Below are 66,308 nucleotides of genomic sequence, written 5' to 3' on the forward strand. Positions count from 1 at the left end.
CTGAATTTTCCAATGCGCAGCTCTTTGCAAAAGAGAGATATTGGCAAGGAAAAGCTGTCTTGTACCTTTGCATTTTTCTCCCAAACGAAGGACACTAGAAAGAAAATTTTAAAGCCTCCTGTTAGGCCATCATCTACAGGGCATAGCCCTGAATTTTCCAATGCGCAGCTCTTTGCAAAAGAGAGATATTGGCAAGGAAAAGCTGTCTTGTACCTTTACATTTTTCTCCCAAACGAAGGACACTAGAATGAAAATTTTAAAGCCTCCTGTTAGTGCTTCATCTACACGGTATAGCCCTGAATTTTCCAAAGCGCAGCTCTTTGCAAAAGAGAGATATTGGCAAGGAAAAGCTGTCTTGTACCTTTGCATTTTTCTCCCAAACGAAGGACACTAGAAAGAAAATTTTAAAGCCTCCTGTTAGGCCATCATCTACACGGCATAGCCCTGAATTTTCCAATGCGCAGCTCTTTGCAAAAGAGAGATATTGGCAAGGAAAAACTGTCTTGTACCTTTGCATTTTTCTCCCAAACGAAGGACACTAGAAAGAAAATTTTAAAGCCTCCTGTTAGGCCATCATCTACACGGCATAGCCCTGAATTTTCCAATGCACAGCTCTTTGCAAAAGAGAGATATTGGCAAGGAAAAGCTGTCTTGTACCTTTGCATTTTTCTCCCAAACGAAGGACACTAGAACATTTTTTTTAAAGCCTCCTGTTAGGCCATCATCTACACGGCATAGCCCTGAATTTTCCAATGCGCAGCTCTTTGCAAAAGAGAGATATTGGCAAGGAAAAGCTGTCTTGTACCTTTGCATTTTTCTCCCAAACGAAGGACACTAGAAAGAAAATTTTAAAGCCTCCTGTTAGGCCATCATCTACACGGCATAGCCCTGAATTTTCCAATGCGCAGCTCTTTGCAAAAGAGAGATATTGGCAAGGAAAAGCTGTCTTGTACCTTTGCATTTTTCTCCCAAACGAAGGACACTAGAAAGAAAATTTTAAAGCCTCCTGTTAGGCCATCATCTACACGGCATAGCCCTGAATTTTCCAATGCGCAGCTCTTTGCAAAAGAGAGATATTGGCAAGGAAAAGCTGTCTTGTACCTTTGCATTTTTCTCCCAAACGAAGGAAACTAGAAAGAAAATTTTAAAGCCTCCTGTTAGGCCATCATCTACACGGCATAGCCCTGAATTTTCCAATGCGCAGCTCTTTGTAAAAGAGAGATATTGGCAAGGAAAAACTGTCTTGTACCATTGGATTTTTCTCCCAAACGAAGGACACTAGAATGAAAATTTTAAAGCCTCCTGTTAGTGCTTCATCTACATGGTATAGCCCTGAATTTTCCAATGCGTAGCTCTTTGCAAAAGAGAGATATTGGCAATGAAAAGCTGTCTTGTACCTTTGCATTTTTCTCCCAAACGAAGGACACTAGAAAGAAAATTTTAAAGCCTCCTGTTAGGCCATCATCTACACGGCATAGCCCTGAATTTTCCAATGCGCAGCTCTTTGCAAAAGAGAGATATTGGCAAGGAAAAGCTGTCTTGTACCTTTGCATTTTTCTCCCAAACGAAGGATACTAGAAAGAAAATTTTAAAGCCTCCTGTTAGGCCATCATCTACACGGCATAGCCCTGAATTTTCCAATGCGCAGCTCTTTGCAAAAGAGAGATATTGGCAAGGAAAAGCTGTCTTGTACCTTTGCATTTTTCTCCCAAACGAAGGACACTAGAAAGAAAATTTTAAAGCCTCCTGTTAGGCCATCATCTACACGGCATAGCCCTGAATTTTCCAATGCGCAGCTCTTTGCAAAAGAGAGATATTGGCAAGGAAAAGCTGTCTTGTACCTTTGCATTTTTCTCCCAAACGAAGGAAACTAGAAAGAAAATTTTAAAGCCTCCTGTTAGGCCATCATCTACACGGCATAGCCCTGAATTTTCCAATGCGCAGCTCTTTGTAAAAGAGAGATATTGGCAAGGAAAAACTGTCTTGTACCATTGGATTTTTCTCCCAAACGAAGGACACTAGAATGAAAATTTTAAAGCCTCCTGTTAGTGCTTCATCTACATGGTATAGCCCTGAATTTTCCAATGCGTAGCTCTTTGCAAAAGAGAGATATTGGCAATGAAAAGCTGTCTTGTACCTTTGCATTTTTCTCCCAAACGAAGGACACTAGAAAGAAAATTTTAAAGCCTCCTGTTAGGCCATCATCTACACGGCATAGCCCTGAATTTTCCAATGCGCAGCTCTTTGCAAAAGAGAGATATTGGCAAGGAAAAGCTGTCTTGTACCTTTGCATTTTTCTCCCAAACGAAGGACACTAGAAAGAAAATTTTAAAGCCTCCTGTTAGGCCATCATCTACACGGCATAGCCCTGAATTTTCCAATGCGCAGCTCTTTGCAAAAGAGAGATATTGGCAAGGAAAAGCTGTCTTGTACCTTTGCATTTTTCTCCCAAACGAAGGACACTAGAAAGAAAATTTTAAAGCCTCCTGTTAGGCCATCATCTACACGGCATAGCCTTGAATTTTCCAATGCGCAGCTCTTTGCAAAAGAGAGATATTGGCAAGGAAAAGCTGTCTTGTACCTTTGCATTTTTCTCCCAAACGAAGGACACTAGAAAGAAAATTTTAAAGCCTCCTGTTAGGCCATCATCTACACGGCATAGCCCTGAATTTTCCAATGCGCAGCTCTTTGCAAAAGAGAGATATTGGCAAGGAAAAGCTGTCATGTACCTTTGCATTTTTCTCCCAAACGAAGGACACTAGAAAGAAAATTTTAAAGCCTCCTGTTAGGCCATCATCTACACGGCATAGCCCATAATTTTCCAATGCGCAGCTCTTTGCAAAAGAGAGATATTGGCAAGGAAAAGCTGTCTTGTACCTTTGCATTTTTCTCCCAAACGAAGGACACTAGAAAGAAAATTTTAAAGCCTCCTGTTAGGCCATCATCTACACGGCATAGCCCTGAATTTTCCAATGCGCAGCTCTTTGCAAAAGAGAGATATTGGCAAGGATAAGCTGTCTTGTACCTTTGCATTTTTCTCCCAAACGAAGGACACTAGAAAAAATTTTTTAAAGCCTCCTGTTAGGCCATCATCTACACGGCATAGCCCTGAATTTTCCAATGCGCAGCTCTTTGCAAAAGAGAGATATTGGCAAGGATAAGCTGTCTAGTACCTTTGCATTTTTCTCCCAAACGAAGGACACTAGAAATAAAATTGTAAAGCCTCCTGTTAGGCCATCATCTACACGGCATAGCCCTGAATTTTCCAATGCGCAGCTCTTTGCAAAAGAGAGATATTGGCAAGGAAAAGCTGTCTTGTACCTTTGCGTTTTTCTCCCAAACGAAGGACACTAGAAAGAAAATTTTAAAGCCTCCTGTTAGGCCATCATCTACACGGCATAGCCCTGAATTTTCCAATGCGCAGCTCTTTGCAAAAGAGAGATATTGGCAAGGAAAAGCTGTCTTGTACCTTTGCATTTTTCTCCCAAACGAAGGACACTAGAAAGAAAATTTTAAAGCCTCCTGTTAGGCCATCATCTACACGGCATAGCCCTGAATTTTCCAATGCGCAGCTCTTTGCAAAAGAGAGATATTGGCAAGGAAAAGCTGTCTTGTACCTTTGCATTTTTCTCCCAAACGAAGGACACTAGAATTTTTTTTTAAAGCCTCCTGTTAGGCCATCATCTACACGGCATAGCCCTGAATTTTCCAATGCGCAGCTCTTTGCAAAAGAGAGATATTGGCAAGGATAAGCTGTCTTGTACCTTTGCATTTTTCTCCCAAACGAAGGACACTAGAAAGAAAATTTTAAAGCCTCCTGTTAGGCCATCATCTACACGGCATAGCCCTGAATTTTCCAATGCGCAGCTCTTTGCAAAAGAGAGATATTGGCAAGGAAAAGCTGTCTTGTACCTTTGCATTTTTCTCCCAAACGAAGGACACTAGAAAGAAAATTTTAAAGCCTCCTGTTAGGCCATCATCTACACGGCATAGCCCTGAATTTTCCAATGCGCAGCTCTTTGCAAAAGAGAGATATTGGCAAGGAAAAACTGTCTTGTACCTTTGCATTTTTCTCCCAAACGAAGGACACTAGAAAGAAAAATTTAAAGCCTCCTGTTAGGCCATCATCTACACGGCATAGCCCTGAATTTTCCAATGCGCAGCTCTTTGCAAAAGAGAGATATTGGCAAGGAAAAGCTGTCTTGTACCTTTGCATTTTTCTCCCAAACGAAGGACACTAGAAAGAAAATTTTAAAGCCTCCTGTTAGGCCATCATCTACACGGCATAGCCCTGAATTTTCCAATGCGCAGCTCTTTGCAAAAGAGAGATATTGGCAAGGAAAAACTGTCTTGTACCTTTGCATTTTTCTCCCAAACGAAGGACACTAGAAAGAAAATTTTAAAGTCTCCTGTTAGGCCATCATCTACACGGCATAGCCCTGAATTTTCCAATGCACAGCTCTCTGCAAAAGAGAGATATTGGCAAGGAAAAGCTGTCTTGTACCTTTGCATTTTTCTCCCAAACGAAGGACACTAGAACATTTTTTTTTAAAGCCTCCTGTTAGGCCATCATCTACACGGCATAGCCCTGAATTTTCCAATGCGCAGCTCTTTGCAAAAGAGAGATATTGTCAAGGAAAAGCTGTCTTGTACCTTTGCATTTTTCTCCCAAACGAAGGACACTAGAAAGAAAATTTTAAAGCCTCCTGTTAGGCCATCATCTACACGGCATAGCCCTGAATTTTCCAATGCGCAGCTCTTTGCAAAAGAGAGATATTGGCAAGGAAAAGCTGTCTTGTACCTTTGCATTTTTCTCCCAAACGAAGGACACTAGAAAATTTTTTTTAAAGCCTCCTGTTAGGCCATCATCTACACGGCATAGCCCTGAATTTTCCAATGCGCAGCTCTTTGCAAAAGAGAGATATTGGCAAGGATAAGCTGTCTAGTACCTTTGCATTTTTCTCCCAAACGAAGGACACTAGAAATAAAATTGTAAAGCCTCCTGTTAGGCCATCATCTACACGGCATAGCCCTGAATTTTCCAATGCGCAGCTCTTTGCAAAAGAGAGATATTGGCAAGGAAAAGCTGTCTTGTACCTTTGCGTTTTTCTCCCAAACGAAGGACACTAGAAAGAAAATTTTAAAGCCTCCTGTTAGGCCATCATCTACACGGCATAGCCCTGAATTTTCCAATGCGCAGCTCTTTGCAAAAGAGAGATATTGGCAAGGAAAAGCTGTCTTGTACCTTTGCATTTTTCTCCCAAACGAAGGACACTAGAAAGAAAATTTTAAAGCCTCCTGTTAGGCCATCATCTACACGGCATAGCCCTGAATTTTCCAATGCGCAGCTCTTTGCAAAAGAGAGATATTGGCAAGGAAAAGCTGTCTTGTACCTTTGCATTTTTCTCCCAAACGAAGGACACTAGAATTTTTTTTTAAAGCCTCCTGTTAGGCCATCATCTACACGGCATAGCCCTGAATTTTCCAATGCGCAGCTCTTTGCAAAAGAGAGATATTGGCAAGGATAAGCTGTCTTGTACCTTTGCATTTTTCTCCCAAACGAAGGACACTAGAAAGAAAATTTTAAAGCCTCCTGTTAGGCCATCATCTACACGGCATAGCCCTGAATTTTCCAATGCGCAGCTCTTTGCAAAAGAGAGATATTGGCAAGGAAAAGCTGTCTTGTACCTTTGCATTTTTCTCCCAAACGAAGGACACTAGAAAGAAAATTTTAAAGCCTCCTGTTAGGCCATCATCTACACGGCATAGCCCTGAATTTTCCAATGCGCAGCTCTTTGCAAAAGAGAGATATTGGCAAGGAAAAACTGTCTTGTACCTTTGCATTTTTCTCCCAAACGAAGGACACTAGAAAGAAAAATTTAAAGCCTCCTGTTAGGCCATCATCTACACGGCATAGCCCTGAATTTTCCAATGCGCAGCTCTTTGCAAAAGAGAGATATTGGCAAGGAAAAGCTGTCTTGTACCTTTGCATTTTTCTCCCAAACGAAGGACACGAGAAAGAAAATTTTAAAGCCTCCTGTTAGGCCATCATCTACACGGCATAGCCCTGAATTTTCCAATGCGCAGCTCTTTGCAAAAGAGAGATATTGGCAAGGAAAAACTGTCTTGTACCTTTGCATTTTTCTCCCAAACGAAGGACACTAGAAAGAAAATTTTAAAGCCTCCTGTTAGGCCATCATCTACACGGCATAGCCCTGAATTTTCCAATGCACAGCTCTCTGCAAAAGAGAGATATTGGCAAGGAAAAGCTGTCTTGTACCTTTGCATTTTTCTCCCAAACGAAGGACACTAGAACATTTTTTTTTAAAGCCTCCTGTTAGGCCATCATCTACACGGCATAGCCCTGAATTTTCCAATGCGCAGCTCTTTGCAAAAGAGAGATATTGGCAAGGAAAAGCTGTCTTGTACCTTTGCATTTTTCTCCCAAACGAAGGACACTAGAAAGAAAATTTTAAAGCCTCCTGTTAGGCCATCATCTACACGGCATAGCCCTGAATTTTCCAATGCGCAGCTCTTTGCAAAAGAGAGATATTGGCAAGGAAAAGCTGTCTTGTACCTTTGCATTTTTCTCCCAAACGAAGGAAACTAGAAAGAAAATTTTAAAGCCTCCTGTTAGGCCATCATCTACACGGCATAGCCCTGAATTTTCCAATGCGCAGCTCTTTGTAAAAGAGAGATATTGGCAAGGAAAAACTGTCTTGTACCATTGGATTTTTCTCCCAAACGAAGGACACTAGAATGAAAATTTTAAAGCCTCCTGTTAGTGCTTCATCTACATGGTATAGCCCTGAATTTTCCAATGCGTAGCTCTTTGCAAAAGAGAGATATTGGCAATGAAAAGCTGTCTTGTACCTTTGCATTTTTCTCCCAAACGAAGGACACTAGAAAGAAAATTTTAAAGCCTCCTGTTAGGCCATCATCTACACGGCATAGCCCTGAATTTTCCAATGCGCAGCTCTTTGCAAAAGATAGATATTGGCAAGGAAAAGCTGTCTTGTACCTTTGCATTTTTCTCCCAAACGAAGGACACTAGAAAGAAAATTTTAAAGCCTCCTGTTAGGCCATCATCTACACGGCATAGCCCTGAATTTTCCAATGCGCAGCTCTTTGCAAAAGAGAGATATTGGCAAGGAAAAGCTGTCTTGTACCTTTGCATTTTTCTCCCAAACGAAGGACACTAGAAAGAAAATTTTAAAGCCTCCTGTTAGGCCATCATCTACACGGCATAGCCCTGAATTTTCCAATGCGCAGCTCTTTGCAAAAGAGAGATATTGGCAAGGAAAAGCTGTCTTGTACCTTTGCATTTTTCTCCCAAACGAAGGACACTAGAAAGAAAATTTTAAAGCCTCCTGTTAGGCCATCATCTACACGGCATAGCCCTGAATTTTCCAATGCTCAGCTCTTTGCAAAAGAGAGATATTGGCAAGGATAAGCTGTCTTGTACCTTTGCATTTTTCTCCCAAACGAAGGACACTAGAAAGAAAATTTTAAAGCCTCCTGTTAGGCCATCATCTACACGGCATAGCCCTGAATTTTCCAATGCACAGCTCTTTGCAAAAGAGAGATATTGGCAAGGAAAAGCTGTCTTGTACCTTTGCATTTTTCTCCCAAACGAAGGACACTAGAACATTTTTTTTAAAGCCTCCTGTTAGGCCATCATCTACACGGCATAGCCCTGAATTTTCCAATGCGCAGCTCTTTGCAAAAGAGAGATATTGGCAAGGAAAAGCTGTCTTGTACCTTTGCATTTTTCTCCCAAACGAAGGACACTAGAAAGAAAATTTTAAAGCCTCCTGTTAGGCCATCATCTACACGGCATAGCCCATAATTTTCCAATGCGCAGCTCTTTGCAAAAGAGAGATATTGGCAAGGAAAAGCTGTCTTGTACCTTTGCATTTTTCTCCCAAACGAAGGACACTAGAAAGAAAATTTTAAAGCCTCCTGTTAGGCCATCATCTACACGGCATAGCCCTGAATTTTCCAATGCGCAGCTCTTTGCAAAAGAGAGATATTGGCAAGGAAAAGCTGTCTTGTACCTTTGCATTTTTCTCCCAAACGAAGGACACTAGAAAAATTTTTTTAAAGCCTCCTGTTAGGCCATCATCTACACGGCATAGCCCTGAATTTTCCAATGCGCAGCTCTTTGCAAAAGAGAGATATTGGCAAGGATAAGCTGTCTAGTACCTTGGCATTTTTCTCCCAAACGAAGGACACTAGAAATAAAATTGTAAAGCCTCCTGTTAGGCCATCATCTACACGGCATAGCCCTGAATTTTCCAATGCGCAGCTCTTTGCAAAAGAGAGATATTGGCAAGGAAAAGCTGTCTTGTACCTTTGCGTTTTTCTCCCAAACGAAGGACACTAGAAAGAAAATTTTAAAGCCTCCTGTTAGGCCATCATCTACACGGCATAGCCCTGAATTTTCCAATGCGCAGCTCTTTGCAAAAGAGAGATATTGGCAAGGAAAAGCTGTCTTGTACCTTTGCATTTTTCTCCCAAACGAAGGACACTAGAAAGAAAATTTTAAAGCCTCCTGTTAGGCCATCATCTACACGGCATAGCCCTGAATTTTCCAATGCGCAGCTCTTTGCAAAAGAGAGATATTGGCAAGGAAAAGCTGTCTTGTACCTTTGCATTTTTCTCCCAAACGAAGGACACTAGAATTTTTTTTTAAAGCCTCCTGTTAGGCCATCATCTACACGGCATAGCCCTGAATTTTCCAATGCGCAGCTCTTTGCAAAAGAGAGATATTGGCAAGGAAAAGCTGTCTTGTACCTTTGCATTTTTCTCCCAAACGAAGGACACTAGAAAGAAAATTTTAAAGCCTCCTGTTAGGCCATCATCTACACGGCATAGCCCTGAATTTTCCAATGCGCAGCTCTTTGCAAAAGAGAGATATTGGCAAGGAAAAACTGTCTTGTACCTTTGCATTTTTCTCCCAAACGAAGGACACTAGAAAGAAAATTTTAAAGCCTCCTGTTAGGCCATCATCTACACGGCATAGCCCTGAATTTTCCAATGCACAGCTCTCTGCAAAAGAGAGATATTGGCAAGGAAAAGCTGTCTTGTACCTTTGCATTTTTCTCCCAAACGAAGGACACTAGAACATTTTTTTTTAAAGCCTCCTGTTAGGCCATCATCTACACGGCATAGCCCTGAATTTTCCAATGCGCAGCTCTTTGCAAAAGAGAGATATTGGCAAGGAAAAGCTGTCTTGTACCTTTGCATTTTTCTCCCAAACGAAGGACACTAGAAAGAAAATTTTAAAGCCTCCTGTTAGGCCATCATCTACACGGCATAGCCCTGAATTTTCCAATGCGCAGCTCTTTGCAAAAGAGAGATATTGGCAAGGAAAAGCTGTCTTGTACCTTTGCATTTTTCTCCCAAACGAAGGAAACTAGAAAGAAAATTTTAAAGCCTCCTGTTAGGCCATCATCTACACGGCATAGCCCTGAATTTTCCAATGCGCAGCTCTTTGTAAAAGAGAGATATTGGCAAGGAAAAACTGTCTTGTACCATTGGATTTTTCTCCCAAACGAAGGACACTAGAATGAAAATTTTAAAGCCTCCTGTTAGTGCTTCATCTACATGGTATAGCCCTGAATTTTCCAATGCGTAGCTCTTTGCAAAAGAGAGATATTGGCAATGAAAAGCTGTCTTGTACCTTTGCATTTTTCTCCCAAACGAAGGACACTAGAAAGAAAATTTTAAAGCCTCCTGTTAGGCCATCATCTACACGGCATAGCCCTGAATTTTCCAATGCGCAGCTCTTTGCAAAAGATAGATATTGGCAAGGAAAAGCTGTCTTGTACCTTTGCATTTTTCTCCCAAACGAAGGACACTAGAAAGAAAATTTTAAAGCCTCCTGTTAGGCCATCATCTACACGGCATAGCCCTGAATTTTCCAATGCGCAGCTCTTTGCAAAAGAGAGATATTGGCAAGGAAAAGCTGTCTTGTACCTTTGCATTTTTCTCCCAAACGAAGGACACTAGAAAGAAAATTTTAAAGCCTCCTGTTAGGCCATCATCTACACGGCATAGCCCTGAATTTTCCAATGCGCAGCTCTTTGCAAAAGAGAGATATTGGCAAGGAAAAGCTGTCTTGTACCTTTGCATTTTTCTCCCAAACGAAGGACACTAGAAAGAAAATTTTAAAGCCTCCTGTTAGGCCATCATCTACACGGCATAGCCCTGAATTTTCCAATGCGCAGCTCTTTGCAAAAGAGAGATATTAGCAAGGAAAAACTGTCTTGTACCTTTGCATTTTTCTCCCAAACGAAGGACACTAGAAAGAAAATTTTAAAGCCTCCTGTTAGGCCATCATCTACACGGCATAGCCCTGAATTTTCCAATGCTCAGCTCTTTGCAAAAGAGAGATATTGGCAAGGATAAGCTGTCTTGTACCTTTGCATTTTTCTCCCAAACGAAGGACACTAGAAAGAAAATTTTAAAGCCTCCTGTTAGGCCATCATCTACACGGCATAGCCCTGAATTTTCCAATGCACAGCTCTTTGCAAAAGAGAGATATTGGCAAGGAAAAGCTGTCTTGTACCTTTGCATTTTTCTCCCAAACGAAGGACACTAGAACATTTTTTTTAAAGCCTCCTGTTAGGCCATCATCTACACGGCATAGCCCTGAATTTTCCAATGCGCAGCTCTTTGCAAAAGAGAGATATTGGCAAGGAAAAGCTGTCTTGTACCTTTGCATTTTTCTCCCAAACGAAGGACACTAGAAAGAAAATTTTAAAGCCTCCTGTTAGGCCATCATCTACACGGCATAGCCCTGAATTTTCCAATGCGCAGCTCTTTGCAAAAGAGAGATATTGGCAAGGAAAAGCTGTCTTGTACCTTTGCATTTTTCTCCCAAACGAAGGACACTAGAAAGAAAATTTTAAAGCCTCCTGTTAGGCCATCATCTACACGGCATAGCCCTGAATTTTCCAATGCGCAGCTCTTTGCAAAAGAGAGATATTGGCAAGGAAAAGCTGTCATGTACCTTTGCATTTTTCTCCCAAACGAAGGACACTAGAAAGAAAATTTTAAAGCCTCCTGTTAGGCCATCATCTACACGGCATAGCCCATAATTTTCCAATGCGCAGCTCTTTGCAAAAGAGAGATATTGGCAAGGAAAAGCTGTCTTGTACCTTTGCATTTTTCTCCCAAACGAAGGACACTAGAAAGAAAATTTTAAAGCCTCCTGTTAGGCCATCATCTACACGGCATAGCCCTGAATTTTCCAATGCGCAGCTCTTTGCAAAAGAGAGATATTGGCAAGGAAAAGCTGTCTTGTACCTTTGCATTTTTCTCCCAAACGAAGGACACTAGAAATTTTTTTTTAAAGCCTCCTGTTAGGCCATCATCTACACGGCATAGCCCTGAATTTTCCAATGCGCAGCTCTTTGCAAAAGAGAGATATTGGCAAGGATAAGCTGTCTTGTACCTTTGCATTTTTCTCCCAAACGAAGGACACTAGAAAGAAAATTTTAAAGCCTCCTGTTAGGCCATCATCTACACGGCATAGCCCTGAATTTTCCAATGCGCAGCTCTTTGCAAAAGAGAGATATTGGCAAGGAAAAGCTGTCTTGTACCTTTGCATTTTTCTCCCAAACGCAGGACACTAGAAAGAAAATTTTAAAGCCTCCTGTTAGGCCATCATCTACACGGCATAGCCCTGAATTTTCCAATGCGCAGCTCTTTGCAAAAGAGAGATATTGGCAAGGATAAGCTGTCTTGTACCTTTGCATTTTTCTCCCAAACGAAGGACACTAGAAAGAAAATTTTAAAGCCTCCTGTTAGGCCATCATCTACACGGCATAGCCCTGAATTTTCCAATGCGCAGCTCTTTGCAAAAGAGAGATATTGGCAAGGATAAGCTGTCTTGTACCTTTGCATTTTTCTCCCAAACGAAGGACACTAGAAATAAAATTGTAAAGCCTCCTGTTAGGCCATCATCTACACGGCATAGCCCTGAATTTTCCAATGCGCAGCTCTTTGCAAAAGAGCGATATTGGCAAGGAAAAGCTGTCTTGTACCTTTGCGTTTTTCTCCCAAACGAAGGACACTAGAAAGAAAATTTTAAAGCCTCCTGTTAGGCCATCATCTACACGGCATAGCCCTGAATTTTCCAATGCGCAGCTCTTTGCAAAAGAGAGATATTGGCAAGGAAAAGCTGTCTTGTACCTTTGCATTTTTCTCCCAAACGAAGGACACTAGAAAGAAAATTTTAAAGCCTCCTGTTAGGCCATCATCTACACGGCATAGCCCTGAATTTTCCAATGCGCAGCTCTTTGCAAAAGAGAGATATTGGCAAGGAAAAGCTGTCTTGTACCTTTGCATTTTTCTCCCAAACGAAGGACACTAGAATTTTTTTTTTAAAGCCTCCTGTTAGGCCATCATCTACACGGCATAGCCCTGAATTTTCCAATGCGCAGCTCTTTGCAAAAGAGAGATATTGGCAAGGATAAGCTGTCTTGTACCTTTGCATTTTTCTCCCAAACGAAGGACACTAGAAAGAAAATTTTAAAGCCTCCTGTTAGGCCATCATCTACACGGCATAGCCCTGAATTTTCCAATGCGCAGCTCTTTGCAAAAGAGAGATATTGGCAAGGAAAAGCTGTCTTGTACCTTTGCATTTTTCTCCCAAACGAAGGACACTAGAAAGAAAATTTTAAAGCCTCCTGTTAGGCCATCATCTACACGGCATAGCCCTGAATTTTCCAATGCGCAGCTCTTTGCAAAAGAGAGATATTGGCAAGGAAAAACTGTCTTGTACCTTTGCATTTTTCTCCCAAACGAAGGACACTAGAAAGAAAATTTTAAAGCCTCCTGTTAGGCCATCATCTACACGGCATAGCCCTGAATTTTCCAATGCGCAGCTCTTTGCAAAAGAGAGATATTGGCAAGGAAAAGCTGTCATGTACCTTTGCATTTTTCTCCCAAACGAAGGACACTAGAAAGAAAATTTTAAAGCCTCCTGTTAGGCCATCATCTACACGGCATAGCCCATAATTTTCCAATGCGCAGCTCTTTGCAAAAGAGAGATATTGGCAAGGAAAAGCTGTCTTGTACCTTTGCATTTTTCTCCCAAACGAAGGACACTAGAAAGAAAATTTTAAAGCCTCCTGTTAGGCCATCATCTACACGGCATAGCCCTGAATTTTCCAATGCGCAGCTCTTTGCAAAAGAGAGATATTGGCAAGGAAAAGCTGTCTTGTACCTTTGCATTTTTCTCCCAAACGAAGGACACTAGAAAAAATTTTTTAAAGCCTCCTGTTAGGCCATCATCTACACGGCATAGCCCTGAATTTTCCAAAGCGCAGCTCTTTGCAAAAGAGAGATATTGGCAAGGATAAGCTGTCTTGTACCTTTGCATTTTTCTCCCAAACGAAGGACACTAGAAAGAAAATTTTAAAGCCTCCTGTTAGGCCATCATCTACACGGCATAGCCCTGAATTTTCCAATGCGCAGCTCTTTGCAAAAGAGAGATATTGGCAAGGAAAAGCTGTCTTGTACCTTTGCATTTTTCTCCCAAACGAAGGACACTAGAAAGAAAATTTTAAAGCCTCCTGTTAGGCCATCATCTACACGGCATAGCCCTGAATTTTCCAATGCGCAGCTCTTTGCAAAAGAGAGATATTGGCAAGGAAAAACTGTCTTGTACCTTTGCATTTTTCTCCCAAACGAAGGACACTAGAAAGAAAATTTTAAAGCCTCCTGTTAGGCCATCATCTACACGGCATAGCCCTGAATTTTCCAATGCACAGCTCTTTGCAAAAGAGAGATATTGGCAAGGAAAAGCTGTCTTGTACCTTTGCATTTTTCTCCCAAACGAAGGACACTAGAACATTTTTTTTAAAGCCTCCTGTTAGGCCATCATCTACACGGCATAGCCCTGAATTTTCCAATGCGCAGCTCTTTGCAAAAGAGAGATATTGGCAAGGAAAAGCTGTCTTGTACCTTTGCATTTTTCTCCCAAACGAAGGACACTAGAAAGAAAATTTTAAAGCCTCCTGTTAGGCCATCATCTACACGGCATAGCCCTGAATTTTCCAATGCGCAGCTCTTTGCAAAAGAGAGATATTGGCAAGGAAAAGCTGTCTTGTACCTTTGCATTTTTCTCCCAAACGAAGGACACTAGAAAGAAAATTTTAAAGCCTCCTGTTAGGCCATCATCTACACGGCATAGCCCTGAATTTTCCAATGCGCAGCTCTTTGCAAAAGAGAGATATTGGCAAGGAAAAGCTGTCTTGTACCTTTGCATTTTTCTCCCAAACGAAGGACACTAGAAAGAAAATTTTAAAGCCTCCTGTTAGGCCATCATCTACACGGCATAGCCCTGAATTTTCCAATGCGCAGCTCTTTGCAAAAGAGAGATATTGGCAAGGAAAAGCTGTCTTGTACCTTTGCATTTTTCTCCCAAACGAAGGACACTAGAAAGAAAATTTTAAAGCCTCCTGTTAGGCCATCATCTACACGGCATAGCCCTGAATTTTCCAATGCGCAGCTCTTTGCAAAAGAGAGATATTGGCAAGGAAAAGCTGTCTTGTACCTACATGTGCAGCAGAGTACAGCAATGGAAGCATGCTGAGCACATAACCCAGAGGTAGGCAGATTGAAACTATCCTCTGCTATATGCATTTGTTTTTGTTAATTAAAGTATTCCAAAACTGGGATTGATATGTTGGCTCTTTTATTTTTACTTACAGTACAATAACTTTTACCATTTTAATTTGTTTTAATAGTATATTGACAGTATTGTTTTCTTTCAAAAATCCACTTAATTTTCTTTACCCTATTATTAAAATGGTAATTGACAAAAACAAACTACATTGTCACCAGAAGAGCAATACAAAATGTACAAGTGATATATTAAAATCATATTTCCAGCTTGAATTTCAATGATGCATTGGGGCAACGATTTTGTGAGAAACATTTTCACCCTTAAATAAAGATTTTCTTAATTCCTTACCTGTGTGCTAATTAGATATCACCTTGTTTTCACATTAAACAGACTTCCACATGAGAAAGCAGCAAGGATGCAGTGGCGTTAATGTTTCCTGGTGTCAACCTGTATTATTTCAGTAGACATTGAAATGAGGATGCATCTTGCTGCCTTTCCAATGAAGCAAGTTTAATTTAGTAATAGGTTAAAAACCATCCTTACAAAGGGGTTAATCAGAGACTTAGCTTTGTGGACACTTTTCAGAGAACAAATTTGTTAGCATAAAAATAAAGCCAGAAAATTAAGAGCTGTTTAATCACTCAATTGGATTTTTTTTGCCAGCATATTTCTTTTTCTCTGCAACCCACTGCTAAATTGTGCTTCCTAGCTGTTTTTATAAAATCACTGAATCAAATCTAACTCTGATTACATCAGAGAAGGCCAGGTACCCTACACCAGTACAGGGGGATTTGAAATTTTGACTTGTCTACTTAAAGATCACCAAAATCTGATAACAAGGTCAATTACGTCCCTGGGTGGGATTGAACCACCAACCTTTTGGTTAATAGCCGTGCACACTAACTGATTGCGCCACAGAGACACTTTGCGAAAGTCCTTACTGACAAAGGCTAATAAGCATTCATCTAAAACGTTTCCTAGAAAAACTTTAAAAAGTCAATAATCTGGAGAGTTTTTGTAAGATGTTTCTTCCATCAACCAACGAAGAAACACATTGGTACTTTCCCATGATGAGTGAGTGCTTCAGGATCTCTTGCACTTACATGTGCAGCAGAGTACAGCAATGGAAGCATGCTGGGCCCATAACCCAGCGGTAGGCAGATTGAAACTATCCTCTGCTATATGCATTTTTTTTGTTAATTAAAGTAATCCAAAACTGGGATTGATATTTTGGCTCTTTTATTTTTACTTAAAGTACAATAACTTTTACCATTTTAATTTGTTTTAATAGTATATTGACAGTATTGTTTTCTTTTAAAAATCCACTTAATTTTCTTTACCCTATTATTAAAATGGTAATTGACAAAAACAAACTACATTGTCACCAGAAGAGCAATACAAAATGTACAAGTGATATATTAAAATCATCTTTCCAGCTTGAATTTCAATGATGCATTGGGGCAACGATTTTGTGAGAAACATCTTCACCCTTAAATAAAGATTTTCTTAATTCCTTACCTGTGTGCTAATTAGATATCACCTTGTTTTCACATTAAACAGACTTCCACATGAGAAAGCAGCAAGGATGCATTGGCGTTAATGTTTCCTGGTGTCAACCTGTATTATTTCAGTAGACATTGAAATGAGGATGCATCTTGCTGCCTTTCCAATGAAGCAAGTTTAATTTAGTAATAGGTGAAAAACCATCCTTACAAAGGTGTTCATCAGAGACTTGGCTTTGTGGACACTTTTCAGAGAACAAATTTGTTAGCATAAAAATAAAGCCAGAAAATTAAGAGCTGTTTAATCACTCAATTGGATTTTTTTGCCAGCATATTTCTTTTTCTCTGCAACCCACTGCTAAATTGTGCTTCCTAGCTGTTTTTATAAAATCACTGAATCAAATCTAACTCTGATTACATCAGAGAAGGCAAGGTACCCTACACCATAAGAGGGGATTTGAAATTTTGACTTGTCTACTTAAAGATCACCAAAATCTGATAACAAGGTCAATTACGTCCCTGGGTGGGATTGAACCACCAACCTTTTGGTTAGTAGCCGGACACACTAACCGATTGCGCCACAGAGACACTTTGCAAAAAGTACATACTGACAAAGACTAATAAGCATTCATCTAAAATGTTTCCTAGAAAAACTTTAAAAAGTCAATAATCTGGAGAGTTTTTGTAAGATGTTTCTTCCATCCACCAACGAAGAAACACATTGGTACTTTCCCATGATGAGTGAGTGCTTCAGGATCTCTTGCACTTACATGTGCAGCAGAGTACTGCAATGGAAGCATGCTGGGCCCATAACCCAGAGGTAGGCAGATTAAAACTATCCTCTGCTATATGCATTTTTTTTGTTAATTAAAGTAATCCAAAACTGGGATTGATATTTTTGCTCTTTTATTTTTCATTAAAGTACAATAACTTTTACCATTTTAATTTGTTTTAATAGTATATTGAAAGTATTGTTTTCTTTTAAAAATCCACTTAATTTTCTTTACCCTATTATTAAAATGGTAATTGACAAAAACAAACTACATTGTCAGCAGAAGAGCAATACAAAATGTACAAGTGATATATTAAAATCATCTTTCCAGCTTGAATTTCAATGATGCATTGGGGCAACGATTTTGTGAGAAACATTTTCACCCTTAAATAAAGATTTTCTTAATTCCTTACCTGTGTGCTAATTAGATATCACCTTGTTTTCACATTAAATAGACTTTTACATGAGAAAGCAGCAAGGATGCAGTGGCGTTAATGTTTCCTGGTGTCAACCTGTATTATTTCAGTAGACATTGAAATGAGGATGCATCTTGCTGCCTTTCCAATGAAGCAAGTTTAATTTAGTAATAGGTGAAAAACCATCCTTACAAAGGTGTTAATCAGAGACTTGGCTTTGTGGACACTTTTCAGAGAACAAATTTGTTAGCATAAAAATAAAGCCAGAAAATGAAGAGCTGTTTAATCACTCTATTGGATTTTTTTGCCAGCATATTTCTTTTTCTCTGCAACCCACTGCTAAATTGTGCTTCCTAGCTGTTTTTATAAAATCACTGAATCAAATCTAACTCTGATTACATCAGAGAAGGCCAGGTACCCTACACCATAAGAGGGGGTTTGAAATTTTGACTTGTCTACTTAAAGATCACCAAAATCTGATAACAAGGTCAATTACGTCCCTGGGTGGGATTGAACCACCAACCTTTTGGTTAATAGCCGTGCACACTAACTGATTGCGCCACAGAGACACTTTGCGAAAGTCCTTACTGACAAAGGCTAATAAGCATTCATCTAAAACGTTTCCTAGAAAAACTTTAAAAAGTCAATAATCTGGAGAGTTTTTGTAAGATGTTTCTTCCATCAACCAACGAAGAAACACATTGGTACTTTCCCATGATGAGTGAGTGCTTCAGGATCTCTTGCACTTACATGTGCAGCAGAGTACAGCAATGGAAGCATGCTGGGCCCATAACCCAGCGGTAGGCAGATTGAAACTATCCTCTGCTATATGCATTTTTTTTGTTAATTAAAGTAATCCAAAACTGGGATTGATATTTTGGCTCTTTTATTTTTACTTAAAGTACAATAACTTTTACCATTTTAATTTGTTTTAATAGTATATTGACAGTATTGTTTTCTTTTAAAAATCCACTTAATTTTCTTTACCCTATTATTAAAATGGTAATTGACAAAAACAAACTACATTGTCACCAGAAGAGCAATACAAAATGTACAAGTGATATATTAAAATCATCTTTCCAGCTTGAATTTCAATGATGCATTGGGGCAACGATTTTGTGAGAAACATCTTCACCCTTAAATAAAGATTTTCTTAATTCCTTACCTGTGTGCTAATTAGATATCACCTTGTTTTCACATTAAACAGACTTCCACATGAGAAAGCAGCAAGGATGCATTGGCGTTAATGTTTCCTGGTGTCAACCTGTATTATTTCAGTAGACATTGAAATGAGGATGCATCTTGCTGCCTTTCCAATGAAGCAAGTTTAATTTAGTAATAGGTGAAAAACCATCCTTACAAAGGTGTTCATCAGAGACTTGGCTTTGTGGACACTTTTCAGAGAACAAATTTGTTAGCATAAAAATAAAGCCAGAAAATTAAGAGCTGTTTAATCACTCAATTGGATTTTTTTGCCAGCATATTTCTTTTTCTCTGCAACCCACTGCTAAATTGTGCTTCCTAGCTGTTTTTATAAAATCACTGAATCAAATCTAACTCTGATTACATCAGAGAAGGCAAGGTACCCTACACCATAAGAGGGGATTTGAAATTTTGACTTGTCTACTTAAAGATCACCAAAATCTGATAACAAGGTCAATTACGTCCCTGGGTGGGATTGAACCACCAACCTTTTGGTTAGTAGCCGGACACACTAACCGATTGCGCCACAGAGACACTTTGCAAAAAGTACATACTGACAAAGACTAATAAGCATTCATCTAAAATGTTTCCTAGAAAAACCTTAAAAAGTCAATAATCTGGAGAGTTTTTGTAAGATGTTTCTTCCATCCACCAACGAAGAAACACATTGGTACTTTCCCATGATGAGTGAGTGCTTCAGGATCTCTTGCACTTACATGTGCAGCAGAGTACTGCAATGGAAGCATGCTGGGCCCATAACCCAGAGGTAGGCAGATTAAAACTATCCTCTGCTATATGCATTTTTTTTGTTAATTAAAGTAATCCAAAACTGGGATTGATATTTTTGCTCTTTTATTTTTCATTAAAGTACAATAACTTTTACCATTTTAATTTGTTTTAATAGTATATTGAAAGTATTGTTTTCTTTTAAAAATCCACTTAATTTTCTTTACCCTATTATTAAAATGGTAATTGACAAAAACAAACTACATTGTCAGCAGAAGAGCAATACAAAATGTACAAGTGATATATTAAAATCATCTTTCCAGCTTGAATTTCAATGATGCATTGGGGCAACGATTTTGTGAGAAACATTTTCACCCTTAAATAAAGATTTTCTTAATTCCTTACCTGTGTGCTAATTAGATATCACCTTGTTTTCACATTAAATAGACTTTTACATGAGAAAGCAGCAAGGATGCAGTGGCGTTAATGTTTCCTGGTGTCAACCTGTATTATTTCAGTAGACATTGAAATGAGGATGCATCTTGCTGCCTTTCCAATGAAGCAAGTTTAATTTAGTAATAGGTGAAAAACCATCCTTACAAAGGTGTTAATCAGAGACTTGGCTTTGTGGACACTTTTCAGAGAACAAATTTGTTAGCATAAAAATAAAGCCAGAAAATGAAGAGCTGTTTAATCACTCTATTGGATTTTTTTGCCAGCATATTTCTTTTTCTCTGCAACCCACTGCTAAATTGTGCTTCCTAGCTGTTTTTATAAAATCACTGAATCAAATCTAACTCTGATTACATCAGAGAAGGCCAGGTACCCTACACCATAAGAGGGGGTTTGAAATTTTGACTTGTCTACTTAAAGATCACCAAAATCTGATAACAAGGTCAATTACGTCCCTGGGTGGGATTGAACCACCAACCTTTTGGTTAATAGCCATACACACTAACTGATTGCGCCACAGAGACACTTTGCAAAAGTACATACTGACAAAGGCTAATAAGCATTCATCTAAAACGTTTCCTAGAAAAACTTTAAAAAGTCAATAATCTGGAGAGTTTTTGTAAGATGTTTCTTCCATCAACCAACGAAGAAACACATTGGTACTTTCCCATGATGAGTGAGTGCTTCAGGATCTATTGCACTTACATGTGCAGCAGAGTACAGCAATGGAAGCATGCTGAGCACATAACCCAGAGGTAGGCAGATTGAAACTATCCTCTGCTATATGCATTTGTTTTTGTTAATTAAAGTATTCCAAAACTGGGATTGATATGTTGGCTCTTTTATTTTTACTTACAGTACAATAACTTTTACCATTTTAATTTGTTTTAATAGTATATTGACAGTATTGTTTTCTTTCAAAAATCCACTTAATTTTCTTTACCCTATTATTAAAATGGTAATTGACAAAAACAAACTACATTGTCACCAGAAGAGCAATACAAAATGTACAAGTGATATATTAAAATCATATTTCCAGCTTGAATTTCAATGATGCATTGGGGCAACGATTTTGTGAGAAACATTTTCACCCTTAAATAAAGATTTTCTTAATTCCTTACCTGTGTGCTAATTAGATATCACCTTGTTTTCACATTAAACAGACTTCCACATGAGAAAGCAGCAAGGATGCAGTGGCGTTAATGTTTCCTGGTGTCAACCTGTATTATTTCAGTAGACATTGAAATGAGGATGCATCTTGCTGCCTTTCCAATGAAGCAAGTTTAATTTAGTAATAGGTGAAAAACCATCCTTACAAAGGTGTTAATCAGAGACTTGGCTTTGTGGACACTTTTCAGAGAACAAATTTGTTAGCATAAAAATAAAGCCAGAAAATTAAGAGCTGTTTAATCACTCAATTGGATTTTTTTTGCCAGCATATTTCTTTTTCTCTGCAACCCACTGCTAAATTGTGCTTCCTAGCTGATTTTATAAAATCACTGAATCAAATCTAACTCTGATTACATCAGAGAAGGCCAGGTACCCTACACCAGAACAGGGGGATTTGAAATTTTGACTTGTCTACTTAAAGATCACCAAAATCTGATAACAAGGTCAATTACGTCCCTGGGTGGGATTGAACCACCAACCTTTTGGTTAATAGCCGTGCACACTAACTGATTGCGCCACAGAGACACTTTGCAAAAGTCCATACTGACAAAGGCTAATAAGCATTCATCTAAAATGTTTCCTAGAAAAACTTTAAAAAGTCAATAATCTGGAGAGTTTTTGTAAGATGTTTCTTCCATCAACCAACGAAGAAACACATTGGTACTTTCCCATGATGAGTGAGTGCTTCAGGATCTCTTGCACTTACATGTGCAGCAGAGTACAGCAATGGAAGCATGCTGGGCCCATAACCCAGCGGTAGGCAGATTGAAACTATCCTCTGCTATATGCATTTTTTTTTGTTAATTAAAGTAATCCAAAACTGGGATTGATATTTTGGCTCTTTTATTTTTACTTAAAGTACAATAACTTTTACCATTATAATTTGTTTTAATAGTATATTGACAGTATAGTTTTCTTTAAAAAAATCCACTTAATTTTCTTTACCCTATTATTAAAAGGGTAATTGACAAAAACAAACTACATTGTCACCAGAAGAGCAATACAAAATGTACAAGTGATATATTAAAATCATCTTTCCAGCTTGAATTTCAATGATGCATTGGGGCAACGATTTTGTGAGAAACATTTTCACCCTTAAATAAAGATTTTCTTAATTCCTTACCTGTGTGCTAATTAGATATCACCTTGTTTTCACATTAAACAGACTTCCACATGAGAAAGCAGCAAGGATGCAGTGGCGTTAATGTTTCCTGGTGTCAACCTGTATTATTTCAGTAGACATTGAAATGAGGATGCATCTTGCTGCCTTTCCAATGAAGCAAGTTTAATTTAGTAATAGGTGAAAAACCATCCTTACAAAGGTGTTAATCAGAGACTTGGCTTTGTGGACACTTTTCTGAGAACAAATTTGTTAGCATAAAAATAAAGCCAGAAAATGAAGAGCTGTTTAATCACTCAATTGGATTTTTTTTGCCAGCATATTTCTTTTTCTCTGCAACCCACTGCTAAATTGTGCTTCCTAGCTGTTTTTATAAAATCACTGAATCAAATCTAACTCTGATTACATCAGAGAAGGCCAGGTACCCTACACCATAAGAGGGGGTTTGAAATTTTGACTTGTCTACTTAAAGATCACCAAAATCTGATAACAAGGTCAATTACGTCCCTGGGTGGGATTGAACCACCAACCTTTTGGTTAATAGCCATACACACTAACTGATTGCGCCACAGAGACACTTTGCAAAAGTACATACTGACAAAGGCTAATAAGCATTCATCTAAAACTTTTCCTAGAAAAACTTTAAAAAGTCAATAATCTGGAGAGTTTTTGTAAGATGTTTCTTCCATCAACCAACGAAGAAACACATTGGTACTTTCCCATGATGAGTGAGTGCTTTAGGATCTATTGCACTTACATGTGCAGCAGAGTACAGCAATGGAAGCATGCTGGGCACATAACCCAGAGGTAGGCAGATTGAAACTATCCTCTGCTATATGCATTTTTTTTTTGTTAATTTTAGTAATCAAAACTGGGATTGATATTTTTGCTTTTTTATTTTTACTTAAAGTACAATAACTTTTACCATTTTAATTTGTTTTAATAGTATATTGACAGTATAGTTTTCTTTAAAAAATCCACTTAATTTTCTTTACCCTATTATTAAAAGGGTAATTGACAAAAACAAACTACATTGTCACCAGAAGAGCAATACAAAATGTACAAGTGATATATTAAAATCATCTTTCCAGCTTGAATTTCAATGATGCATTGGGGCAACGATTTTGTGAGAAACATCTTCACCCTTAAATAAAGATTTTCTTAATTCCTTACCTGTGTGCTAATTAGATATCACCTTGTTTTCACATTAAACAGACTTCCACATGAGAAAGCAGCAAGGATGCAGTGGCGTTAATGTTTCCTGGTGTCAACCTGTATTATTTCAGTAGACATTGAAATGAGGATGCATCTTGCTGCCTTTCCAATGAAGCAAGTTTAATTTAGTAATAGGTTAAAAACCATCTTTACAAAGGTGTTAATCAGAGACTTGGCTTTGTGGACACTTTTCAGAGAACAAATTTGTTAGCATAAAAATAAAGCCAGAAAATGAAGAGCTGTTTAATCACTCAATTGGATTTTTTTTGCCAGCATATTTCTTTATCTCTGCAACCCACTGCTAAATTGTGCTTCCTAGCTGTTTTTATAAAATCAATGAATCAAATCTAACTCTGATTACATCAGAGAAGGCCAGGTACCCTACACCATAACAGGGGGTTTTAAATTTTGACTTGTCTACTTAAAGATCACCAAAATCTGATAACAAGGTCAATTACGTCCCTGGGTGGGATTGAACCACCAACCTTTTGATTAGTAGCCGGACACACTAACCGATTGCGCCACAGAGACACTTTGCAAAAAGTACATACTGACAAAGGCTAATAAGCATACATCTAGAACGTTTCCTAGAAAAACTTTAAAAAGTCAATAATCTGGAGAGTTTTTGTAAAATGTTTCTTCCATCAACCAACGAAGAAACACATTGGTACTTTCCATTGATGACTGAGTGCTTCAGGATCTCTTGCACTTACATGTGCAGCAAAGTACTGCAATGGAAGCATGCTGGGCCCATAACCCAGAGGTAGGCAGATTAAAACTATCCTCTGCTATATGCATTTTTTTTGTTAATTAAAGTAATCCAAAACTGGGATTGATATTTTTGCTCTTTTATTTTTCATTAAAGTACAATAACTTTTACCATTTTAATTTGTTTTAATAGTATATTGAAAGTATTGTTTTCTTTTAAAAATCCACTTAATTTTCTTTACCCTATTATTAAAATGGTAATTGACAAAAACAAACTACATTGTCACCAGAAGAGCAATACAAAATGTACAAGTGATATATTAAAATCATCTTTCCAGCTTGAATTTCAATGATGCATTGGGGCAACGATTAATAATCTGGAGAGTTTTTGTAAGATGTTTCTTCCATCAACCAATGAAGAAACACATTGGTACTTTCCCATGATGAGTGAGTGCTTCAGGATCTCTTGCACTTACATGTGCAGCAGAGTACTGCAATGGAAGCATACAGGGCCCATAACCCAGAGGTAGGCAGATTGAAACTATCCTTTGCTATATGCATTTTTTTTGTTAATTTAAGTAATCAAAACTGGGATTGATATTTTTGCTCTTTTATTTTTACTTAAAGTACAATAACTTTTAGCATTTTAATTTGTTTTAATAGTATATTGACAGTATAGTTTTCTTTAAAAAATCCACTTAATTTTCTTTACCCTATTATTAAAAGGGTAATTGACAAAAACAAACTACATTGTCACCAGAAGAGCAATACAAAATGTACAAGTGATATATTAAAATCATCTTTCCAGCTTGAATTTCAATTATGCATTTGGGCAACGATTTTGTGAGAAACATCTTCACCCTTAAATATTTACTTAATTCCTTACCTGTGTGCTAATTAGATATCACCTTGTTTTCACAATAAACAGACTTCTACATGAGAAAGCAGCAAGGATGCAGTGGCGTTAATGTTTCCTGGTGTCAACCTGTATTATTTCAGTAGACATTGAAATGAGGATGCATCTTGCTGCCTTTCCAATGAAGCAAGTTTAATTTAGTAATAGGTGAAAAACCATCCCTACAAAGGTGTTAATCAGAGACTTGGCTTTGTGGACACTTTTCAGAGAACAAATTTGTTAGCATAAAAATAAAGCCAGAAAATGAAGAGCTGTTTAATCACTCAATTGGATTTTTTTTGCCAGCATATTTCTTTTTCTCTGCAACCCACTGCTAAATTGTGCTTCCTAGCTGTTTTTATTAAATCACTGAATCAAATCTAACTCTGATTACATCAGAAAAGGCCAGGTACCCTACACCATAACAGGGGGTTTGAAATTTTGACTTGTCTACTTAAAGATCACCAAAATCTGATAACAAGGTCAATTACGTCCCTGGGTGGGATTGAACCACCAACCTTTTGGTTAGTAGCCGGATACACTAACCGATTGCGCCACAGAGACACTTCGCTAAAAATACATTCTGACAAAGGCTAATAAGCATACATCTAGAACGTTTCCTAGAAAAACTTTAAAAAGTCAATAATCTGGAGAGTTTTTGTAAAATGTTTCTTCCATCAACCAACGAAGAAACACATTGGTACTTTCCCATGATGAGTGAGTGCTTCAGGATCTCTTGCACTTACATGTGCAGCAAAGTACTGCAATGGAAGCATGCTGGGCCCATAACCCAGAGGTAGGCAGATTGAAACTATCCTTTGCTATATGCATTTTTTTTGTTAATTTAAGTAATCAAAACTGGGATTGATATTTTTGCTCTTTTATTTTTACTTGAAGTACAATAACTTTTACCATTTTAATTTGTTTGAATAGTATATTGACAGTATAGTTTTCTTTAAAAAATCCACTTAATTTTCTTTACCCTATTATTAAAAGGGTAATTGACAAAAACAAACTACATTGTCACCAGAAGAGCAATACAAAATGTACAAGTGATATATTAAAATCATCTTTCCAGCTTGAATTTCAATGATGCATTGGGGCAACGATTTTGTGAGAAACATCTTCACCCTTAAATAAAGATTTTCTTAATTCCTTACCTGTGTGCTAATTAGATATCACCTTGTTTTCACATTAAACAGACTTCCACATGAGAAAGCAGCAAGGATGCAGTGGCGTTAATGTTTCCTGGTGTCAACCTGTATTATTTCAGTAGAAATTGAAATGAGGATGCATCTTGCTGCCTTTCCAATGAAGCAAGTTAAATTTAGTAATAGGTGAAAAACCATCCCTACAAAGGTGTTAATCAGAGACTTGGCTTTGTGGACACTTTTCAGAGAACAAATTTGTTAGCATAAAAATAAAGCCAGAAAATGAAGAGCTGTTTCATCACTCAATTGGATTTTTTTTGCCAGCATATTTCTTTTTCTCTGCAACCCACTGCTAAATTGTGCTTCCTAGCTGTTTTTATAAAATCAATGAATCAAATCTAACTCTGATTACATCAGAGAAGGCCAGGTACCCTACACCATAACAGGGGGTTTGAAATTTTGACTTGTCTACTTAAAGATCACCAAAATCTGATAACAAGGTCAATTACATCCCTGGGTGGGATTGAACCATCAACCTTTTGGTTAGTAGCCAGACTCACTAACCGATTGCGCCACAGAGACACTTTGCAAAAAGTACATACTGACAAAGGCTAATAAGCATACATCTAGAACGTTTCCTAGAAAAACTTTAAAAAGTCAATAATCTGGAGAGTTTTTGTAAGATGTTTCTTCCATCAACCAACGAAGAAACACATTGGTACTTTCCCATGATGAGTGAGTGCTTCAGGATCTCTTGCACTTACATGTGCAGCAGAGTACTGCAATGGAAGCATGCTGGGCCCATAACCCAGAGGTAGGCAGATTGAAACTATCCTTTGCTATATGCATTTTTTTTGTTAATTTAAGTAATCAAAACTGGGATTGATATTTTTGCTCTTTTATTTTTACTTAAAGTACAATAACTTTTACCATTTTAATTTGTTTTAATAGTATATTGACAGTATAGTTTTCTTTAAAAAATCCACTTAATTTTCTTTACCCTATTATTAAAAGGGTAATTGACAAAAACAAACTACATTGTCACCAGAAGAGCAATACAAAATGTACAAGTGATATATTAAAATCATCTTTCCAGCTTGAATTTCAATGATGCATTGGGGCAACAATTTTGTGAGAAACATCTTCACCCTTAAATAAAGATTTTCTTAATTCCTAACCTGTGTGCTAATTAGATATCACCTTGTTTTCACATTAAACAGACTTCTACATGAGAAAGCAGCAAGGATGCAGTGGCGTTAATGTTTCCTGGTGTCAACCTGTATTATTTCAGTAGACATTGAAATGAGGATGCATCTTGCTGCCTTTCCAATGAAGCAAGTTTAATTTAGTAATAGGTGAAAAACCATCCCTACAAAGGTGTTAATCAGAGACTTGGCTTTGTGGACACTTTTCAAAGAACAAATTTGTTAGCATAAAAATAAAGCCAGAAAATGAAGAGCTGTTTAATCACTCAATTGATTTTTTCTGCCAGCATATTTCTTTTTCTCTGCAAACCACTGCTAAATTGTGCTTCCTATCTGTTTTTATAAAATCACTGAATCAAATCTAACTCTGATTACATCAGAGAAGGCCAGGTACCCTACACCAGAACAGGGGGATTTGAAATTTTGACTTGTCTACTTAAAGATCACCAAAATCTGATAACAAGGTCAATTACGTCCCTGGGTGGGATTGAACCACCAACCTTTTGGTTAATAGCCGTGCACACTAACTGATTGCGCCACAGAGACACTTTGCAAAAGTCCATACTGACAAAGGCTAATAAGCATTCATCTAAAATGTTTCCTAGAAAAACTTTAAAAAGTCAATAATCTGGAGAGTTTTTGTAAGATGTTTCTTCCATCAACCAACGAAGAAACACATTGGTACTTTCCCATGATGAGTGAGTGCTTCAGGATCTCTTGCACTTACATGTGCAGCAGAGTACAGCAATGGAAGCATGCTGGGCCCATAACCCAGCGGTAGGCAGATTGAAACTATCCTCTGCTATATGCATTTTTTTTTGTTAATTAAAGTAATCCAAAACTGGGATTGATATTTTGGCTCTTTTATTTTTACTTAAAGTACAATAACTTTTACCATTATAATTTGTTTTAATAGTATATTGACAGTATAGTTTTCTTTAAAAAAATCCACTTAATTTTCTTTACCCTATTATTAAAAGGGTAATTGACAAAAACAAACTACATTGTCACCAGAAGAGCAATACAAAATGTACAAGTGATATATTAAAATCATCTTTCCAGCTTGAATTTCAATGATGCATTGGGGCAACGATTTTGTGAGAAACATTTTCACCCTTAAATAAAGATTTTCTTAATTCCTTACCTGTGTGCTAATTAGATATCACCTTGTTTTCACATTAAACAGACTTCCACATGAGAAAGCAGCAAGGATGCAGTGGCGTTAATGTTTCCTGGTGTCAACCTGTATTATTTCAGTAGACATTGAAATGAGGATGCATCTTGCTGCCTTTCCAATGAAGCAAGTTTAATTTAGTAATAGGTGAAAAACCATCCTTACAAAGGTGTTAATCAGAGACTTGGCTTTGTGGACACTTTTCTGAGAACAAATTTGTTAGCATAAAAATAAAGCCAGAAAATGAAGAGCTGTTTAATCACTCAATTGGATTTTTTTGCCAGCATATTTCTTTTTCTCTGCAACCCACTGCTAAATTGTGCTTCCTAGCTGTTTTTATAAAATCACTGAATCAAATCTAACTCTGATTACATCAGAGAAGGCCAGGTACCCTACACCATAAGAGGGGGTTTGAAATTTTGACTTGTCTACTTAAAGATCACCAAAATCTGATAACAAGGTCAATTACGTCCCTGGGTGGGATTGAACCACCAACCTTTTGGTTAATAGCCATACACACTAACTGATTGCGCCACAGAGACACTTTGCAAAAGTACATACTGACAAAGGCTAATAAGCATTCATCTAAAACTTTTCCTAGAAAAACTTTAAAAAGTCAATAATCTGGAGAGTTTTTGTAAGATGTTTCTTCCATCAACCAACGAAGAAACACATTGGTACTTTCCCATGATGAGTGAGTGCTTTAGGATCTATTGCACTTACATGTGCAGCAGAGTACAGCAATGGAAGCATGCTGGGCACATAACCCAGAGGTAGGCAGATTGAAACTATCCTCTGCTATATGCATTTTTTTTTTGTTAATTTTAGTAATCAAAACTGGGATTGATATTTTTGCTTTTTTATTTTTACTTAAAGTACAATAACTTTTACCATTTTAATTTGTTTTAATAGTATATTGACAGTATAGTTTTCTTTAAAAAATCCACTTAATTTTCTTTACCCTATTATTAAAAGGGTAATTGACAAAAACAAACTACATTGTCACCAGAAGAGCAATACAAAATGTACAAGTGATATATTAAAATCATCTTTCCAGCTTGAATTTCAATGATGCATTGGGGCAACGATTTTGTGAGAAACATCTTCACCCTTAAATAAAGATTTTCTTAATTCCTTACCTGTGTGCTAATTAGATATCACCTTGTTTTCACATTAAACAGACTTCCACATGAGAAAGCAGCAAGGATGCAGTGGCGTTAATGTTTCCTGGTGTCAACCTGTATTATTTCAGTAGACATTGAAATGAGGATGCATCTTGCTGCCTTTCCAATGAAGCAAGTTTAATTTAGTAATAGGTTAAAAACCATCTTTACAAAGGTGTTAATCAGAGACTTGGCTTTGTGGACACTTTTCAGAGAACAAATTTGTTAGCATAAAAATAAAGCCAGAAAATGAAGAGCTGTTTAATCACTCAATTGGATTTTTTTTGCCAGCATATTTCTTTATCTCTGCAACCCACTGCTAAATTGTGCTTCCTAGCTGTTTTTATAAAATCAATGAATCAAATCTAACTCTGATTACATCAGAGAAGGCCAGGTACCCTACACCATAACAGGGGGTTTTAAATTTTGACTTGTCTACTTAAAGATCACCAAAATCTGATAACAAGGTCAATTACGTCCCTGGGTGGGATTGAACCACCAACCTTTTGATTAGTAGCCGGACACACTAACCGATTGCGCCACAGAGACACTTTGCAAAAAGTACATACTGACAAAGGCTAATAAGCATACATCTAGAACGTTTCCTAGAAAAACTTTAAAAAGTCAATAATTTGGAGAGTTTTTGTAAAATGTTTCTTCCATCAACCAACGAAGAAACACATTGGTACTTTCCATTGATGACTGAGTGCTTCAGGATCTCTTGCACTTACATGTGCAGCAAAGTACTGCAATGGAAGCATGCTGGGCCCATAACCCAGAGGTAGGCAGATTAAAACTATCCTCTGCTATATGCATTTTTTTTGTTAATTAAAGTAATCCAAAACTGGGATTGATATTTTTGCTCTTTTATTTTTCATTAAAGTACAATAACTTTTACCATTTTAATTTGTTTTAATAGTATATTGAAAGTATTGTTTTCTTTTAAAAATCCACTTAATTTTCTTTACCCTATTATTAAAATGGTAATTGACAAAAACAAACTACATTGTCACCAGAAGAGCAATACAAAATGTACAAGTGATATATTAAAATCATCTTTCCAGCTTGAATTTCAATGATGCATTGGGGCAACGATTAATAATCTGGAGAGTTTTTGTAAGATGTTTCTTCCATCAACCAACGAAGAAACACATTGGTACTTTCCCATGATGAGTGAGTGCTTCAGGATCTCTTGCACTTACATGTGCAGCAGAGTACTGCAATGGAAGCATACAGGGCCCATAACCCAGAGGTAGGCAGATTGAAACTATCCTTTGCTATATGCATTTTTTTTGTTAATTTAAGTAATCAAAACTGGGATTGATATTTTTGCTCTTTTATTTTTACTTAAAGTACAATAACTTTTACCATTTTAATTTGTTTTAATAGTATATTGACAGTATAGTTTTCTTTAAAAAATCCACTTAATTTTCTTTACCCTATTATTAAAAGGGTAATTGACAAAAACAAACTACATTGTCACCAGAAGAGCAATACAAAATGTACAAGTGATATATTAAAATCATCTTTCCAGCTTGAATTTCAATTATGCATTTGGGCAACGATTTTGTGAGAAACATCTTCACCCTTAAATAAAGATTTACTTAATTCCTTACCTGTGTGCTAATTAGATATCACCTTGTTTTCACAATAAACAGACTTCTACATGAGAAAGCAGCAAGGATGCAGTGGCGTTAATGTTTCCTGGTGTCAACCTGTATTATTCAGTAGACATTGAAATGAGGATGCATCTTGCTGCCTTTCCAATGAAGCAAGTTTAATTTAGTAATAGGTGAAAAACCATCCCTACAAAGGTGTTAATCAGAGACTTGGCTTTGTGGACACTTTTCAGAGAACAAATTTGTTAGCATAAAAATAAAGCCAGAAAATGAAGAGCTGTTTAATCACTCAATTGGATTTTTTTTGCCAGCATATTTCTTTTTCTCTGCAACCCACTGCTAAATTGTGCTTCCTAGCTGTTTTTATTAAATCACTGAATCAAATCTAACTCTGATTACATCAGAAAAGGCCAGGTACCCTACACCATAACAGGGGGTTTGAAATTTTGACTTGTCTACTTAAAGATCACCAAAATCTGATAACAAGGTCAATTACGTCCCTGGGTGGGATTGAACCACCAACCTTTTGGTTAGTAGCCAGACACACTAACCGATTGCACCACAGAGACACTTTGCAAAAAGTACATACTGACAAAGGCTAATAAGCATACATCTAGAACGTTTCCTAGAAAAACTTTAAAAAGTCAATAATCTGGAGAGTTTTTGTAAGATGTTTCTTCCATCAACCAACGAAGAAACACATTGGTACTTTCCCATGATGAGTGAGTGCTTCAGGATCTCTTGCACTTACATGTGCAGCAGAGTACTGCAATGGAAGCATGCTGGGCCCATAACCCAGAGGTAGGCAGATTGAAACTATCCTTTGCTATATGCATTTTTTTTGTTAATTTAAGTAATCAAAACTGGGATTGATATTTTTGCTCTTTTATTTTTACTTAAAGTACAATAACTTTTACCATTTTAATTTGTTTTAATAGTATATTGACAGTATAGTTTTCTTTAAAAAATCCACTTAATTTTCTTTACCCTATTATTAAAAGGGTAATTGACAAAAACAAACTACATTGTCACCAGAAGAGCAATACAAAATGTACAAGTGATATATTAAAATCATCTTTCCAGCTTGAATTTCAATGATGCATTGGGGCAACAATTTTGTGAGAAACATCTTCACCCTTAAATAAAGATTTTCTTAATTCCTAACCTGTGTGCTAATTAGATATCACCTTGTTTTCACATTAAACAGACTTCTACATGAGAAAGCAGCAAGGATGCAGTGGCGTTAATGTTTCCTGGTGTCAACCTGTATTATTTCAGTAGACATTGAAATGAGGATGCATCTTGCTGCCTTTCCAATGAAGCAAGTTTAATTTAGTAATAGGTGAAAAACCATCCCTACAAAGGTGTTAATCAGAGACTTGGCTTTGTGGACACTTTTCAAAGAACAAATTTGTTAGCATAAAAATAAAGCCAGAAAATGAAGAGCTGTTTAATCACTCAATTGATTTTTTCTGCCAGCATATTTCTTTTTCTCTGCAAACCACTGCTAAATTGTGCTTCCTATCTGTTTTTATAAAATCACTGAATCAAATCTAACTCTGATTACATCAGAGAAGGCCAGGTACCCTACACCAGAACAGGGGGTTTGAAATTTTGACTTGTCTACTTAAAGATCACCAAAATCTGATAACAAGGTCAATTACGTCCCTGGGTGGGATTGAACCACCAACCTTTTGGTTTATAGCCGTACACACTAACTGATTGCGCCACAGAGACACTTTGCAAAAGTACATACTGACAAAGGCTAATAAGCATTCATCTAAAACGTTTCCTAGAAAAACTTTAAAAAGTCAATAATCTGGAGAGTTTTTGTAAGATGTTTCTACCATCCACCAACGAAGAAACACATTGGTACTTTCCCATGATGAGTGAGTGCTTCAGGATCTCTTGCACTTACATGTGCAGCAGAGTACTGCAATGGAAGCATGCTGGGCCCATAACCCAGAGGTAGGCAGATTAAAACTATCCTCTGCTATATGCATTTTTTTTGTTAATTAAAGTAATCCAAAACTGTGATTGATATTTTTGCTCTTTTATTTTTCATTAAAGTACAATAACTTTTACCATTTTAATTTGTTTTAATAGTATATTGAAAGTATTGTTTTCTTTTAAAAATCCACTTAATTTTCTTTACCCTATTATTAAAATGGTAATTGACAAAAACAAACTACATTGTCACCAGAAGAGCAATACAAAATGTACAAGTGATATATTAAAATCATCTTTCCAGCTTGAATTTCAATGATGCATTGGGGCAACGATTTTGTGAGAAACATTTTCACCCTTAAATAAAGATTTTCTTAATTCCTTACCTGTGTGCTAATTAGATATCACCTTGTTTTCACATTAAACAGACTTCCACATGAGAAAGCAGCAAGGATGCAGTGGCGTTAATGTTTCCTGGTGTCAACCTGTATTATTTCAGTAGACATTGAAATGAGGATGCATCTTGCTGCCTTTCCAATGAAGCAAGTTTAATTTAGTAATAGGTGAAAAACCATCCTTACAAAGGTGTTAATCAGAGACTTGGCTTTGTGGACACTTTTCAGAGAACAAATTTGTTAGCATAAAAATAAAGCCAGAAAATGAAGAGCTGTTTAATCACTCAATTGGATTTTTTTTGCCAGCATATTTCTTTTTCTCTGCAACCCACTGCTAAATTGTGCTTCCTAGCTGTTTTTATAAAATCACTTAATCAAATCTAACTCTGATTACATCAGAGAAGGCCAGGTACCTTACACCATAAGAGTGGGTTTGAAATTTTGACTTGTCTACTTAAAGATCACCAAAATCTGATAGCAAGGTCAATTACGTCCCTGGGTGGGAATGAACCACCAACCTTTTGGTTAATAGCCATACACACTAACTGATTGCGCCACAGAGACACTTTGCAAAAGTCCATACTGACAAAGGCTAATAAGCATTCATCTAAAACGTTTCCTAGAAAAACTTTAAAAAGTCAATAATCTGGAGAGTTTTTGTAAGATGTTTCTTCCATCAACCAACGAAGAAACACATTGGTACTTTCCCATGATGAGTGAGTGCTTCAGGATCTATTGCACTTACATGTGCAGCAGAGTACAGCAATGGAAGCATGCTGGGCACATAACCCAGAGGTAGGCAGATTGAAACTATCCTCTGCTATATGCATTTTTTTTTTAAATTTATTAAAGTAATCCAAAACTGGGATTGATATGTTGGCTCTTTTATTTTTACTTACAGTACAATAACTTTTACCATATTAATTTGTTTTAATAGTATATTAAAAGTATTGTTTTCTTTCAAAAATCCACTTAATTTTCTTTACCCTATTATTAAAATGGTAATTGACAAAAACAAACTACATTGTCACCAGAAGAGTAATACAAAATGTACAAGTGATATATTAAAATCATCTTTCCAGCTTGAATTTCAATGATGCATTGGGGCAACGATTTTGTGAGAAACATTTTCACCCTTAAATAAAGATTTTCTTAATTCCTTACCTGTGTGCTAATTAGATATCACCTTGTTTTCACATTAAACAGACTTCCACATGAGAAAGCAGCAAGGATGCAGTGGCGTTAATGTTTCCTGGTGTCAACCTGTATTATTTCAGTAGACATTGAAATGAGGATGCATCTTGCTGCCTTTCCAATGAAGCAAGTTTAATTTAGTAATAGGTTAAAACCCATCTTTACAAAGGTGTTAATCAGAGACTTGGCTTTGTGGACACTTTTCAGAGAACAAATTTGTTAGCATAAAAATAAAGCCAGAAAATGAAGAGCTGTTTAATCACTCAATTGGATTTTTTTTGCCAGCATATTTCTTTTTCTCTGCAACCCACTGCTAAATTGTGCTTCCTAGCTGTTTTTATAAAATCACTGAATCAAATCTAACTCTGATTACATCAGAGAAGGCCAGGTACCCTACACCAGAACAGGGGGTTTGAAATTTTGACTTGTCTACTTAAAGATCACCAAAATCTGATAACAAGGTCAATTACGTCCCTGGGTGGGATTGAACCACCAACCTTTTGGTTAATAGCCATGCACACTAACTGATTGCGCCACAGAGACACTTTGCAAAAGTCCATACTGACAAAGGCTAATAAGCATTCATATAAAACTTTTCCTAGAAAAACTTTAAAAAGTCAATAATCTGGAGAGTTTTTGTAAGATGTTTCTTCCATCAACCAACGAAGAAACACATTGGTACTTTCCCATGATGAGTGAGTGCTTCAGGATCTCTTGCACTTACATGTGCAGCAGAGTACTGCAATGGAAGCATGCTGGGCCCATAACCCAGAGGTAGGCAGATTGAAACTATCCTTTGCTATATGCATTTTTTTTTGTTAATTTAAGTAATCAAAACTGGGATTGATGTTTTTGCTCTTTTATTTTTACTTAAAGTACAATAACTTTTACCATTTTAATTTGTTTTAATAGTATATTGTAGAAAAGGGAATTGGTCCCTCCAAAGAAATGGGGAACCAAAGAGAAAAAGCCTCTTTGTGGGTGCACTCTTTCAAAAACAATATATATATATGTTATCTTTCAATATTTATTGTGTAAAAAATTATACTTTATTTCGACAATTAAAAATGATGTGTATAGAAAAAAGGGCAAAAATACCTATTGGTATACCCTATAGAACAGATAAATAAGGTACAAAGGTGATTATGTCTCATATAATAAGCTCCTCCAAAATAACAATGTATCTCAAAAGATTCTTTGTAATAGTTTGTAGCAACCCCTGTATATAGTGGTGTGTTTTAGAGTGAGGGCAATAATACCAAAACTCTTAACACGGGATGCGATTTAATAAAATCTGAAATGGAGGAGAGTTGATTAATTACATGCTAGGCGAAAATTTATATGCTGATAACTTAAGTAGGCAAAAAAGGATTATATAGCACTAATATGCTTATTACTGTACTTGTAAAGTATTACACAGTGATATTAAATGTTACACAATAAATGTCAGAAGTAACAAGTCCCACAGTAGGAAGCCGTAACTGACAATCGTTGAATTACCCGGCTAGGGTGAAACGTACGTCCGCTTCTCAAACACTCTGACGTCATTCTGACGTCTTTCCGGGAATCCCGTGTAACGTTCACGGACCCGGATTCGTAGGCAAAACTCCTTACACGCTTCTCAAGCAAGGATATCCACGGGGGCTACAACAGCAGGACCCTCTCTTAATCAGAGGTATTTCGGCGCGCACTCATTGCGGGACGGGAGTGGGTTTCTTCCTGCAATGACAATATTGTTATCAGGATAACCCCTCTCCGTTTCCCGACAACAGCAAGTAACGCCACTGTCTTCCTTCATACCCGCTCCGGCCGCTGACTCTCTCACCTCCCATTCACTGTGACACCTTTTTCACACATGGGAAGGCAGCAGAAGTCAGTGGATCAACGGCACGGGTACTTTCCAATACTCACCTTTATTATTACAAGGTCAATGTTAACCAATTAATATACCAGTTCTGGTTTTTTAGCATAATCATCCTTGCAGTGAAAATCAATATTTGTTACACCTGATTTAGCAGACAGTATTCGTTGTACGCATTAGCGAGACAAATTGATACAAATATAGTATCTAATTCAACGATTGTCAGTTACGGCTTCCTACTGTGGGACTTGTTACTTCTGACATTTATTGTGTAACATTTAATATCACTGTGTAATACTTTACAAGTACAGTAATAAGCATATTAGTGCTATATAATCCTTTTTTGCCTACTTAAGTTATCAGCATATAAATTTTCGCCTAGCATGTAATTAATCAACTCTCCTCCATTTCAGATTTTATTAAATCGCATCCCGTGTTAAGAGTTTTGGTATTATTGCCCTCACTCTAAAACACACCACTATATACAGGGGTTGCTACAAACTATTACAAAGAATCTTTTGAGATACATTGTTATTTTGGAGGAGCTTATTATATGAGACATAATCACCTTTGTACCTTATTTATCTGTTCTATAGGGTATACCAATAGGTATTTTTGCCCTTTTTTCTATACACATCATTTTTAATTGTCGAAATAAAGTATAATTTTTTACACAATAAATATTGAAAGATAATATATATATATATTGTTTTTGAAAGAGTGCACCCACAAAGAGGCTTTTTCTCTTTGGTTCCCCATTTCTTTGGAGGGACCAATTCCCTTTTCTACAAACATATTTAATACCTCTGGGGTCGCACCGCCAACATATATAGAAATCTCTTGTTTCATTGTAATAAATTCATGACACTCTGATACTGTTGGCTCAACATGATTTAATGAAATCAACTGTAGCAGTGCAGGCAAACTCAAACCCTCTGTTTTAATAGTATATTGACAATATAGTTTTCTTTAAAAAATCCACTTAATTTTCTTTACCCTATTATTAAAAGGGTAATTGACAAAAACAAACTACATTGTCACCAGAAGAGCAATACAAAATGTACAAGTGATCTTTCCAGCTTGAATTTCAATGATGCATTGGGGCAACGATTTTGTGAGAAACATCTTCACCCTTAAATAAAGATTTTCTTAATTCCTTACCTGTGTGCTAATTAGATATCACCTTGTTTTCACATTAAACAGACTTCTACATGAGAAAGCAGCAAGGATGCAGTGGCGTTAATGTTTCCTGGTGTCAACCTGTATTATTTCAGTAGACATTGAAATGAGGATGCATCTTGCTGCCTTTCCAATGAAGCAAGTTTAATTTAGTTATAGGTGAAAAACCATCCCTACAAAGGTGTTAATCAGAGACTTGGCTTTGTGGACACTTTTTAGAGAACAAATTTGTTAGCATAAAAATAAAGGCAGAAAATGAAGAGCTGTTTAATCACTCAATTGGATTTTTCTGCCAGCATATTTTTTTTCTCTGCAACCCATTGCTAAATTGTGCTTCCTAGCTGTTTTTTTATAAAATCACTGAATCAAATCTAACTCTGATTACATCAGAGAAGGCCAGGTACCCTACACCATAAGAGGGGGTTTGAAATTTTGACTTGTCTACTTAAATATCACCAAAACCTGATCACAAGGTCAATTATGTCCCTGGGTGGGATTGAACCACCAACCTTTTGGTTAGTAGCCAGACACACTAACCGATTGCGCCACAGAGACAATTTGCAAAAAGTACATACTGACAAAGGCTAATAAGCATTCATCTAGAACGTTTCCTAGAAAAACTTTAAAAAGTCAATAATCTGGGGAGTTTTTGTAAGAATTTTCTTAAATCAACCAACGAAGAAACACATTGGTACTTTCCCATGATGAGTGAGTGCTTCAGGATCTCTTGCCCTTACATGTGCAGCAGAGTACTGCAATGGAAGCATGCTGGGCCCATTAACCAGAGGTAGGCAGATTGAAACTATCCTCTGCTATATGCATTTTTTTTGTTAATTAAAGTAATCCAAAACTGGGATTGATATGTTAGCTATTTTATGTTTACTTAAAGTACAATAACTTTTACCATTTTAATTTGTTTTAATAGTATATTGACAGTATTGTTTTCTTTCAAAAATCCACTTAATTTTCTTTACCCTATTATTAAAATGGTAATTGACAAAAACAAACTACATTGTCAGCAGAAGAGCAATACAAAATGTACAAGTGATATATTAAAATCATCTTTCCAGCTTGAATTTCAATGATGCATTGGGGCAACGATTTTGTGAGAAACATCTTCACCCTTAAATAAAGATTTTCTTAATTCCTTACCTGTGTGCTAATTAGATATCACCTTGTTTTCACATTAAACAGACTTCCACATGAGAAAGCAGCAAGGATGCATTGGCGTTAATGTTTCCTGGTGTCAACCTGTATTATTTCAGTAGACATTGAAATGAGGATGCATCTTGCTGCCTTTCCAATGAAGCAAGTTTAATTTAGTAATAGGTGAAAAACCATCCTTACAAAGGTGTTCATCAGAGACTTGGCTTTGTGGACACTTTTCAGAGAACAAATTTGTTAGCATAAAAATAAAGCAAGAAAATGAAGAGCTGTTTAATCACTCAATTGGATTTTTTTGCCAGCATATTTCTTTTTCTCTGCAACCCACTGCTAAATTGTGCTTCCTAGCTGTTTTTATAAAATCACTGAATCAAATCTAACTCTGATTACATCAGAGAAGGCAAGGTACCCTACACCATAAGAGGGGAATTGAAATTTTGACTTGTCTACTTAAAGATCACCAAAATCTGATAACAAGGTCAATTACGTCAATGGGTGGGATTGAACCACCAACCTTTTGGTTTATAGCCGTACACACTAACTGATTGCGCCACAGAGACACTTTGCAAAAGTCCATACTGACAAAGGCTAATAAGCATTCATCTAAAACGTTTCCTAGAAAAACTTTAAAAAGTCAATAATCTGGAGAGTTTTTGTAAGATGTTTCTTCCATCCACCAACGAAGAAACACATTGGTACTTTCCCATGATGAGTGAGTGCTTCAGGATCTCTTGCACTTACATGTGCAGCAGAGTACTGCAATGGAAGCATGCTGGGCCCATAACCCAGAGGTAGGCAGATTAAAACTTTCCTCTGCTATATGCATTTTTTTTGTTAATTAAAGTAATCCAAAACTGGGATTGATATTTTTGCTCTTTATTTTTCATTAAAGTACAATAACTTTTACCATTTTAATTTGTTTTAATAGTATATTGAAAGTATTGTTTTCTTTTAAAAATCCACTTAATTTTCTTTACCCTATTATTAAAATGGTAATTGACAAAAACAAACTACATTGTCACCAGAAGAGCAATACAAAATGTACAAGTGATATATTAAAATCATCTTTCCAGCTTGAATTTCAATGATGCATTGGGGGCAACGATTTTGTGAGAAACATTTTCACCCTTAAATAAAGATTTTCTTAATTCCTTACCTGTGTGCTAATTAGATATCACCTTGTTTTCACATTAAACAGACTTCTACATGAGAAAGCAGCAAGGATGCAGTGGCGTTAATGTTTCCTGGTGTCAACCTGTATTATTTCAGTAGACATTGAAATGAGGATGCATCTTGCTGCCTTTCCAATGAAGCAAGTTTAATTTAGTAATAGGTGAAAAACCATCCCTACAAAGGTGTTAATCAGAGACTTGGCTTTGTGGACACTTTTCAGAGAACAAATTTGTTAGCATAAAAATAAAGCCAGAAAATGAAGAGCTGTTTAATCACTCAATTGGATTTTTTTTGCCAGCATATTTCTTTTTCTCTGCAACCCACTGCTAAATTGTGCTTCCTAGCTGTTTTTATTAAATCACTGAATCAAATCTAACTCTGATTACATCAGAAAAGGCCAGGTACCCTACACTATAACAGGGGGTTTGAAATTTTGACTTGTCTACTTAAAGATCACCAAAATCTGATAACAAGGTCAATTACGTCCCTGGGTGGGATTGAACCACCAACCTTTTGGTTAGTAACCGGACACACTAACCGATTGCGCCACAGAGACACTTTGCAAAAAAAGTACATACTGACAAAGGCTAATAAGCATACATCTAGAACGTTTCCTAGAAAAACTTTAGAAAGTCAATAATCTGGAGAGTTTTTGTAAAATGTTTCTTCCATCAACCAACGAAGAAACACATTGGTACTTTCCCATGATGAGTGAGTGCTTCAGGATCTCTTGCACTTACATGTGCAGCAGAGTACTGCAATGGAAGCATGCTGGGCCCATAACCCAGAGGTAGGCAGATTGAAACTATCCTTTGCTATATGCATTTTTTTTTGTTAATTTAAGTAATCAAAACTGGGATTGATATTTTTGATCTTTTATTTTTACTTAAAGTACAATAACTTTTACCATTTTAATTTGTTTTAATAGTATATTGACAATATAGTTTTCTTTAAAAAATCCACTTAATTTTCTTTACCCTATTATTAAAAGGGTAATTGACAAAAACAAACTACATTGTCACCAGAAGAGCAATACAAAATGTACAAGTGATCTTTCCAGCTTGAATTTCAATGAGGCATTGGGGCAACGATTTTGTGAGAAACATCTTCACCCTTAAATAAAGATTTTCTTAATTCCTTACCTGTGTGCTAATTAGATATCACCTTGTTTTCACATTAAACAGACTTCTACATGAGAAAGCAGCAAGGATGCAGTGGCGTTAATGTTTCCTGGTGTCAACCTGTATTATTTCAGTAGACATTGAAATGAGGATGCATCTTGCTGCCTTTCCAATGAAGCAAGTTTAATTTAGTTATAGGTGAAAAACCATCCCTACAAAGGTGTTAATCAGAGACTTGGCTTTGTGGACACTTTTTAGAGAACAAATTTGTTAGCATAAAAATAAAGGCAGAAAATGAAGAGCTGTTTAATCACTCAATTGGATTTTTCTGCCAGCATATTTTTTTTCTCTGCAACCCATTGCTAAATTGTGCTTCCTAGCTGTTTTTTATAAAATCACTGAATCAAATCTAACTCTGATTACATCAGAGAAGGCCAGGTACCCTACACCATAAGAGGGGGTTTGAAATTTTGACTTGTCTACTTAAATATCACCAAAACCTGATCACAAGGTCAATTATGTCCCTGGGTGGGATTGAACCACCAACATTTTGGTTAGTAGCCAGACACACTAACCGATTGCGCCACAGAGACAATTTGCAAAAAGTACATACTGACAAAGGCTAATAAGCATTCATCTAGAACGTTTCCTAGAAAAACTTTAAAAAGTCAATAATCTGGAGAGTTTTTGTAAGAATTTTCTTAAATCAACCAACGAAGAAACACATTGGTACTTTCCCATGATGAGTGAGTGCTTCAGGATCTCTTGCACTTACATGTGCAGCAGAGTACTGCAATTGAAGCATGCTGGGCCCATAACCCAGAGGTAGGCAGATTGAAACTATCCTTTGCTATATGCTTTTTTTTTGTTAATTAAAGTAATCCAAAACTGGGATTGATATGTTAGCTATTTTATGTTTACTTAAAGTACAATAACTTTTACCATTTTAATTTGTTTTAATAGTTTATTGACAGTATTGTTTTCTTTCAAAAATCCACTTAATTTTCTTTACCCTATTATTAAAATGGTAATTGACAAAAACAAACTACATTGTCACCAGAAGAGCAATACAAAATGTACAAGTGATATATTAAAATCATCTTTCCAGCTTGAATTTCAATGATGCATTGGGGCAACGATTTTGTGAGAAACATCTTCACCCTTAAATAAAGATTTTCTTAATTCCTTACCTGTGTGCTAATTAGATATCACCATGTTTTCACATTAAACAGACTTCCACATGAGAAAGCAGCAAGGATGCATTGGCGTTAATGTTTCCTGGTGTCAACCTGTTTTATTTCAGTAGACATTGAAATGAGGATGCATCTTGCTGCCTTTCCAATGAAGCAAGTTTAATTTAGTAATAGGTGAAAAACCATCCTTACAAAGGTGTTCATCAGAGACTTGGCTTTGTGGACACTTTTCAGAGAACAAATTTGTTAGCATAAAAATAAAGCCAGAAAATGAAGAGCTGTTTAATCACTCAATTGGATTTTTTTGCCAGCATATTTCTTTTTCTCTGCAACCCACTGCTAAATTGTGCTTCCTAGCTGTTTTTATAAAATCACTGAATCAAATCTAACTCTGATTACATCAGAGAAGGCCAGGTACCCTACACCATAAGAGGGGATTTGAAATTTTGACTTGTCTACTTAAAGATCACCAAAATCTGATAACAAGGTCAATTACGTCAATGGGTGGGATTGAACCACCAACCTTTTGGTTTATAGCAGTACACACTAACTGATTGCGCCACAGAGACACTTTGCGAAAGTCCATACTGACAAAGGCTAATAAGCATTCATCTAAAACGTTTCCTAGAAAAACTTTAAAAAGTCAATAATCTGGAGAGTTTTTGTAAGATGTTTCTTCCGTCCACCAACGAAGAAACACATTGGTACTTTCCCATGATGAGTGAGTGCTTCAGGATCTCTTGCACTTACATGTGCAGCAGAGTACTGCAATGGAAGCATGCTGGGCCCATAACCCAGAGGTAGGCAGATTGAAACTATCCTTTGCTATATGCATTTTTTTTGTTAATTTAAGTAATCAAAACTGGGATTGATATTTTTGCTCTTTTATTTTTACTTAAAGTACAATAACTTTTACCATTTTAATTTGTTTTAATAGTATATTGACAGTATCGTTTTCTTTAAAAAATCCACTTAATTTTCTTTACCCTATTATTAAAAGGGTAATTGACAAAAACAAACTACATTGTCACCAGAAGAGCAATACAAAATGTACAAGTGATATATTAAAATCATCTTTCCAGCTTGAATTTCAATGATGCATTGGGGCAACGATTTTGTGAGAAACATCTTCACCCTTAAATAAAGATTTTCTTAATTCCTTACCTGTGTGCTAATTAGATATCACCTTGTTTTCACATTAAACAGACTTCTACATGAGAAAGCAGCAAGGATGCAGTGGCGTTAATGTTTCCTGGTGTCAACCTGTATTATTTCAGTAGACATTGAAATGAGGATGCATCTTGCTGCCTTTCCAATGAAGCAAGTTTAATTTAGTAATAGGTGAAAAACCATCCCTACAAAGGTGTTAATCAGAGACTTGGCTTTGTGGACACTTTTTAGAGAACAAATTTGTTAGCATAAAAATAAAGGCAGAAAATGAAGAGCTGTTTAATCACTCAATTGGATTTTTCTGCCATCATATTTTTTTTCTCTGCAACCCATTGCTAAATTGTGCTTCCTCGCTGTTTTTTATAAAATCACTGAATCAAATCTAACTCTGATTACATCAGAAAAGGCCAGGTACCCTACACCATAAGAGGGGGTTTGAAATTTTGACTTGTCTACTTAAATATCACCAAAACCTGATCACAAGGTCAATTATGTCCCTGGGTGGGATTAAACCACCAACCTTTTGGTTAGTAGCCAGACACACTAACCGATTGCGCCACAGAGACAATTTGCAAAAAGTACATACTGACAAAGGCTAATAAGCATTCATCTAGAACGTTTCATAGAAAAACTTTAAAAAGTCAATAATCTGGAGAGTTTTTGTAAGAATTTTCTTAAATCAACCAACGAAGAAACACATTGGTACTTTCCCATGATGAGTGAGTGCTTCAGGATCTCTTGCACTTACATGTGCAGCAGAGTACTGCAATGGAAGCATGCTGGGCCCATTACCCAGAGGTAGGCAGATTGAAACTATCCTCTGCTATATGCATTTTTTTTGTTAATTAAAGTAATCCAAAACTGGGATTGATATGTTAGCTATTTTATGTTTTACTTAAAGTACAATAACTTTTACCATTTTAATTTTTTTTAATAGTATATTGACAGTATTGTTTTCTTTCAAAAATCCACTTAATTTTCTTTACCCTATTATTAAAATGGTAATTGACAAAAACAAACTACATTGTCACCAGAAGAGCAATACAAAATGTACAAGTGATATATTAAAATCATCTTTCCAGCTGGAATTTCAATGATGCATTGGGGCAACGATTTTGTGAGAAACATCTTCACCCTTAAATAAAGATTTTCTTAATTCCTTACCTGTGTGCTAATTAGATATCACCTTGTTTTCACATTAAACAGACTTCCACATGAGAAAGCAGCAAGGATGCATTGGCGTTAATGTTTCCTGGTGTCAACCTGTATTATTTCAGTAGACATTGAAATGAGGATGCATCTTGCTGCCTTTCCAATGAAGCAAGTTTAATTTAGTAATAGGTGAAAAACCATCCTTACAAAGGTGTTCATCAGAGACTTGGCTTTGTGGACACTTTTCAGAGAACAAATTTGTTAGCATAAAAATAAAGCCAGAAAATGAAGAGCTGTTTAATCACTCAATTGGATTTTTTTGCCAGCATATTTCTTTTTCTCTGCAACCCACTGCTAAATTGTGCTTCCTAGCTGTTTTTATAAAATCACTTTATCAAATCTAACTCTGATTACATCAGAGAAGGCAAGGTACCCTACACCAAAGGAGGGGATTTGAAATTTTGACTTGTCTACTTAAAGATCACCAAAATCTGATAACAAGGTCAATTACGTCCCTGGGTGGGATTGAACCACCAACCTTTTGGTTAGTAGCCGGACACACTAACCGATTGTGCCACAGAGACACTTTGCAAAAAGTACATACTGACAAAGACTAATAAGCATTCATCTAAAATGTTTCCTAGAAAAACTTTAAAAAGTCAATAATCTGGAGAGTTTTTGTAAGATGTTTCTTCCATCCACCAACGAAGAAACACATTGGTACTTTCCCATGATGAGTGAGTGCTTCAGGATCTCTTGCACTTACTTGTGCAGCAGAGTACTGCAATGGAAGCATGCTGGGCCCATAACCCAGAGGTAGGCAGATTAAAACTATCCTCTGCTATATGCATTTTTTTTGTTAATTAAAGTAATCCAAAACTGGGATTGATATTTTTGCTCTTTTATTTTTCATTAAAGTACAATAACTTTTACCATTTTAATTTGTTTTAATAGTATATTGAAAGTATTGTTTTCTTTTAAAAATCCACTTAATTTTCTTTACCCTATTATTAAAATGGTAATTGACAAAAACAAACTACATTGTCAGCAGAAGAGCAATACAAAATGTACAAGTGATATATTAAAATCATCTTTCCAGCTTGAATTTCAATGATGCATTGGGGCAACGATTTTGTGAGAAACATTTTCACCCTTAAATAAAGATTTTCTTAATTCCTTACCTGTGTGCTAATTAGATATCACCTTGTTTTCACATTAAATAAACTTTTACATGAGAAAGCAGCAAGGATGCAGTGGCGTTAATGTTTCCTGGTGTCAACCTGTATTATTTCAGTAGACATTGAAATGAGGATGCATCTTGCTGCCTTTCCAATGAAGCAAGTTTAATTTAGTAATAGGTGAAAAACCATCCTTACAAAGGTGTTCATCAGAGACTTGGCTTTGTGGACACTTTTCAGAGAACAAATTTGTTAGCATAAAAATAAAGCCAGAAAATGAAGAGCTGTTTAATCACTCAATTGGATTTTTTTGCCAGCATATTTCTTTTTCTCTGCAACCCACTGCTAAATTGTGCTTCCTAGCTGTTTTTATAAAATCACTGAATCAAATCTAACTCTGATTACATCAGAGAAGGCCAGGTACCCTACACCATAAGAGGGGATTTGAAATTTTGACTTGTCTACTTAAAGATCACCAAAATCTGATAACAAGGTCAATTACGTCAATGGGTGGGATTGAACCACCAACCTTTTGGTTTATAGCAGTACACACTAACTGATTGCGCCACAGAGACACTTTGCGAAAGTCCATACTGACAAAGGCTAATAAGCATTCATCTAAAACGTTTCCTAGAAAAACTTTAAAAAGTCAATAATCTGGAGAGTTTTTGTAAGATGTTTCTTCCGTCCACCAACGAAGAAACACATTGGTACTTTCCCATGATGAGTGAGTGCTTCAGGATCTCTTGCACTTACATGTGCAGCAGAATACTGCAATGGAAGCATGCTGGGCCCATAACCCAGAGGTAGGCAGATTAAAACTATCCTCTGCTATATGCATTTTTTTTGTTAATTAAAGTAATCCAAAACTGGGATTGATATTTTTGCTCTTTATTTTTCATTAAAGTACAATAACTTTTTCCATTTTAATTTGTTTTAATAGTATATTGAAAGTATTGTTTTCTTTTAAAAATCCACTTAATTTTCTTTACCCTATCATTAAAATGGTAATTGACAAAAACAAACTACATTGTCACCAGAAGAGCAATACAAAATGTACAAGTGATATATTAAAATCATCTTTCCAGCTTGAATTTCAATGATGCATTGGGGGCAACGATTTTGTGAGAAACATTTTCACCCTTAAATAAAGATTTTCTTAATTCCTTACCTGTGTGCTAATTAGATATCACCTTGTTTTCACATTAAACAGACTTCTACATGAGAAAGCAGCAAGGATGCAGTGGCGTTAATGTTTCCTGGTGTCAACCTGTATTATTTCAGAAGACATTGAAATGAGGATGCATCTTGCTGCCTTTCCAATGAAGCAAGTTTAATTTAGTAATAGGTGAAAAACCATCCCTACAAAGGTGTTAATCAGAGACTTGGCTTTGTGGACACTTTTCAGAGAACAAATTTGTTAGCATAAAAATAAAGCCAGAAAATGAAGAGCTGTTTAATCACTCAATTGGATTTTTTTTGCCAGCATATTTCTTTTTCTCTGCAACCCACTGCTAAATTGTGCTTCCTAGCTGTTTTTATAAAATCAATGAATCAAATCTAACTCTGATTACATCAGAGAAGGCCAGGTACCCTACACCATAAGAGGGGATTTGAAATTTTGACTTGTCTACTTAAAGATCACCAAAATCTGATCACAAGGTCAATTACGTCCCTGGGTGGGATTGAACCACCAACCTTTTGGTTAGTAGCCGGACACACTAACCGATTGCGCCACAGAGACACTTTGCAAAAAAGTACATACTGACAAAGGCTAATAAGCATACATCTAGAATGTTTCCTAGAAAAACTTTAAAAAGTCAATAATCTGGAGAGTTTTTGTAAGATGTTTCTTCCATCAACCAACGAAGAAACACATTGGTACTTTCCCATGATGAGTGAGTGCTTCAGGATCTCTTGCACTTACATGTGCAGCAGAGTACTGCAATTGAAGCATGCTGGGCCCATAACCCAGAGGTAGGCAGATTGAAACTATCCTTTGCTATATGCATTTTTTTTGTTAATTTAAGTAATCAAAACTGGGATTGATATTTTTGCTCTTTTATTTTTACTTAAAGTACAATAACTTTTACCATTTTAATTTGTTTTAATAGTATATTGACAGTATCGTTTTCTTTAAAAAATCCACTTAATTTTCTTTACCCTATTATTAAAAGGGTAATTGACAAAAACAAACTACATTGTCACCAGAAGAGCAATACAAAATGTACAAGTGATATATTAAAATCATCTTTCCAGCTTGAATTTCAATGATGCATTGGGGCAACGATTTTGTGAGAAACATCTTCACCCTTAAATAAAGATTTTCTTAATTCCTTACCTGTGTGCTAATTAGATATCACCTTGTTTTCACATTAAACAGACTTCTACATGAGAAAGCAGCAAGGATGCAGTGGCGTTAATGTTTCCTGGTGTCAACCTGTATTATTTCAGTAGACATTGAAATGAGGATGCATCTTGCTGCCTTTCCAATGAAGCAAGTTTAATTTAGTTATAGGTGAAAAACCATCCCTACAAAGGTGTTAATCAGAGACTTGGCTTTGTGGACACTTTTTAGAGAACAAATTTGTTAGCATAAAAATAAAGGCAGAAAATGAAGAGCTGTTTAATCACTCAATTGGATTTTTCTGCCATCATATTTTTTTTCTCTGCAACCCATTGCTAAATTGTGCTTCCTCGCTGTTTTTTATAAAATCACTGAATCAAATCTAACTCTGATTACATCAGAAAAGGCCAGGTACCCTACACCATAAGAGGGGGTTTGAAATTTTGACTTGTCTACTTAAATATCACCAAAACCTGATCACAAGGTCAATTATGTCCCTGGGTGGGATTAAACCACCAACCTTTTGGTTAGTAGCCAGACACACTAACCGATTGCGCCACAGAGACAATTTGCAAAAAGTACATACTGACAAAGGCTAATAAGCATTCATCTAGAACGTTTCATAGAAAAACTTTAAAAAGTCAATAATCTGGAGAGTTTTTGTAAGAATTTTCTTAAATCAACCAACGAAGAAACACATTGGTACTTTCCCATGATGAGTGAGTGCTTCAGGATCTCTTGCACTTACATGTGCAGCAGAGTACTGCAATGGAAGCATGCTGGGCCCATTACCCAGAGGTAGGCAGATTGAAACTATCCTCTGCTATATGCATTTTTTTTGTTAATTAAAGTAATCCAAAACTGGGATTGATATGTTAGCTATTTTATGTTTTACTTAAAGTACAATAACTTTTACCATTTTAATTTTTTTTAATAGTATATTGACAGTATTGTTTTCTTTCAAAAATCCACTTAATTTTCTTTACCCTATTATTAAAATGGTAATTGACAAAAACAAACTACATTGTCACCAGAAGAGCAATACAAAATGTACAAGTGATATATTAAAATCATCTTTCCAGCTGGAATTTCAATGATGCATTGGGGCAACGATTTTGTGAGAAACATCTTCACCCTTAAATAAAGATTTTCTTAATTCCTTACCTGTGTGCTAATTAGATATCACCTTGTTTTCACATTAAACAGACTTCCACATGAGAAAGCAGCAAGGATGCATTGGCGTTAATGTTTCCTGGTGTCAACCTGTATTATTTCAGTAGACATTGAAATGAGGATGCATCTTGCTGCCTTTCCAATGAAGCAAGTTTAATTTAGTAATAGGTGAAAAACCATCCTTACAAAGGTGTTCATCAGAGACTTGGCTTTGTGGACACTTTTCAGAGAACAAATTTGTTAGCATAAAAATAAAGCCAGAAAATGAAGAGCTGTTTAATCACTCAATTGGATTTTTTTGCCAGCATATTTCTTTTTCTCTGCAACCCACTGCTAAATTGTGCTTCCTAGCTGTTTTTATAAAATCACTTTATCAAATCTAACTCTGATTACATCAGAGAAGGCAAGGTACCCTACACCATAAGAGGGGATTTGAAATTTTGACTTGTCTACTTAAAGATCACCAAAATCTGATAACAAGGTCAATTACGTCCCTGGGTGGGATTGAACCACCAACCTTTTGGTTAGTAGCCGGACACACTAACCGATTGTGCCACAGAGACACTTTGCAAAAAGTACATACTGACAAAGACTAATAAGCATTCATCTAAAATGTTTCCTAGAAAAACTTTAAAAAGTCAATAATCTGGAGAGTTTTTGTAAGATGTTTCTTCCATCCACCAACGAAGAAACACATTGGTACTTTCCCATGATGAGTGAGTGCTTCAGGATCTCTTGCACTTACTTGTGCAGCAGAGTACTGCAATGGAAGCATGCTGGGCCCATAACCCAGAGGTAGGCAGATTAAAACTATCCTCTGCTATATGCATTTTTTTTGTTAATTAAAGTAATCCAAAACTGGGATTGATATTTTTGCTCTTTTATTTTTCATTAAAGTACAATAACTTTTACCATTTTAATTTGTTTTAATAGTATATTGAAAGTATTGTTTTCTTTTAAAAATCCACTTAATTTTCTTTACCCTATTATTAAAATGGTAATTGACAAAAACAAACTACATTGTCAGCAGAAGAGCAATACAAAATGTACAAGTGATATATTAAAATCATCTTTCCAGCTTGAATTTCAATGATGCATTGGGGCAACGATTTTGTGAGAAACATTTTCACCCTTAAATAAAGATTTTCTTAATTCCTTACCTGTGTGCTAATTAGATATCACCTTGTTTTCACATTAAATAGACTTTTACATGAGAAAGCAGCAAGGATGCAGTGGCGTTAATGTTTCCTGGTGTCAACCTGTATTATTTCAGTAGACATTGAAATGAGGATGCATCTTGCTGCCTTTCCAATGAAGCAAGTTTAATTTAGTAATAGGTGAAAAACCATCCTTACAAAGGTGTTCATCAGAGACTTGGCTTTGTGGACACTTTTCAGAGAACAAATTTGTTAGCATAAAAATAAAGCCAGAAAATGAAGAGCTGTTTAATCACTCAATTGGATTTTTTTGCCAGCATATTTCTTTTTCTCTGCAACCCACTGCTAAATTGTGCTTCCTAGCTGTTGTTATAAAATCACTGAATCAAATCTAACTCTGATTACATCAGAGAAGGCCAGGTACCCTACACCATAAGAGGGGGTTTGAAATTTTGACTTGTCTACTTAAAGATCACCAAAATCTGATAACAAGGTCAATTACGTCCCTGGGTGGGATTGAACCACCAACCTTTTGGTTAATAGCCATACACACTAACTGATTGCGCCACAGAGACACTTTGCAAAAGTGCATACTGACAAAGGCTAATAAGCATTCATCTAAAACGTTTCCTAGAAAAACTTTAAAAAGTCAATAATCTGGAGAGTTTTTGTAAGATGTTTCTTCCATCAACCAACGAAGAAACACATTGGTACTTTCCCATGATGAGTGAGTGCTTCAGGATCTCTTGCACTTACATGTGCAGCAGAGTACAGCAATGGAAGCATGCTGGGCCCATAACCCAGCGGTAGGCAGATTGAAACTATCCTCTGCTATATGCATTTTTTTTTGTTAATTAAAGTAATCCAAAACTGGGATTGATATTTTGGCTCTTTTATTTTTACTTAAAGTACAATAACTTTTACCATTTTAATTTGTTTTAATAGTATATTGACAGTATTGTTTTCTTTTAAAAATCCACTTAATTTTCTTTACCCTATTATTAAAATGGTAATTGACAAAAACAAACTACATTGTCACCAGAAGAGCAATTCAAAATGTACAAGTGATATATTAAAATCATCTTTCCAGCTTGAATTTCAATGATGCATTGGGGCAACGATTTTGTGAGAAACATCTTCACCCTTAAATAAAGATTTTCTTAATTCCTTACCTGTGTGCTAATTAGATATCATCTTGTTTTCACATTAAACAGACTTTTACATGAGAAAGCAGCAAGGATGCAGTGGCGTTAATGTTTCCTGGTGTCAACCTGTATTATTTCAGTAGACATTGAAATGAGGATGCATCTTGCTGCCTTTCCAATGAAGCAAGTTTAATTTAGTAATAGGTGAAAAACCATCCTTACAAAGGTGTTAATCAGAGACTTGGCTTTGTGGACACTTTTCAGAGAACAAATTTGTTAGCATAAAAATAAAGCCAGAAAATGAAGAGCTGTTTAATCGCTCAATTGGATTTTTTTGCCAGCATATTTCTTTTTCTCTGCAACCCACTGCTAAATTGTGCTTCCTAGCTGTTTTTATAAAATCACTGAATCAAATCTAACTCTGATTACATCAGAGAAGGCCAGGTACCCTACACCATAAGAGGGGGTTTGAAATTTTGACTTGTCTACTTAAAGATCACCAAAATCTGATAACAAGGTCAATTACGTCCCTGGGTGGGATTGAACCACCAACCTTTTGGTTAATAGCCATACACACTAACTGATTGCGCCACAGAGACACTTTGCAAAAGTCCATACTGACAAAGGCTAATAAGCATTCATCTAAAACGTTTCCTAGAAAAACTTTAAAAAGTCAATAATCTGGAGAGTTTTTGTAAGATGTTTCTACCATCAACCAACGAAGAAACACATTGGTACTTTCCCATGATGAGTGAGTGCTTCAGGATCTATTGCACTTACATGTGCAGCAGAGTACAGCAATGGAAGCATGCTGAGCACATAACCCAGAGGTAGGCAGATTGAAACTATCCTCTGCTATATGCATTTGTTTTTGTTAATTAAAGTATTCCAAAACTGGGATTGATATGTTGGCTCTTTTATTTTTACTTACAGTACAATAACTTTTACCATTTTAATTTGTTTTAATAGTATATTGACAGTATTGTTTTCTTTCAAAAATCCACTTAATTTTCTTTACCCTATTATTAAAATGGTAATTGACAAAAACAAACTACATTGTCACCAGAAGAGCAATACAAAATGTACAAGTGATATATTAAAATCATATTTCCAGCTTGAATTTCAATGATGCATTGGGGCAACGATTTTGTGAGAAACATTTTCACCCTTAAATAAAGATTTTCTTAATTCCTTACCTGTGTGCTAATTAGATATCACCTTGTTTTCACATTAAACAGACTTCCACATGAGAAAGCAGCAAGGATGCAGTGGCGTTAATGTTTCCTGGTGTCAACCTGTATTATTTCAGTAGACATTGAAATGAGGATGCATCTTGCTGCCTTTCCAATGAAGCAAGTTTAATTTAGTAATAGGTTAAAAACCATCCTTACAAAGGTGTTAATCAGAGACTTGGCTTTGTGGACACTTTTCAGAGAACAAATTTGTTAGCATAAAAATAAAGCCAGAAAATTAAGAGCTGTTTAATCACTCAATTGGATTTTTTTTGCCAGCATATTTCTTTTTCTCTGCAACCCACTGCTAAATTGTGCTTCCTAACTGATTTTATAAAATCACTGAATCAAATCTAACTCTGATTACATCAGAGAAGGCCAGGTACCCTACACCAGAACAGGGGGATTTGAAATTTTGACTTGTCTACTTAAAGATCACCAAAATCTGATAACAAGGTCAATTACGTCCCTGGGTGGGATTGAACCACCAACCTTTTGGTTAATAGCCATGCACACTAACTGATGGCGCCACAGAGACACTTTGCAAAAGTCCATACTGACAAAGGCTAATAAGCATTCATCTAAAACGTTTCCTAGAAAAACTTTAAAAAGTCAATAATCTGGAGAGTTTTTGTAAGATGTTTCTTCCATCAACCAACGAAGAAACACATTGGTACTTTCCCATGATGAGTGAGTGCTTCAGGATCTCTTGCACTTACATGTGCAGCAGAGTACAGCAATGGAAGCATGCTGGGCCCATAACCCAGCGGTAGGCAGATTGAAACTATCCTCTGCTATATGCATTTTTTTTTTGTTAATTAAAGTAATCCAAAACTGGGATTGATATTTTGGCTCTTTTATTTTTGCTTAAAGTACAATAACTTTTACCATTTTAATTTGTTTTAATAGTATATTGACAGTATTGTTTTCTTTTAAAAATCCACTTAATTTTCTTTACCCTATTATTAAAATGGTAATTGACAAAAACAAACTACATTGTCACCAGAAGAGCAATACAAAATATACAAGTGATATATTAAAATCATCTTTCCAGCTTGAATTTCAATGATGCATTGGGGCAACAATTTTGTGAGAAACATCTTCACCCTTAAATAAAGATTTTCTTAATTCCTTACCTGTGTGCTAATTAGATATCACCTTGTTTTCACATTAAACAGACTTCCACATGAGAAAGCAGCAAGGATACAGTGGCATTAATGTTTCCTGGTGTCAACCTGTATTATTTCAGTAGACATTGAAATGAGGATGCATCTTGCTGCCTTTCCAATGGAGCAAGTTTAATTTAGTAATAGGTGAAAAACCATCCCTACAAAGGTGTTAATCAGAGACTTGGCTTTGTGGACACTTTTCAGAGAACAAATTTGTTAGCATAAAAATAAAGCCAGAAAATGAAGAGCTGTTTAATCACTCAATTGGATTTTTTTTGCCAGCATATTTCTTTTTCTCTGCAACCCACTGCTAAATTGTGCTTCCTAGCTGTTTTTATTAAATCACTGAATCAAATCTAACTCTGATTACATCAGAAAAGGCCAGGTACCCTACACCATAACAAGGGGTTTGAAATTTTGACTTGTCTACTTAAAGATCACCAAAATCTGATAACAAGGTCAATTACGTCCCTGGGTGGGATTGAACCACCAACCTTTTAGCTAGTAGCCGGATACACTAACCGATTGCGCCACAGAGATACTTCACAAAAAGTACATACTGACAAAGGCTAATAAGCATACATCTAGAACGTTTCCTAGAAAAACTTTAAAAAGTCAATAATCTGGAGAGTTTTTGTAAGATGTTTCTTCCATCAACAAATGAAGAAACACATTGGTACTTTCCCATGATGACTGAGTGCTTCAGGATCTCTTGCACTTACATGTGCAGCAGAGTACTGCAATGGAAGCATGCTGGGCCCATAACCCAGAGGTAGGCAGACTGAAACTATCCTTTGCTATATGCATTTTTTTTTGTTAATTTAAGTAATCAAAACTGGGATTGATATTTTTGCTCTTTTATTTTTACTTAAAGTACAATAACTTTTACCATTTTAATTTGTTTTAATAGTAAATTGACAGTATAGTTTTCTTTAAAAAATCCACTTAATTTTCTTTACCCTATTATTAAAAGGGTAATTGACAAAAACAAACTACATTGTCACCAGAAGAGCAATACAAAATGTACAAGTGATATATTAAAATCATCTTTCCAGCTTGAATTTCAATGATGCATTGGGGCAACGATTTTGTGAGAAACATCTTCACCCTTAAATAAAGATTTTCTTAATTCCTTACCTGTGTGCTAATTAGATATCACCTTGTTTTCACATTAAACAGACTTCTACATGAGAAAGCAGCAAGGATGCAGTGGCGTTAATGTTTCCTGGTGTCAACCTGTATTATTTCAGTAGACATTGAAATGAGGATGCATCTTGCTGCCTTTCCAATGAAGCAAGTTTAATTTAGCAATAGGTGAAAAACCATCCCTACAAAGGTGTTAATCAGAGACTTGGCTTTGTGGACACTTTTCAGAGAACAAATTTGTTAGCATAAAAATAAAGCCAGAAAATGAAGAGCTGTTTAATCACTCAATTTGATTTTTTTTGCCAGCATATTTCTTTTTCTCTGCAACCGACTGCTAAATTGTGCTTCCTAGCTGTTTTTATAAAATCAATGAATCAAATCTAACTCTGATTACATCAGAGAAGGCCAGGTACCCTACACCATAAGAGGGGGTTTGAAATTTTTACTTGTCTACTTAAAGATCACCAAAATCTGATAACAAGGTCAATTACGTCCCTGGGTGGGATTGAACCACCAACCTTTTGGTTAGTAGCCGGACTCACTAACCGATTGCGCCACAGAGACACTTTGCAAAAAGTACATACTGACAAAGGCTAATAAGCATACATCTAGAACGTTTCCTAGAAAAACTTTAAAAAGTCAATAATCTGGAGAGTTTTTGTAAGATGTTTCTTCCATCAACCAACGAAGAAACACATTGGTACTTTCCCATGATGAGTGAGTGCTTCAGGATCTCTTGCACTTACATGTGCAGCAGAGTACAGCAATGGAAGCATGCTGGGCCCATAACCCAGCGGTAGGCAGATTGAAACTATCCTCTGCTATATGCATTTGTTTTTGTTAATTAAAGTAATCCAAAACTGGGATTGATATTTTGGCTCTTTTATTTTTACTTAAAGTACAATAACTTTTACCATTTTAATTTGTTTTAATAGTATATTGACAGTATTGTTTTCTTTTAAAAATCCACTTAATTTTCTTTACCCTATTATTAAAATGGTAATTGACAAAAACAAACTACATTGTCACCAGAAGAGCAATACAAAATGTACAAGTGATATATTAAAATCATCTTTCCAGCTTGAATTTCAATGATGCATTGGGGCAACGATTTTGTGAGAAACATCTTCACCCTTAAATAAAGATTTTCTTAATTCCTTACCTGTGTGCTAATTAGATATCACCTTGTTTTCACATTAAACAGACTTTTACATGAGAAAGCAGCAAGGATGCAGTGGCGTTAATGTTTCCTGGTGTCAACCTGTATTATTTCAGTAGACATTGAAATGAGGATGCATCTTGCTGCCTTTCCAATGAAGCAAGTTTAATTTAGTAATAGGTGAAAAACCATCCTTACAAAGGTGTTAATCAGAGACTTGGCTTTGTGGACACTTTTCAGAGAACAAATTTGTTAGCATAAAAATAAAGCCAGAAAATGAAGAGCTGTTTAATCGCTCAATTGGATTTTTTTGCCAGCATATTTCTTTTTCTCTGCAACCCACTGCTAAATTGTGCTTCCTAGCTGTTTTTTATAAAATCACTGAATCAAATCTAACTCTGATTACATCAGAGAAGGCCAGGTACCCTACACCATAAGAGGGGGTTTGAAATTTTGACTTGTCTACTTAAAGATCACCAAAATCTGATAACAAGGTCAATTACGTCCCTGGGTGGGATTGAACCACCAACCTTTTGGTTAATAGCCATACACACTAACTGATTGCGCCACAGAGACACTTTGCAAAAGTACATACTGACAAAGGCTAATAAGCATTCATCTAAAACGTTTCCTAGAAAAACTTTAAAAAGTCAATAATCTGGAGAGTTTTTGTAAGATGTTTCTTCCATCAACCAACGAAGAAACACATTGGTACTTTCCCATGATGAGTGAGTGCTTCAGGATCTATTGCACTTACATGTGCAGCAGAGTACAGCAATGGAAGCATGCTGAGCACATAACCCAGAGGTAGGCAGATTGAAACTATCCTCTGCTATATGCATTTGTTTTTGTTAATTAAAGTATTCAAAAACTGGGATTGATATGTTGGCTCTTTTATTTTTACTTACAGTACAATAACTTTTACCATTTTAATTTGTTTTAATAGTATATTGACAGTATTGTTTTCTTTCAAAAATCCACTTAATTTTCTTTACCCTATTATTAAAATGGTAATTGACAAAAACAAACTAGATTGTCACCAGAAGAGCAATACAAAATGTACAAGTGATATATTAAAATCATATTTCCAGCTTGAATTTCAATGATGCATTGGGGCAACGATTTTGTGAGAAACATTTTCACCCTTAAATAAAGATTTTCTTAATTCCTTACCTGTGTGCTAATTAGATATCACCTTGTTTTCACATTAAACAGACTTCCACATGAGAAAGCAGCAAGGATGCAGTGGCGTTAATGTTTCCTGGTGTCAACCTGTATTATTTCAGTAGACATTGAAATGAGGATGCATCTTGCTGCCTTTCCAATGAAGCAAGTTTAATTTAGTAATAGGTTAAAAACCATCCTTACAAAGGTGTTAATCAGAGACTTGGCTTTGTGGACACTTTTCAGAGAACAAATTTGTTAGCATAAAAATAAAGCCAGAAAATTAAGAGCTGTTTAATCACTCAATTGGATTTTTTTTGCCAGCATATTTCTTTTTCTCTGCAACCCACTGCTAAATTGTGCTTCCTAACTGATTTTATAAAATCACTGAATCAAATCTAACTCTGATTACATCAGAGAAGGCCAGGTACCCTACACCAGAACAGGGGGATTTGAAATTTTGACTTGTCTACTTAAAGATCACCAAAATCTGATAACAAGGTCAATTACGTCCCTGGGTGGGATTGAACCACCAACCTTTTGGTTAATAGCCGTGCACACTAACTGATTGCGCCACAGAGACACTTTGCAAAAGTCCATACTGACAAAGGCTAATAAGCATTCATCTAAAACGTTTCCTAGAAAAACTTTAAAAAGTCAATAATCTGGAGAGTTTTTGTAAGATGTTTCTTCCATCAACCAACGAAGAAACACATTGGTACTTTCCCATGATGAGTGAGTGCTTCAGGATCTCTTGCACTTACATGTGCAGCAGAGTACAGCAATGGAAGCATGCTGGGCCCATAACCCAGCGGTAGGCAGATTGAAACTATCCTCTGCTATATGCATTTTTTTTTGTTAATTAAAGTAATCCAAAACTGGGATTGATATTTTGGCTCTTTTATTTTTACTTAAAGTACAATAACTTTTACCATTTTAATTTGTTTTAATAGTATATTGACAGTATTGTTTTCTTTTAAAAATCCACTTAATTTTCTTTACCCTATTATTAAAATGGTAATTGACAAAAACAAACTACATTGTCACCAGAAGAGCAATACAAAATGTACAAGTGATATATTAAAATCATCTTTCCAGCTTGAATTTCAATGATGCATTGGGGCAACGATTTTGTGAGAAACATCTTCACCCTTAAATAAAGATTTTCTTAATTCCTTACCTGTGTGCTAATTAGATATCACCTTGTTTTCACATTAAACAGACTTTTACATGAGAAAGCAGCAAGGATGCAGTGGCGTTAATGTTTCCTGGTGTCAACCTGTATTATTTCAGTAGACATTGAAATGAGGATGCATCTTGCTGCCTTTCCAATGAAGCAAGTTTAATTTAGTAATAGGTGAAAAACCATCCTTACAAAGGTGTTAATCAGAGACTTGGCTTTGTGGACACTTTTCAGAGAACAAATTTGTTAGCATAAAAATAAAGCCAGAAAATGAAGAGCTGTTTAATCGCTCAATTGGATTTTTTTGCCAGCATATTTCTTTTTCTCTGCAACCCACTGCTAAATTGTGCTTCCTAGCTGTTTTTATAAAATCACTGAATCAAATCTAACTCTGATTACATCAGAGAAGGCCAGGTACCCTACACCATAAGAGGGGGTTTGAAATTTTGACTTGTCTACTTAAAGATCACCAAAATCTGATAACAAGGTCAATTACGTCCCTGGGTGGGATTGAACCACCAACCTTTTGGTTAATAGCCATACACACTAACTGATTGTGCCACAGAGACACTTTGCAAAAGTACATACTGACAAAGGCTAATAAGCATTCATCTAAAACGTTTCCTAGAAAAACTTTAAAAAGTCAATAATCTGGAGAGTTTTTGTAAGATGTTTCTTCCATCAACCAACGAAGAAACACATTGGTACTTTCCCATGATGAGTGAGTGCTTCAGGATCTATTGCACTTACATGTGCAGCAGAGTACAGCAATGGAAGCATGCTGAGCACATAACCCAGAGGTAGGCAGATTGAAACTATCCTCTGCTATATGCATTTGTTTTTGTTAATTAAAGTATTCCAAAACTGGGATTGATATGTTGGCTCTTTTATTTTTACTTACAGTACAATAACTTTTACCATTTTAATTTGTTTTAATAGTATATTGACAGTATTGTTTTCTTTCAAAAATCCACTTAATTTTCTTTACCCTATTATTAAAATGGTAATTGACAAAAACAAACTACATTGTCACCAGAAGAGCAATACAAAATGTACAAGTGATATATTAAAATCATATTTCCAGCTTGAATTTCAATGATGCATTGGGGCAACGATTTTGTGAGAAACATTTTCACCCTTAAATAAAGATTTTCTTAATTCCTTACCTGTGTGCTAATTAGATATCACCTTGTTTTCACATTAAACAGACTTCCACATGAGAAAGCAGCAAGGATGCAGTGGCGTTAATGTTTCCTGGTGTCAACCTGTATTATTTCAGTAGACATTGAAATGAGGATGCATCTTGCTGCCTTTCCAATGAAGCAAGTTTAATTTAGTAATAGGTTAAAAACCATCCTTACAAAGGTGTTAATCAGAGACTTGGCTTTGTGGACACTTTTCAGAGAACAAATTTGTTAGCATAAAAATAAAGCCAGAAAATTAAGAGCTGTTTAATCACTCAATTGGATTTTTTTTGCCAGCATATTTCTTTTTCTCTGCAACCCACTGCTAAATTGTGCTTCCTAACTGATTTTATAAAATCACTGAATCAAATCTAACTCTGATTACATCAGAGAAGGCCAGGTACCCTACACCAGAACAGGGGGATTTGAAATTTTGACTTGTCTACTTAAAGATCACCAAAATCTGATAACAAGGTCAATTACGTCCCTGGGTGGGATTGAACCACCAACCTTTTGGTTAATAGCCATGCACACTAACTGATTGCGCCACAGAGACACTTTGCAAAAGTCCATACTGACAAAGGCTAATAAGCATTCATCTAAAACGTTTCCTAGAAAAACTTTAAAAAGTCAATAATCTGGAGAGTTTTTGTAAGATGTTTCTTCCATCAACCAACGAAGAAACACATTGGTACTTTCCCATGATGAGTGAGTGCTTCAGGATCTCTTGCACTTACATGTGCAGCAGAGTACAGCAATGGAAGCATGCTGGGCCCATAACCCAGCGGTAGGCAGATTGAAACTATCCTCTGCTATATGCATTTTTTTTTTGTTAATTAAAGTAATCCAAAACTGGGATTGATATTTTGGCTCTTTTATTTTTACTTAAAGTACAATAACTTTTACCATTTTAATTTGTTTTAATAGTATATTGACAGTATTGTTTTCTTTTAAAAATCCACTTAATTTTCTTTACCCTATTATTAAAATGGTAATTGACAAAAACAAACTACATTGTCACCAGAAGAGCAATACAAAATATACAAGTGATATATTAAAATCATCTTTCCAGCTTGAATTTCAATGATGCATTGGGGCAACAATTTTGTGAGAAACATCTTCACCCTTAAATAAAGATTTTCTTAATTCCTTACCTGTGTGCTAATTAGATATCACCTTGTTTTCACATTAAACAGACTTCCACATGAGAAAGCAGCAAGGATACAGTGGCATTAATGTTTCCTGGTGTCAACCTGTATTATTTCAGTAGACATTGAAATGAGGATGCATCTTGCTGCCTTTCCAATGAAGCAAGTTTAATTTAGTAATAGGTGAAAAACCATCCCTACAAAGGTGTTAATCAGAGACTTGGCTTTGTGGACACTTTTCAGAGAACAAATTTGTTAGCATAAAAATAAAGCCAGAAAATGAAGAGCTGTTTAATCACTCAATTGGATTTTTTTTGCCAGCATATTTCTTTTTCTCTGCAACCCACTGCTAAATTGTGCTTCCTAGCTGTTTTTATTAAATCACTGAATCAAATCTAACTCTGATTACATCAGAAAAGGCCAGGTACCCTACACCATAACAAGGGGTTTGAAATTTTGACTTGTCTACTTAAAGATCACCAAAATCTGATAACAAGGTCAATTACGTCCCTGGGTGGGATTGAACCACCAACCTTTTAGCTAGTAGCCGGATACACTAACCGATTGCGCCACAGAGATACTTCACAAAAAGTACATACTGACAAAGGCTAATAAGCATACATCTAGAACGTTTCCTAGAAAAACTTTAAAAAGTCAATAATCTGGAGAGTTTTTGTAAGATGTTTCTTCCATCAACCAAAGAAGAAACACATTGGTACTTTCCCATGATGACTGAGTGCTTCAGGATCTCTTGCACTTACATGTGCAGCAGAGTACTGCAATGGAAGCATGCTGGGCCCATAACCCAGAGGTAGGCAGATTGAAACTATCCTTTGCTATATGCATTTTTTTTTGTTAATTTAAGTAATCAAAACTGGGATTGATATTTTTGCTCTTTTATTTTTACTTAAAGTACAATAACTTTTACCATTTTAATTTGTTTTAATAGTAAATTGACAGTATAGTTTTCTTTAAAAAATCCACTTAATTTTCTTTACCCTATTATTAAAAGGGTAATTGACAAAAACAAACTACATTGTCACCAGAAGAGCAATACAAAATGTACAAGTGATATATTAAAATCATCTTTCCAGCTTGAATTTCAATGATGCATTGGGGCAACGATTTTGTGAGAAACATCTTCACCCTTAAATAAAGATTTTCTTAATTCCTTACCTGTGTGCTAATTAGATATCACCTTGTTTTCACATTAAACAGACTTCTACATGAGAAAGCAGCAAGGATGCAGTGGCGTTAATGTTTCCTGGTGTCAACCTGTATTATTTCAGTAGACATTGAAATGAGGATGCATCTTGCTGCCTTTCCAATGAAGCAAGTTTAATTTAGTAATAGGTGAAAAACCATCCTTACAAAGGTGTTAATCAGAGACTTGGCTTTGTGGACACTTTTCAGAGAACAAATTTGTTAGCATAAAAATAAAGCCAGAAAATGAAGAGCTGTTTAATCACTCAATTTGATTTTTTTTGCCAGCATATTTCTTTTTCTCTGCAACCGACTGCTAAATTGTGCTTCCTAGCTGTTTTTATAAAATCAATGAATCAAATCTAACTCTGATTACATCAGAGAAGGCCAGGTACCCTACACCATAAGAGGGGGTTTGAAATTTTGACTTGTCTACTTAAAGATCACCAAAACCTGATAACAAGGTCAATTACGTCCCTGGGTGGGATTGAACCACCAACCTTTTGGTTAGTAGCCGGACTCACTAACCGATTGCGCCACAGAGACACTTTGCAAAAAGTACATACTGACAAAGGCTAATAAGCATACATCTAGAACGTTTCCTAGAAAAACTTTAAAAAGTCAATAATCTGGAGAGTTTTTGTAAGATGTTTCTTCCATCAACCAACGAAGAAACACATTGGTACTTTCCCATGATGACTGAGTGCTTCAGGATCTCTTGCACTTACATGTGCAGCAAAGTACAGCAATGGAAGCATGCTGGGCCCATAACCCAGAGGTAGGCAGATTGAAACTATCCTTTGCTATATACATTTTTTTTTTGTTAATTTAAGTAATCAAAACTGGGATTGATATTTTTGTTCTTTTATTTTTACTTAAAGTACAATAACTTTTACCATTATAATTTGTTTTAATAGTATATTGACAGTATAGTTTTCTTTAAAAAATCCACTTAATTTTCTTTACCCTATTATTAAAAGGGTAATTGACAAAAACAAACTACATTGTCACCAGAAGAGCAATACAAAATGTACAAGTGATATATTAAAATCATCTTTCCAGCTTGAATTTCAATGATGCATTGGGGCAACGATTTTGTGAGAAACATTTTCACCCTTAAATAAAGATTTTCTTAATTCCTTACCTGTGTGCTAATTAGATATCACCTTGTTTTCACATTAAACAGACTTCCACATGAGAAAGCAGCAAGGATGCAGTGGCGTTAATGTTTCCTGGTGTCAACCTGTATTATTTCAGTAGACATTGAAATGAGGATGCATCTTGCTGCCTTTCCAATGAAGCAAGTTTAATTTAGTAATAGGTTAAAAACCATCCTTACAAAGGTGTTAATCAGATACTTGGCTTTGTGGACATTTTTTAGAGAACAAATTTGTTAGCATAAAAATAAAGCCAGAAAATTAAGAGCTGTTTAATCACTCAATTGGATTTTTTTTGCCAGCATATTTCTTTTTCTCTGCAACCCACTGCTAAATTGTGCTTCCTAGCTGTTTTTATAAAATCACTGAATCAAATCTAACTCTGATTACATCAGAGAAGGCCAGGTACCCTACACCAGAACAGGGGGATTTGAAATTTTGACTTGTCTACTTAAAGATCACCAAAATCTGATAACAAGGTCAATTACGTCCCTGGGTGGGATTGAACCACCAACCTTTTGGTTAATAGCCGTGCACACTAACTGATTGCGCCACAGAGACACTTTGCAAAAGTCCATACTGACAAAGGCTAATAAGCATTCATCTAAAACGTTTCCTAGAAAAACTTTAAAAAGTCAATAATCTGGAGAGTTTTTGTAAGATGTTTCTTCCATCAACCAACGAAGAAACACATTGGTACTTTCCCATGATGAGTGAGTGCTTCAGGATCTCTTGCACTTACATGTGCAGCAGAGTACAGCAATGGAAGCATGCTGGGCCCATAACCCAGCGGTAGGCAGATTGAAACTATCCTCTGCTATATGCATTTTTTTTTGTTAATTAAAGTAATCCAAAACTGGGATTGATATTTTGGCTCTTTTATTTTTACTTAAAGTACAATAACTTTTACCATTTTAATTTGTTTTAATAGTATATTGACAGTATTGTTTTCTTTTAAAAATCCACTTAATTTTCTTTACCCTATTATTAAAATGGTAATTGACAAAAACAAACTACATTGTCACCAGAAGAGCAATACAAAATGTACAAGTGATATATTAAAATCATCTTTCCAGCTTGAATTTCAATGATGCATTGGGGCAACGATTTTGTGAGAAACATCTTCACCCTTAAATAAAGATTTTCTTAATTCCTTACCTGTGTGCTAATTAGATATCACCTTGTTTTCACATTAAACAGACTTTTACATGAGAAAGCAGCAAGGATGCAGTGGCGTTAATGTTTCCTGGTGTCAACCTGTATTATTTCAGTAGACATTGAAATGAGGATGCATCTTGCTGCCTTTCCAATGAAGCAAGTTTAATTTAGTAATAGGTGAAAAACCATCCTTACAAAGGTGTTAATCAGAGACTTGGCTTTGTGGACACTTTTCAGAGAACAAATTTGTTAGCATAAAAATAAAGCCAGAAAATGAAGAGCTGTTTAATCGCTCAATTGGATTTTTTTGCCAGCATATTTCTTTTTCTCTGCAACCCACTGCTAAATTGTGCTTCCTAGCTGTTTTTTATAAAATCACTGAATCAAATCTAACTCTGATTACATCAGAGAAGGCCAGGTACCCTACACCATAAGAGGGGGTTTGAAATTTTGACTTGTCTACTTAAAGATCACCAAAATCTGATAACAAGGTCAATTACGTCCCTGGGTGGGATTGAACCACCAACCTTTTGGTTAATAGCCATACACACTAACTGATTGCGCCACAGAGACACTTTGCAAAAGTCCATACTGACAAAGGCTAATAAGCATTCATCTAAAACGTTTCCTAGAAAAACTTTAAAAAGTCAATAATCTGGAGAGTTTTTGTAAGATGTTTCTTCCATCAACCAACGAAGAAACACATTGGTACTTTCCCATGATGAGTGAGTGCTTCAGGATCTATTGCACTTACATGTGCAGCAGAGTACAGCAATGGAAGCATGCTGAGCACATAACCCAGAGGTAGGCAGATTGAAACTATCCTCTGCTATATGCATTTGTTTTTGTTAATTAAAGTATTCCAAAACTGGGATTGATATGTTGGCTCTTTTATTTTTACTTACAGTACAATAACTTTTACCATTTTAATTTGTTTTAATAGTATATTGACAGTATTGTTTTCTTTCAAAAATCCACTTAATTTTCTTTACCCTATTATTAAAATGGTAATTGACAAAAACAAACTAGATTGTCACCAGAAGAGCAATACAAAATGTACAAGTGATATATTAAAATCATATTTCCAGCTTGAATTTCAATGATGCATTGGGGCAACGATTTTGTGAGAAACATTTTCACCCTTAAATAAAGATTTTCTTAATTCCTTACCTGTGTGCTAATTAGATATCACCTTGTTTTCACATTAAACAGACTTCCACATGAGAAAGCAGCAAGGATGCAGTGGCGTTAATGTTTCCTGGTGTCAACCTGTATTATTTCAGTAGACATTGAAATGAGGATGCATCTTGCTGCCTTTCCAATGAAGCAAGTTTAATTTAGTAATAGGTTAAAAACCATCCTTACAAAGGTGTTAATCAGAGACTTGGCTTTGTGGACACTTTTCAGAGAACAAATTTGTTAGCATAAAAATAAAGCCAGAAAATTAAGAGCTGTTTAATCACTCAATTGGATTTTTTTTGCCAGCATATTTCTTTTTCTCTGCAACCCACTGCTAAATTGTGCTTCCTAACTGATTTTATAAAATCACTGAATCAAATCTAACTCTGATTACATCAGAGAAGGCCAGGTACCCTACACCAGAACAGGGGGATTTGAAATTTTGACTTGTCTACTTAAAGATCACCAAAATCTGATAACAAGGTCAATTACGTCCCTGGGTGGGATTGAACCACCAACCTTTTGGTTAATAGCCGTGCACACT

General features: G+C 36.1%; 10 non-coding genes across 10 annotated transcripts; all 10 read right to left on the reverse strand.

The window, feature by feature from the left end:
- Positions 1 to 16,657: 16,657 nt before the first annotated feature.
- Positions 16,658 to 16,731, reverse strand: TRNAS-ACU (transfer RNA serine (anticodon ACU)). Its single transcript has one exon. It is a non-coding gene; the product is annotated as a tRNA-Ser (tRNA).
- A 2,263-nt stretch (positions 16,732 to 18,994) lies between these two features.
- On the reverse strand, positions 18,995 to 19,068 carry TRNAS-ACU (transfer RNA serine (anticodon ACU)). The gene has a single exon. It is a non-coding gene; the product is annotated as a tRNA-Ser (tRNA).
- A 12,560-nt stretch (positions 19,069 to 31,628) lies between these two features.
- On the reverse strand, positions 31,629 to 31,702 carry TRNAS-ACU (transfer RNA serine (anticodon ACU)). Its single transcript has one exon. It is a non-coding gene; the product is annotated as a tRNA-Ser (tRNA).
- Positions 31,703 to 38,190: 6,488 nt separating this feature from the next.
- On the reverse strand, positions 38,191 to 38,264 carry TRNAS-ACU (transfer RNA serine (anticodon ACU)). The gene has a single exon. It is a non-coding gene; the product is annotated as a tRNA-Ser (tRNA).
- A 3,422-nt stretch (positions 38,265 to 41,686) lies between these two features.
- TRNAS-ACU (transfer RNA serine (anticodon ACU)) lies at positions 41,687 to 41,760 on the reverse strand. The gene has a single exon. It is a non-coding gene; the product is annotated as a tRNA-Ser (tRNA).
- Positions 41,761 to 44,022: 2,262 nt separating this feature from the next.
- TRNAS-ACU (transfer RNA serine (anticodon ACU)) lies at positions 44,023 to 44,096 on the reverse strand. Its single transcript has one exon. It is a non-coding gene; the product is annotated as a tRNA-Ser (tRNA).
- Positions 44,097 to 45,192: 1,096 nt separating this feature from the next.
- TRNAS-ACU (transfer RNA serine (anticodon ACU)) lies at positions 45,193 to 45,266 on the reverse strand. Its single transcript has one exon. It is a non-coding gene; the product is annotated as a tRNA-Ser (tRNA).
- A 2,264-nt stretch (positions 45,267 to 47,530) lies between these two features.
- Positions 47,531 to 47,604, reverse strand: TRNAS-ACU (transfer RNA serine (anticodon ACU)). Its single transcript has one exon. It is a non-coding gene; the product is annotated as a tRNA-Ser (tRNA).
- Positions 47,605 to 48,699: 1,095 nt separating this feature from the next.
- TRNAS-ACU (transfer RNA serine (anticodon ACU)) lies at positions 48,700 to 48,773 on the reverse strand. Its single transcript has one exon. It is a non-coding gene; the product is annotated as a tRNA-Ser (tRNA).
- Positions 48,774 to 49,869: 1,096 nt separating this feature from the next.
- On the reverse strand, positions 49,870 to 49,943 carry TRNAS-ACU (transfer RNA serine (anticodon ACU)). The gene has a single exon. It is a non-coding gene; the product is annotated as a tRNA-Ser (tRNA).
- Positions 49,944 to 66,308: the final 16,365 nt, after the last annotated feature.

This window comes from Pseudophryne corroboree (assembly GCF_028390025.1).
Source record: "Pseudophryne corroboree isolate aPseCor3 chromosome 7 unlocalized genomic scaffold, aPseCor3.hap2 SUPER_7_unloc_5, whole genome shotgun sequence".
Taxonomy (NCBI): domain Eukaryota; kingdom Metazoa; phylum Chordata; class Amphibia; order Anura; family Myobatrachidae; genus Pseudophryne; species Pseudophryne corroboree.